This window comes from Micrasema longulum, unplaced genomic scaffold, assembly GCF_059751315.1.
Source record: "Micrasema longulum isolate JH-2025_06_02 unplaced genomic scaffold, ASM5975131v1 h1tg000498l, whole genome shotgun sequence".
Classification (NCBI taxonomy): Eukaryota; Metazoa; Arthropoda; class Insecta; order Trichoptera; family Brachycentridae; genus Micrasema; species Micrasema longulum.
This window is the reverse complement of record NW_028277695.1, coordinates 66545-131353: the sequence shown is the minus strand read 5'-3', so window position 1 is coordinate 131353 and position 64809 is coordinate 66545. Positions and strand designations below refer to the sequence as shown.

General features: G+C 33.1%; 1 protein-coding gene across 1 annotated transcript; it reads right to left on the bottom strand.

Annotated features, from left to right (window-relative positions):
• Positions 1 to 4616: 4616 nt before the first annotated feature.
• LOC148281092 (uncharacterized) lies at positions 4617 to 32244 on the bottom strand. Its single transcript, XM_088227288.1, has 5 exons — positions 32159 to 32244; positions 13892 to 14071; positions 11668 to 11824; positions 9567 to 9667; positions 4617 to 5011 (listed from the first exon to the last, which is right to left on the bottom strand). Exons 2-5 carry the CDS (start codon positions 14045 to 14047, stop codon positions 4916 to 4918), a joined length of 510 nt encoding a protein of 169 aa, XP_088083414.1. The 5' UTR covers positions 14048 to 14071; positions 32159 to 32244; the 3' UTR covers positions 4617 to 4915.
• Between the last annotated feature and the right edge of the window lie 32565 nt (positions 32245 to 64809).

Here is a 64809-nt window from a genome sequence, read left to right as displayed (position 1 = left end):
TCTGTTAGATGTCACCACTTGTACTGGAAAAATAAAAACTGTCTTCCATATTATACATCGCTGTAAATTTTTCTACAAACCAGGTAGTTGTACCTTCAACTAGAAAATATAAATTTGTCACCTGTCACCAATGAGGTATATTACAATTTAATATACTGTTCACGAGCGCATAATACTCTTATATGGAATTTCAATTTCAATTAGTTATATTAATGTACATTTTTCACAATTTTAAAGTACATAAATAATAACACTGACAGATATATGCATACTGTAACAAGTCACTAAGGAAATACAAAGTATATCGCTTTCTCACACAAATGTAGCCATGTGTATTGTGATTTCAAATATACACGGTTTTCAGGGCCAGACCGCGAAACTTCAGAAGAACAATCCTCATGGTAAGCTTAAAAAAAGTCGGTCTCGTGGTCAGCGCGTTAGCCTGCCATGCAAGAGGTCTCGGGTTCGATTCCCGGTATGGTTGATGTGAAATATTTATTTTAAAGGGTGATTTCACAATATAATATTTCATAGTCCCTGGACTTCTACCTGAAGCGTAAGACTGATTATCTTACCTTCAGGTAACAAAAATGATCAAGATACGCTGCGATTGGTGTACCAATGCAGTGCCCTGTGCACCATTAGGTGCGGAAAGGGAACGATGATGCGATGATAAAGAAATAAATTCAGTTATTTTAATAAATACGCATAGAATTTTTTTAAATGATAATTAATTATTGAAAAGTAACACTAAAATATTTTAGTATGTGAATCAATGTCTTAAAATTGAGTCTTATTTCAGCTCTCCTGAACATATTAAAAAATTACAGACGGTCCCTTCACTGACTACCAATATATATGCTACATCTCAATTTCCCAGATTATCGCCAAGCGTGCATTTTTCATAATATTCAAACTCTCACTGATAGACGAACCACGGCTGATATAATGTTACTCACCAACATAATATCTGATAAAATAGATTCCCCCGAATTGGTTACCCGCATTCATCTTAAGGTACCACAGAGACAAACGCGTTATACACAACTTTTCCACATACCTAAATGCAGAACAAATTCGTCAAAAAACGCTACGATTAACCGTATTATGGATACGTATAACAGGAAATTTAACGACATAGATATATTTACCAAAAATATTAAATTTATCAAAACTGCCATAGGTAATAAATTGTCTTTGTCCGCATCCTCCTCTCCGTTGCTCTGTATCCCTGAACAAATATAAGTTTTATAGTGAGAAGATCTTTTAATATAATTACGTATCCCCGTACTGCGGGCCAACTGTTTGTGACACCTGATTTTTATAATCCGAATCATTTCTATCAAACTTATATGTTATTCTTATTTTTATATTATGTAGGTGCATATAATATGCATTTGTGTGTTCGTTTTGAATCAACGTTTGCGTATTGTCAAACCTTATTTTATTGTTGTCATTATTTCGTATTTACTGCATTTTGTGGTTACCTACCGTATTGTATAGGACTCGTCGCACATTATTCATCCGATGTGTATCAGTTAAATTTTAATATAAAATGCTTTTTTTTTCCAGAATACGGTTTTGAAATTTAACATACTTTAAAAAAAAAAAAAATTATATCATTTCTTGATTTGAATTTTAACAAAAAGGTTTCTAACTTTTTACTAAGCTCTTTATTGTACCATTTTTAATACAATTAAAAGTTTTAAATAATTATTTTTTTATACTTACGCACCCACTCACACGCACCCTCTCCCTCATTCATTCCCACACGCACATGTATCCTCTCCCTCATTCATTCACGCATACACACATTCACATACACATGAATACAAACGTCACACAAATACAATTACTAAACTTCTTTTCTTATATATTATGTGTCATTATATTTACCGTAGATTTTTTTAATTAGCTTTAGCATTGTTAAGATTTTTCTACTTATTTTGTTTATGTAATAGCTGTAAAAATCCCAAATAAAATCAAATAAATAAATACATATTTTTATTGTTTAAGGGCAATGCAACATTTGGTAAATTTTAGATGCAGCTTGTAAGGGTAATAACATGTCTATCTTTATATATATAATTATTCTGTATGTGTGATGTCACTGAACTCCTCTTAAACGGCTTAACCGATTTAGGTGTGGTTTTCAGAGAAGTGTAGATTTTTGCGCTGAGCGTGTTCGTAGATATTAAAATCTTTAATCTAATGTGTAAAGAAAAGTTAAGATGTTTTATTTATCGACCTACCAGAGTTGCATTCGACGAGAATGTATATAAAAAAATGGAAGGATGTTGTTTTTTGTGTGTAAAAAAGTTTGTTTTTGAAAGTTTTTTTTTTTTTTTTCAGCATTCGCTTTTTATGAATCCCAATCTTCTCACACTCCTTATAATTTCTACCCATTCATTTATTTTTAATGGATTTTAAACATTGATAAAATAATATTAACTGACATTTAATATATTTTAAAAATCGCATTCCTACCTTAAGTACTCGTATACTGCACCCTAATGGTAGAAAAGCGGAGTTTGACATTTGCAAAAATAATTCTATATTTAAAAATTAATTATTTGATGTTTTGGAATTCGACCATAAACAAGTACCTAGGTACGTACTTAAATTCAATATTTGAATTTTAATAATTTTTAGTTTTGGAATTAAATTATAAACAAGTACCTAGGTACCCAATTAGCAATAAAAAGGCTTTTTCATTTTATCAGAACAGTTTTTGCAAGCTTTCACGACACAATTAGTCATTTTTCTTTTGGTTTCGAATTAAATGTCAAGCTCACGCAAAAAGGCGGCCTCCGTGGTGTAGTGGTCAAGACGCTTGACTCACGCACGGAAGGTTCCGGGTTCGATTCCCGGTGAGGACACAAAATTTAAAATGTGATTTTTCTCAAGCCTGGGTGTTCTGTGATGTAATTCACCACTGTAATTGGGCCTCCTGGCCTGTTGTGGTGCAAAAAAAAAAAAACCTGGCTCGCGGTTAAAGAATGACTAAATTCGCGTTGGGTTGGTGGTTCACAATTGGACTCGGTAAGTGGAAACTTCGAATATCCAAAAAACGTTTGCGGAACCAGCATATAGCATGCAAGCCAACGTTTGGGCAGGACAACGTCTGTCGGGTCCGCTAGTTTATTATATTATGTCAGTGCCTGTCATCCATTTTTTCGCTGTGTTTTTATTAGAGATGCCACGAATAATGATTTGGCCGACGGAGCGGGCGAATTTGTCGAATCATTTACGAGTAGGTCATGTCGCGATTAGAGATGCAAGGCGGTAAAATTACCCAGGTATTTTACGGTAATTTTATCAGATTTTGGTAAAATACGGTATTTTACGGTTATTTTCGGTAAAAAACTGATGTGACGTAGTAATTTTTATTTTTCAAAGATATAACAAATACGAATAGCTTTAACATATTACAACAGAGATGAAAAACATCGAGAAGGGAATATAGAAGTCTAGGCATCCGCAGGACTTATGACCTGTCATTGACTGGTTTAAGCTTTACGTAAAGTGGCTACTAAAACCAGCTAATGACAGGTCATAAGCCCTGTGGATGTCTAGACTTCTATATTCCATTCTCTAAGATGTTCTTCATCTCTTTTGTGTTATGTTAATATTAACAGCTTGCTCGGGGGTTGAATCCAGTCCGTGTCGACAAAAATTTGGACAAGTTCAAAACATTGTTGACGAATAGCTTTGTAGTAGGTTTTCACTATCATGTAACGTGTCCTTAAACAAAGCTACTCGTATTTGTTATATCTTCAAAAAATAAAAATTAGTATGTCATATTAGTTTTTTACCGAAAATTACCATAAATTATGGTATTTTACCGCGCCTTGCTAAAATTACGTAATCTTACATCCATAGTCGCGACACGCGTTTTTTGTTCATTATTATATCACATTGTGTAACTAATTGTCCGTATTAGTAATAATTATTATAAATTAGTAATTAGTCAATATTTGTTCATTGTACATCACTTAATAATATTGTAAGATTTGTAGTGAAGATTATAATAAACTGGCTAGGTATGTGTTTGCTGTGTAACAACAAGATCTCCAAGATTTCATTCCATCTTAGTGTCAATGGGCCCAATTATTTTATCATGATTTAGTTTGTCATTTATTGATTAATTAATCTTTTGTTCATACTTACATATTTGTATATCGGTAGGTTTATTGGTTAGACTTCCATTTTCCTTTCTCCAAAAAAATTTTCTGTCTATAGGACGTCGTACACCATTGACTGATAAAAATATGAATACTCACAAATATTACTAGTTCGTTTTGTTTCTTGTTTTTCGTTGTCAGAACATCCATGCATCAATGTTGCAGATTAAGTCTTTCTAAATTTTAGTACAATATGTTACTTTTTAGAAATTGTAGAATTGAAGACATAAATGTTCAAATTTCACCTGAAAAAGCTTTTTTTTTTAAATATGAAAATAAATATTTGCATTATTATAATTTAACTTCGGGGCCACTTTCAACAAGCTGTAAATAATTCACTATTAAAAAATGGGAATCAAGTTGTGATAGACTAGGGTTCGAACCTCGAACCTCCGATCTGCGAGTGCGCAACACTATTGAAATAGGTAAGTGAAGACGACATTTGTTATAATTATTTATGTACAATATATTTATTTTAACATTTATAAAGATTATAATATATTTACACAAGATAGGATACCACACAAATGGACCGCGTGTTAAATTGACAGGACGATTTGAGTTGACAACATACACACGATAGATATCGACTTCTCATACTGAGTCGAGGTTTTACAGTCTACAAGAGGAAGAGTGTGCCGAGAGGGATACAGGGAGCCGGGGAGTCTTCCGCTGGTTCCATTGCATGATATGCGAGGGCTTGCTCCTCCTGGGGAAGTAATACCGAGGAATTACACGGCTTGCTGAGCGCTGCTAGCCGCTGAACTGCCACCCTCGCTCTGTTCACTTCCCACTGTCCACCTTTCCAACATCATAGCTGAGTTTCCCTTTAACAAAATCATTGTTTTCATCATTTTAAAAGTATAATATTCAGTTGTACAAATATTAAATAAATTATGTCAATAAAATTTGAGCGCAATTAGCTTTGACCCCCTTTTGTTTTCAACTAGACAACTGGTAAATGGGATTTATGCATATATTAAACTTCTTATGTTTTTTCACAGCTATTCAGATGCAAATCAAATGTGTCTGGGTTATTGTCCTCTTAACCCTGATCCAAACCATCGGCAAAGTATGAAAAAAAACAGTCGGGAGAATTTTCTGTCTCATCCAATAACAATAAAATACACTCGCGAGCAAAAAAATCAACTCAAGCCGCATGCTTGCGTTCAAAAGTGATTAGGGCAAAATCTAAAACTCATATTATATATATTAGTTTATAGAATCTGAAAGTTCTTAATTTTAGTTTTAAAAAGAGTAGTATTTTTTTATTATTATTCGTATGTTTTTATGATAAAAACACAATTTAAAATTAGGGAGATTAAACTCTAGAAAAAATCTGTTCAACATTACAATGAAAATGCAAATTAAAATCATCAATTTTACTAAAAAATAATATTTTCAGTACTTAGTGTTACCCCCCCTGGCCTGAATGACTGCTTCTTAGGGCTTCTTCATGGACCTAATAAGTTTTTTACATCTTCTTGGGGAATGCTACCCCATTCTTCAGTGAGTGCCACTAGCAATTCAGATTTCGTAGCTGGTGCAGGATTTCTAGCCCGGAATTTTCTTTTGAGCTCATCACACAATTGCTTAGTCCAGGCTACGCGTTGACCAGTCCATAGTTTAAATCCCAACCTCTTCCAACTACTGCCGAACGGTAGCTGCAGTATGTGGGCGGGCATTATCCTGCATGAGGATGAAGTTTTCTCCAATGAAACCAGCGTAGGGAACAACATGGTCCCCCAGGATCTCTTCGACATATCAATTAGCCGTCAAACCCCCTATATAAACCTTGTATATTATAAGCAAGGTAAAAAATAATGCAACTCCCATATATATATTTAAAAAAGCATACTCTGGTCTCGTCTGAGAAGAGGACAGAGGTCCATTTGTCATACGTCCAATCAACGTGCTCTCTGGCGAAGCGAAGTCGGGCTGCTCAGTGGGCTAGAGTCGATTTAGGGCCAGTAGCTGGCCTTTTTGGCGTAAGGTTGGCCGCCTTGAGTCGTCTCCTGACTGTCCACCCACTGACAGGTACTCTTCTTGTTTCTCTGAGCTCTCGTTGGACTTGAACGTCAGTGAGAGCCCGATTTCTCAGCGCAGTACTGACAATAAATCGGTCATCTCTCTCCGAAGTGCACCGTCTTCGGCCAGAACCGTATCTTCGTTGAAAGTTACTAGTCTCTTGGTATCTACGGTAAACTTTTGATACAGCAGACTGACTCATGTTCAGCGCAAGAGCGACTTCACGTTGGCTCTGGCCTTGTTGCAATAGCACAACTGCTTGAGCTGCTTCTTTGGTGGTTTTGAACGCAAGCGTGCAGCTTCAGTCGATTTTTTTGCTCACGAGTGTAGTTTAAAATGAAATATTTATCTTTTTGTACTTTTGCATTAAATATTAAAAACTGTGACCCAGTGACCATTTTTTAACAATAAAAAAACCTAAAATCACATGATTGCCCACATATTATTTCCGCAAAAAAACTATTAATAAAAAAGTTGTAAGGTGATTTATAATGAATAACAACTATTTTATGTTGTTTTCGATTGTAGAATAGACTTGAGAATAGTTCACATGTCAAATTGCTCCCAGTTTATTTAGTTTAATTGCGTCAAATGTTTGTGTTTATATATCCAACTGTGTCAGATTAAGTAGTTTGAATTATTCTACGTTTTTCAGTAATAAGTGTTATAACCAGTGTTTTATCAATTACTAGAGTTATCAACAATATTTTGAGTCGAAACGTTTGTAGACAAGGACTGGATTCAACTCTCTGGGTAGCTGTTAATATTAACATATTACAACAAAGAGTGTGTGAAGTGGCCACTTAAGTGGTTTAAACCAGCCAATGACAGGTCATAAGCCCTGTAGATGCCTAAACTTCTATACTACTTTCTCTAAAATTATCTTCATCTCTGTTGTAATTTGTCAATAGTAGAGTTATTTTGTATTAGTTGTTAGTTAGTCCTACCCGACCAAAACTTACAACAATAAATACAAGATATCATATTAAGTGTTTCTTTTTCTTTTCTTTTTTGAATACTTTTTTTGTTTCTTTGTCTGTTAATTCCTGCCCTGTAATACGGAGGATGGGGAGAAACCTCCCGATCTCCCAGATGCAATGGCAACAGGATTGGCTGAAGATTGGCATCCTTCTTCTTCTGCTTACATTCCTCAAGAAAACATCTCTCTCTCTACTTTTAACCATATTCCTCCTAATCCCTCCTCCCAAACTCACTCTACCCGCGTAAATTTCTTGACAAATAAATCAAATGGACCTTTCATTGTCCATGTTCAGCAATGTGAAGGTAGACCGATCCACCCTATGGATTTTGGAAAGTTCCTATTTAAAAAAAGTTTTGAAAACATTATCAACGGCTCTCAAAAAAATGTTTTTTTTATTTTTAAGGAATAACCCACTAAGTCTCTACTTAGAGGCTAGTCAGCAGGTAGAAAGAGGGGATATGGAAGGAGGTAATTAAATATACACCACAACACCCAGACCAATGGGAAAACATCTTTCTTAGATTATTTTTTCTTGCAACGGGCGGGAATCAAACCCTCGACGCCTGTTTCACGGTCGGCCGTCTAACCAACTACCTCACGGCTCGGCGCCTATTAAACTTGTCTTACTTACAGCAATCATGCTTTATTGTGTGTTGAGACTAAATTTTACCGAATATTTTACTCATTTTGATTTAAAATTCTGTCATAGGAATGACCTGCCATGACCTGAATATTAAATATTGTAGTGAAAACACAAAGACTGTGGTAAAAAGTGGAAAACAATCCAATTCCAGCCAGGAAAACCAAATTCAATGGAAAAGTTTTCTTTAATAATGTTCAGACAATGAAATTTATTATCTACTTTATAACATATTTAGAATAATATTACCATACCACCAAATTAAACATTTAAAGATGTAGATTAAAAGTTACAATAATTTTAAAAATAGAATGTCCGAAAAAATAATACTTTTTCAAACTGCCCCTAGAACAATAATTTATTGTTCAGAACAAAAAATTATTGTTCAGAACAAAAATTTATTGTTCAGAACAAAAAGTATTTTGGAATAAAACTGATGTCTTTTGAAATGAAAGGAAAATCAAAGTACATGGAACAAAAAATAATTACCCAGTACTCTGTAGTGGGTGATTTGAAGTAAAAAACTGAATTTCACTTTCAAAATAAAGTGCTTAGGTATCATAAATTTATTTGTTTATATACGGAATTAGGCTATATTTTCTATAATATTTTCATCCATTTGGTCCATCGGAGGGCACCTTCTACACAAACCAAGTATTACTAATCGGTGAAACATCGTAACGAAATTTGTAAAGACGAGTATTTACAAAATGAAAACATGAACAAAGGTGAATAATCAATTAATAATGTTACTATATAAATAAGAAAGGTGATGTGCATATTATGTATTTGTTAAAATAATATTTTGTATAACCATATTGTGTACATTTAAGTGAATCTGAAATATGCAGGTTATCACGTTTTTTTTAAATTAAATTATTTTGTTGATTTAATTAAATTTCTCAAAAATTACCAAGAAAAATTATTAACATAAAAAAAATATTAACGATTTACCGATGTGCAGTAGTAATTTATGGATTTTTGCACACATAAATGTTTATTCACCCCATTAAAATTAAAAACATGTAACAGGTTAGTTGAAAAGCCAGTGGAAATATCAACATGCAAAAGGAAAAGGATGATGTAATATAGCCTAAAAATATTTTCTATTTAGCCTAAATTTTAAAAATTTACTTTGTGAAAAATTTATAGTATTGGTGTACTGGTCAAATGTGTAAAATTTGAAAACTAGGTAAAAAGCACTATGTAGTTTATAGCTATAAAAACACACGTTTTGTAATAGATATTTTTACTACGATGAAATAATTATTTATGGTACATACCTTTACAAATTTTTGATTATAAAAAAACTTGCTTGTGGAGTAATAATGTAGGGGGATCTTGCAAAAATATTAAGTGGATGTGTGTTGTATGTGATGAAAATTGAGTAAAAGCATAGAAAAATGTGTTTTGGAAAATGATTCCAATGATAATTCTTAGCATAATGTGCTTCCGAACAACAGTTGTTTTAATTTCATTTATTTACACTACTACAAAAAAGCTTTTTGATACTAAGCTGTATTAACTGTCACAATTCACTTTTGACTTGGACACTACAAACACGGTCAAGACAATACTTGTCTTTCCCAACGGCATGCATCTTGCGAAATTCGCAGATGATAATTTGCAAAACTAAGTTTGTCCATTCTCCAATGCTAAGTGTTAGTGAGAATGAATTATTGTGGACTTGAGGATGGTTGTGTAGGGACACTTACATATAAGAGGTAATTACCAGCATAGTGTGAGAAGCGTGGGGGGGCGGCGGTGGGCAGGGTGGGGGCTCGGGGCTACACCCCTGCGGCTCATACGCCGGTTCTCCAAGGGGAGAGGCCGCTGCAACGTAAAAAAAAAACAATAATTGTGTAATTACAATAATATTGTCTAGGATATTTAACTCTTGCGGTGCATGAGTTAACAAAGATTACAAAACTTGATATATCTCTCTAATAAAAAAAAGTAATGATGTCATATTTTGCTATAACAGGCCTAAATTATATATTATTATTTTAATTTATTATGGAAAATAGATAATCAAACAGTAAATGTAAACTTGTTGAATTTATGTTTTTAGATACCTGTATTTCAAAATATCTCGTCTTTTGTTAAATGTAACAAGAAGTTACAGCATCTTTTGCAAAAGGATTTCTTTGCACAGTATTTTTAGAGTTAAAAAAAGAATTAGAATAAGGATCGTTGTTAATTATTATTGTAACACTATTGGTTTTTGTATGTGTTATGTCTGTGTACTCATCAAGTTCACAATACACATAATATATTATGTATATCTGTTTGTCAAATGTTAAAAAAAAAAGATTTCTTATAAATACAGTAGAACTTAGTTTATCCGAACTCCGGTCATCCGGATTACCAATCGTTCGGATCGTTATCAGAAAAGAAAAATGAAATTTTATAGTAACAAATAAAAAAGGGCGCTGGCGGCCGGCTGGACATGTTTAAGTAAGTTTAATGTGATTCCAATTCTCTGAATACTAAAGCAGTAAAACAATAAAAGTACAAAAGCAATAAACATGTGATCTTAGAGTAAATATTGCGTTTTCTTTCAAAATATTGCCTCAATTTAATGGTTAATCCAATTATTCGGATTTTCGCATGTCTGGCACTCATTAATTCGGATAGTTGGAGTTTTACTGTATGTATTTGCAATTACTTGTTAACAATAGGCTTTATAAATACATGCTTCTCATAGAAGCCCATAAGTTTTACTCAGTGAAGCACTTATGTTTCTAAAAATGTTTTTAAAGGTGAAAATAAATCAATCGTCATTGTTTCTGCCCTGCGTTGGTAATCTGGATTGCAGCTGGATCATTTTTGTTACATGTTGTCTTCTTTTTTTAAATTTTGATGCAAATATGTTATATTTAAAGATTTAATAACGACAGTAAAATTAGTTTTTCGATATCTCCAAAAATGACGAAGTTATGAGCTCTCAAAGTGAACTTGGGTGAATCGACTGCTCAAAATGCCCGTGACGTCACGAGACATGACAGCTCGCGGCGCCCCATGGAAAATCAAGGTCAATTTCGGATCAAAAGTCAACAACTCTTTTATTTTTAGAGGTATATAAAAAAAAAACTTAAATATAAAATCGTCTTAAACGCTTCAAACGAAATAAATTTTAATACAATATTTTTATTTTCATACAATAAAATATTATTTGATCATAATATGAATACAAACAAATTATTTTAATATCGATGGGTTATTTATTATTATTATTATAAAATGATAAATATCTATCAATAATATCAATAAATGATTCAATAATTAGCAATTCGAAAATATTTTTCATAAATAGTCTACATTTGCAACCGCCATGGATAGCGGTTTTTAGTTTTCTGACTTTTATCGCATTTTTCTCAATAACTTCATGATAGGCACTTTGGCACCTATTTTTTGTAAATGTTTTTTTATGAATACTTAAGACTACAAAACGACATTAAATATAAAGCACGGGAAGACGTGGATGACTGTCAAAAGTCTCGATGAATTAAAAATATATATATCTATATTATTTTATTGCATAATTATTTCAATATATATTTGAAAAGATTTTTTATTTAATGTTTGAGTTGTTTTATAATGTTAAAAGGATGAACTTTTCAGAAATATATAATACTTTATATGTATTCCTCAAAAGTTTAATAAGAAATTAACTTTTAAAGTGATGAAGTGAACATATTTGAAATTGTTCTCCTAATTCTGAAAGTAGCCTTCGAATCGAAAACTCTCATCCAGAGTTCTGGTTCTATTTCACACTTAGAACTGGATACGGTAGGTATATGTAAGTAATATAAAAATGAAAAGGAGTATACCAGGTGTACCTGCAGCAGTGAGGGAGAGGACCCATCGGCTCCAACGAACGCAGCAGCCACAGCAGAGCTGTACAGCGGCGCGGCGGAGGGCGCGGTGGAGACACAGGAATAGGCACGGGCTGACGGCTGCGTGGGCGTGGGACACGTGAAGGGTGATCTGACGAAGATACGGAAACAATGAGTAACTCCGTTGGACTAATTAACTAACTCTGGAAATTTTGCTGAGAAGGAAAGGTGATCTGAAGAAGACACGAAATGTTTTTTTGAATTAAATATTCGCGTTCCTCTTATTTAACAAGATTTTGGGAGCCATTTTCAACTAGTTGTAAATAGTTCACTATTGTAGTCAAGCTAGGTACGAATCAAGTTGTAGTAGAACAAGGTTCAAACCTCGGTCTTCCGATTCGTAAATCCACGGGACCATAACCCAGTTCAATTGCAACCTCGCTGTATGAAATTTTGCTGAGAAGAAAGGATGATTTGAATATGACTCAAATTTATGAAATTTTACTGAAGAGGTAAGAGGTATTTAAGACTAAAGATTTCACAACGCCATTGGTTGAACGAACTAATATTGAATTTTTAACTTAAATTATTTAACATTAGATATTGCTTTCCAGTTGAGGGGTCCATGGTTATGGTATTACGGAGTCAGCACATTTCTTTTTTATGGAATGGAAAGGTAGGAAAAAGAGGCTTAGACGAAATTATTAGCTGTATCCATATTTTTTTATTTTTTTATTCTGCTAATATAATAGGTGATTGTCTACACGCTCTCTCTCTCTCCGATGGCGCTACAGCCCATATCGAGCTTTGGCCTCCTGCAACTTTTGCCTCCAACTCTGTCCTCAGTTGTCGTCTTCGGGTTATTTCCTAAGTTCAGAATTTGTCCAAGGCTCGGTATTAGGTTTCGCAAGAGGTTGTTTTCTACAGGGGTATGTTATTAGTCCCTCGCACAATCCCCTATTGGAGTCAAAAGTTTTTCTTCCCTTGGCTGGTTTGGTTCCGGTGTTGTGGCGCCAAAGATCCGCCATTGCCCTCCCTCTATTAGCCGTGATATATAAAATAATAAAAATCACATTTCCAGGGTTCGTGACGAGGACGCTAGAGAGTTGGACTTAATGGTAGTGTTGCTGATGTTATGCAACATGGCGTTTCTCGGCATTTACTGACACCTGCTCGTCTAGCAGAGCAGGTCACCGGACCGGGCCTTACTAGTCTAGCCCATACGCTCTCTCTAACTATTGCTGTGGGCAGAACAAAAACTGGACTATTGTATATTTTTGGATTTATTTAATTCACACAGGTCAGTTAAAAACTATTTTTCATAGTTTGCAACAATGCGGTGACAGGAATTTCAGTGTCGTTTATTCTACAGAGCACCGGAAAAAGGTTATTGAAACTTCCAGGAAAGTATCTCCCTTTAATGTAACAAGGATGGCAAGAGAAGGTACGCAAGGTATCTTCGGATTGGAGGACTTTAATACCTGTTTCAAAATACTATAGAGATGGCTCCGTTTTTTCCATATCAAATGCTGTTTCTCTAAAATCAACATTATCAGACAGTCCTCTAACTATCTTTGTGAAATCCGCATTTTTGGAAGAATACTAAGAAGCTACTTTAACGAAAAGAGGTAAAACTGTTGAAGAGGTCATGGCAGATTTAACTTTCTCGAGACAAAAATACAACTCACCACTTAATGTGGATACTGTCAAACTAAGAAATTTATTGTCATGGCTGCACTGGATCCCTCCAATATACTGTCAGTTTTATCCTATGGTTTCTCTTGAAAACCACGAAATGAGAGATGATAGTGATTAATCGTTGACTTTTAATATTGTTTTTATTCTTCATTTAATTTGATTTCTCATCGTGTTCATCTTATATCTCAAATGTTGCTGTATTTAATAAGATTTAACTGATTCTATATAAAAAAAAATGTTTATCAAAATATTATGCACAGTGAATAGGTATTTATGTTCATGTACATCTTATATCTCAAATGTTGCTGTAAGGTTATCTATCAAGGTTATCTAACATTTTCTCCCATTCGTTTTTATGATTTGAGATTGATACCTGTCTGAAATAAAAAAGACTTTGATTTTCATGTTATTTTATGTTTTTTATTAAAAGGCCAAACATTTAAAATGCGATATCTCAAAACTTTTTTTTTCAGTTACCACGGTTAACACACGAGCAGCTCAAATACGCATGGTTAGGTACCTCATAAGCCAGGCGGTGGTGGGGGGCGTGGGTGGACAGGACGAGAGTGACCAGGAAGAGCGGCCCCCAGCACAGCACGTAGGCGGCAGTGCTCACCATGAACAGGCGGACTTTGCGCACTCCCTCGCGCTCCACGCGCTCGAGGTAGCTGCGCATTCGCCTCTGCTCTTCAACGGCGCTCTGCTGCCAACCGAACACACATTAAACCGGCTCAGAAATGTAATGAAACAAAGCCCAACCAAAATAAATAATTAGTTCCAGGTTATAAATAACCGCGTTAAAAAATTGCGACACCCTACGGAAAATGACTCAATTGTATACGAAAAACATGACACATTTTGGACATAATGAAGAAGTTCAGTGGTTTAAAAAAGATGGTTTATTTGTTAATGGACTATCCAACTGAGCCAATTTAAAAAAAATCTATTTATGGATTGTATTATCAGCGCTATGATTCTTTAAAGTTTTGTAATTTTGAAATTACTCGCGTGTGACGTCACAAGTTCTCTTCCTTGAGTTACCAGTAATAACCGGAAATCTATCACGACGCTCTATCGTTGGTTGATTCAGAAGAACTAGTGACGCCATTCAAAATAGTTTTTTTTTATTAAAATCATTTTTATTATTTTTTAAAAACATTTTTGAGAGACTTTTCTTTTTTATCTTCTATAGTTTAGAAATTATGTAACGTTAATTTAAAAAAAAAAGGGTCTTATAATATATATTTATTCCTAAATATTATCATTATTGCTATTTTTTTTGCACCACAATAGGCAATAGGTCCTAATAACAGTGGCGAATTACAGTACAGAACGCCCCGCTTTAGAAAAATCACATTATTTTTTAGTGTTCTTATCGGAAATCGAACCCGGAAGCCCAATTTGACTGAAACACGTTGAAAACTTGCCTTTTTATAAGGATGATGAGAATTTGCTCAAAAACATTCAAACCAGCAAGAAGCCAGCTGTCAAAGTTAAAAACGAACATTTATTTGTAACGCTGATTATCGACGTGTACAAAAAAAATAGAGACATACTTAGACCCCTAACATAGACATATCTCTATTTTTTTTGTTAGACCCCTAAGTATGTCTCAAGTGTGACCCCTAAGTATGCAAGTTTATTTTTGAATTATTGGAACCCTCCAGTAGTTTAAAAATAAACTTGCCGCTTTTGAATTTCGGTGAGTATAAAAATGTTAAATTTCCTGTATATTTGAATGAACTCCCGGGTTAAGAGAATGTTAACGTTTTTGTAATAATGTTTTACATTTACGTTTTTATAATAACCATATGCCATAAGACATATTCAATTAGACTGAATATTTATTTTCAAGATTAAGGAAAGCCTGTCCCCTAATGTGTATTATGAAATTGATAAATATTACCTACATCATAAAAAAATAAATCAAGTAATTATATTTTTTCCGTCTTTCTTACTATATTCCCGAGTGTACATATACCTGTATGTGTCAAAAGAGCCGGCTTTGTAATACTTCGCTAGAGAAAAACAGACAAAAATTAAGCATACTGTCTTGATAATTGTGAAAAGTCAATTAAAAATCGTGTCCAAGCATTTTACGCTTGAATTGGAATTTACTGGAGTTTATAATCGCTTTAAAGTAACCACTCTTTATCACAGAAGCCTATTTAAAATGTAAATGAGAGCTATTTTAAATTTTAATTGAGTAAGGAACGCGCATTAAATTTTCGGTTTCATTAATTGGGTGGATTCGCTCATATGTCGTCGAGATGACAAACCGGTAGAACATAACGAGGTAAATAGAGATATAGTACAGAAGTTGTATATACTGTCTCGGTATGTACCGATGCAGATAGCCTTTATAATCGCGGCCCAGATTTATTTATGTTATGTGACACTTTATATACATGTACAATAAATATACATATGAGGGCGGGCATATTGCCTTTAGGCAATTTCTTCCTACCTACCCAAACCGTTCAGTTTGAGAAAATTATAAATACATGGACATATTGAATAGATTGGTAGTCGATAAAGAGATACGGGTGGCACTCTTCACATTACCTCTAAGATTTGATAAACATCGTGCCAACAACAACAACCCTCGCATTAACTTTCTATGGGTGTGATTAAAATTATTTTGAAAAATTAATACAAAATTAAATGTACAATAACGTGTATGCTGTAGAAAAACCTTGTAATTATTCGGTTCATCGTTATTTGATTTTTTGTAATATTTTTTAACTAACATATTACAACAGAGATGAAGAACATTTTAAAGAAGGTAATATGGAAGTCTACGCATCTACAGGGCTTATGACCTGTCATTAGCTGGTTTAAGTGGCCACCTTACACACTGAGTAACATTCTCCATTCTGCCCATATTTAAACATCTATACTCCTTTGATTCTTTCCTCCGTTGATGTTTGTGAAGTTAAAGAGCTGAAACCTTTATTTACGCGGGTGAGATTCATCTAATTGAATTATTTCACCTACATACTAGGCAACGCATGACATTTTTTAAATTTCTATACTTCTTCATGGGCCAGGAATGTTACGCAGTGTGTAAAGTGGCCACTTAAACCAGCCAATGACAGGTCATAAGCCCTGTAGATGCCTAGACTTCTATATTACCTTCTCTTAAATGTTCTTCATCTTTGTTGTCATATTATGTCAATATTAACAGCTCCCCGGGGAGTTGAATCCAGTCCTTGTCTACAAAAATTTGGACAAACTCAAAATATTGCTGTTTTTTTATTGTTTAAAATTTCTCTATTTTATTGTAATTATTAAAAAAATAAGAGATAGGGGGCGCGGTTTTTTTTGTTGGCGTAGCACCATACATAAAAGTTGGAAACAGCTGAAGTGAACAGATTAAGTATGAAAACTGAAAAGCATTTTCAGGCGTTTCCGAGTTGGTGATATCCGCCAGAATCTCAATCACATCCTTGACGGATATATGTTGAAGAAATATGGATGTTCAAACACACGAAGAATATTGAATATGTTGGCCACATTGAGCTTACTCTGAAAATGCCTAGAATTCCATATTACCTTCTTAATAGGGCTCTCTATGTATCTCTATTAAAATACCCATGAATTTAAAATGGTATTTAAAATTATTAAATCGAAATTTCTAGCACACATATGTAACTCCCAGTCATGACTCCTTCAGTGTAATACTATTTATATAATATATTACGATGACTGGATATGAAAAACATATTAATTTTTCATAAATTCGCGGGTTGGTCGAGTATAGTAAAATCCCTTCACACAAATAAACACACTTCGCATCTGGACTTACTTAGCGAGTTACATGGAAGGAACATCCCCCTCGCCTGTTCGCCTGTTATGGAGAAAGATAATTCTCCCGGAAAGTTCTGGCATTAGAGGAAAAAAAGTCTAAAAGTGTCGGAAAATTAATGTCGCCATTTCTCATCCCAGATGTAAAATTTATTATAATCGTCCAAAAAATGAGGCGCGAAAATTCACATTTTAAAGTATAATTTCATGTTTTGTACTGTGCAAGTACATACAACGTAATATATTATAACGTGCCAGGGCCGCGATTATGAACGGCTATCTTCATCGTTATATACTGAGACAGTATAAACTAATATTTCGTCGGTAACCGAAAATTGAACATACTAAAATTGTAAACATATTCTGTTTGATACAGAAAACTTAATTTTACTTTGTCGATAAAATTGAAAATAAATTTTAGCTTCCCATCAGAATACGTACCCAGAACGACGTACAGGATTGTCAAAAATTCATTAGAATATTTTTTTTACATTGCATACATATTTTTTAAATTTTTTTTATACGCCTCCACTCGTGCATACATATTTCATATACGGTGAAGGGAGTATGAAAAATTATTTCAATATTTTTTTGAATTTACAGTCCAATGGATCTACGATAATAATTGTACCTCTTTTTTTATAACGTTTTCTCCCTAGTCGGTTCCTCAAGACTGGTGATCGGGACCGTCATGTCGTACCTGCTCTCGAGATGACAGTCTTCTTCTTGTCTCGGCGGTCCGCATTTTAGCTGCCACAAACGGAGTGCGTTTTTATCTGGCCCGACCCTTCCTCGTCTTGTTCTTCCCTCTACGCTGCCGACCACAAAAAGCTTTTCCAGGCAATCCTCCTCTCTCCTTGCGAGGTGACCAAAACATCGGAGAATTCGCCTGAGACTGATCTGTCCGTCAGTTTCAGTTTCCAAAGAATGGAGGCGTCGATGCGTCTGGCTGTCCGGGTATTCTTAGCATACCTACGCCTCCAGCACTACCAAAGGCATATATAATGTTGCGTTCTTTTGCCCTATAGTTCATGTTTTCGCCCCATATATAAAAATTGAAAAGACTAAAGTTGTAATCAGTATTATCTTTGTCGCTTTCTTTATTTATGCCTCTGTCCTTCCTTATCTTTTCTAAGCTTGCCATCGTAGTTTTCGATTTATTTATAACGTGATTGGACAAATTTACATCCGATTTTCAAGTCTACTATTATGTCGGTGGTCAAATTTCAGATGCGTCGGCTTCGAGGTCAATTTGAATGATTTTGTATTGCTCAAAAATATAAAATCTTTTACCCGCAGCTTAGAACGGCAGACGATAAAAGTGTTTATTTTTTAAATAAACTAACATATCCTTTAAAATTATTCCCATTTTGATAAAACTATCTTCTATTTCGCGAGATACGCGTATTATGTGTGTTCCGACCAATTCTGAACAACATAAACCAATTCAAACCCGCCTCACTTTCTATTAAATAAAGTGGACGAAATAAAGTATCTCGGGGTTTACTTAGATAGATATTTGAATTTCAAAACACATTCTCAATATGTAACAAAAAAAAACGTTTATGGGAAGATTGCGAAATGTAATAGACGTAAAGAGTAGTGTTCTTATATATAAACAATCATATGCCCGCACACAAATTACTGTTCTTCTATTTTTTTTATGTAATGAAGGAGAAATTAAAAATATACTAATTCTTCAAAATAAGGCGATGAGAATTAAACTCGAAAGAAATATCTATTCTAATGTAGAAAGAATGCACAAAGAAATTGGCTTGCTCACAGTAAAGCAGCAAATTAAATATAATGTAGCTAGTTTTATGCATAAAATAATTAAGGGGATGAATAATATAAAAACAATGATAAAATTTACCCAACAATGTCATACATATGAAAGGGATAAAGAAAGGTAAGATTACCAATGAGGAGAAAAACAGAATGTCAAAACTCATTGTACAAGGGGTTGAAGCTGTACAATAAGTTACCTGAAGAAATAAAAAAGATAGAAAAGACCGAAATATTTCAAATTAATTTGAAAAAGTACGTTATTGAAAATATTTGATAAAAAAACTGTAATGTTATTAAAAGTGTATATTCGTTTTTAAGATGTTATGAACTAACTTAATAAAGCATAAATAAATAAATAAACAATTATTACGCAGGCAGTGTGCGTGCCTGTTAAAACCACCATTAATTTAGTGCAAAACTAAACCAATCGAGTGAGGTGTTCCCAAAACAAACTATTAAAAAACGAGCCGTACCAGCATCCACCAAACCACCAGCTCCAGACCTAAGCTGTGCTAGCGTCATACGACCGACAGCTTCATCAGAAGGTTCCAGAACCACGTCACGCCTCAACACAACAGGAGGTTAGTGGAGTTGCGCATCCTTCCTTTTAACAATGTAGTCCACTCTAAATTTTCTTCCTCCGGGACAAGGTATTTCTGCAAACCTCGTCCACTCCTCAACAACGTGTATGTAAACAGAATACTCTTTATATTTATTTGATCTCTTTATTCAATTCTTGTATATTTCAAATGATTTCCATCCCCCTACTTTTGTATTTATTTTCCTGAATTAAGAAATACCCAATGATTGAAATAAGTTTCAGGGTAATTTTGCAATATTTTTAGACCCACAGAACAGATAATTCTTACAGATGCAAATCCTTAGGTACCAGACAATTATTATGTTATAAGAATACGTGTCTCACAAATGTAGTGGTTTGACTAAGGGCCGGTTGCATCGATAAAAGTTAAGTTAAAGTCAGGGCTAAAGTCAAATAAAAGTTACTTTTATGTCAAAATGTGTTGCATCAAAAAAAGTTAACTAAATATTAACAAAAAAGTTACTTTTATTTGACCGGCCGCCAGGGGACTGTTTAAAGTTAAGTTTAAAGTTAAATGCGATCTGCCATCTGTCAAAAAAGCGTCGTGAGTGTTGAAATCTATTGATCGATCTGTGAAAAGTTGCACAAAATGACAATTTTATCTGATTTTTCGTATTCCGATGACGAATTTATCATCGAGTACCTATATTCTAAACCGAAAAAAAACTGTTCAAACCACGAACGGACCATTTTTTGTGGGAAGAGTCCGACTTTATCGCAAGATTTCGAATGTCAAAAAAGTGAAGAACTAATAATTATTTGAATTTTTAATTGTTAATTATTTTTCAAAACACAGGACTTGATCATCAGCGGCTTGGTGTAAAATAAATCTAAATTATGACTGTATTGAAATGCTGTTTTTTTTTTAAATAGAGCTAGATTGAGCTCAGCTAAGTCTTTCTGGGCATTTAAGGCTGCCATAGTTGCCCGAAAAATATCCTCTTTTTGCTCTACTTCTAGAGTAAAAAGTTCTTCATTTTGTTTTAGCTTTTGCTCTTGTAATTTTTTATCTAGTTCAAAAAGGACGATGTCCCTTTTGTTTTTTTCTTCTCCAAATGCGCAGTGTTGCTTCGCCCTTTCACACACACTGAAAATTGGAACGAAATTTAAACGTTTGTGCCCAAAGACGCGTCGCGGGGCATGTGTATTGCTACATGTAAATAAACAAGTACGTGCTTGCGCAAAAATCCCCACAATTTTTAGGGTGAAACTTGAACCTTTACAGTGGCAAAATTCTTAACTTTAACTTAACTAAAATAATGTTGATGCAACGGAATTTTTCAGTTACCAGATTTTGAGCCTTAACTGCAACCGGCCCTAAGTAAAGAAATACAGAAATTAGGCAATTGGATCTCTAACCTCTAGGGGTCTAAAGCAACTGTCATTAAAAAGAAGCGACTGGATTATTTACTGCAGATGTCGGTTTTTGCCATTTTTTACAGTTCGTCTGAAATGTCGAGAATCTTGTTCGCATGAACAGGCATCTGAACTATTAGGTGCGGAACTAAATTGGAGAACGCACGGAGCTGGTTGCTGATATAGAAGTCTGATGACTGTTATTCGTATACGACATAATAAGCTCCAATAAAGGAGCGACAAAAGATAAGAAGAAAGAAGCAGGGACGAAATATTTCATAGTATAATGAACCTTATTATTTCCTTCCGCTAAGTGCCTCAGGCCAATTAAGCCGTTTTCAGAAAATATTCATCAGGGTCAAAGTCTTAAAATTATTTTTAAGAAGATTTCGAATGTTCTTTTATTTGGTCGTGTCACTCTAAAAACCAACAGACTCTAACCAATTTACATAATACGGTACCACAGCTCAACTTATTATTGAAGCTTTTCCAATATTTTTTACTGGCGTTATAAATTTATTGTTAGGTAAACTAAAATGAGTTTTCGGGAAAAGCAGACAGATATTTTTTGGATTTCATGAAAGTTTTAACACGTGACAAAAATCGTAGCAGTAAATCTTCTGATTGCGAAGTAGGCAATTCAAGTACCAACCTGAAAATAATGGAATAAATTTCCATCAATTTATGTTTTCAGATGTTTCATAAAGATAAATAAGATAACTTTTTTATTTTTCTCCTAACATTTTTTCGATCTGATTATTAAAAAAAATATATATTTGAAGTGCAGTCAGTCCCATATATAAAGGTTTTGTTATGTTTTGATCAAAGTTTCATATTTTCAAAATAATATTAGCCGGGTGATTTGTTTTGCTTTGATTTGTTTCTTTTTTTTTTTTTTAATTCTAGTCTGAACTTCAAAACAAATACATGAAAACAAATAAACAATAGAAAATAAAATATAATGGTAACACTATTGGATGCGCGAGTGGTTAATGGGATTGAGTGGTTTGTGGCTGGATGGGCCGTCAGTTGATGAAGGTTCATCTATCGTACATCTATTCTGTGACTTCTCAACTTTTAGTTCCCAAATGTTTATTTATTCTCCTCGTCGCTATGGCCATGGGTAGCTACGGTTGCTATGGGAACAATTATTCATATCTATACTAACCAACAAAAACAATCTCGTTTTATTCTTCTCTTTAATTCGTCTGTACGCATCCGCATGCCTCTCTTTAATTCATCTGCCCGCATTCGCACTCCTTTTTAATCTTCTACCTTCTAACTAATCCTTGGAGATATATTCTTACCCGCGTACTATTTAACTGCCGGAACGCAAGAGACGTCTGAGAACGTTCTGTGTCCTGTGTTCGTCGACAATCCGAAGGACCACCCGGAAGAAAAGACATGGAGATTTTCGCATCCGGATTCCTATCCCTGATCCCCTTTTCCGACTTCTCAAAGGTAGGATTTTACTTTGCTGTAGTTCGTTTGGCCGCAGGCTATAAAAATAGTTAAAAATCCGCATCTACCATCTTCGCATACCGCATTTTTCTTTCCCCGAAAAGTGCAACATTTCTATAAAATATTCCAACCTAATTATAAAAACACGTCAGTCCAGTGGTAAATGGGCTTCTAAAAAATATATAATCATTATAGATGATTTTTTTTAACTATGCGTATAGTAAGTCGTAATTTCATGTCATTCTTAATAGGAATCCACCAATTAAAATTTCTAAAAGCGCTTTAACAGCTAAATTATAATATCCCTCTAAAAGCTAATTACCAAAATAACTTGAAGATTTATTGATAAAATGATATGTTGTAGACTCAGAGTAATAACGCGCCAAGCTATAGAAGAGCCCAAACGTAAAAAAAACCATTCTATGACTATTGGGTATTAAGTTAGCTTCAGTTCGCAGCAAAATAATGGGCCGTACTCAAGCCGAGAATCGCCAAATGGATAGTAATTAGCATTGTAAATATTTTTTAATATGTACCTGTGTATTTATTATTGCCAAGTTATTCCAATTTATTTTTCTATAATTCGCCTATATTTATTTTATAAAACTGAAAATACATGTGTGTGTGTTATTATTTTATTTATTTATTCATTTTATTCATTACATTTTATTCACAAACTTATGTTACATTTATTGAGACATAAATTCCAACTCCATGGAACCAAAGTCCAGTGTTGAGTTTGTTTGTTTGTCCGTCACATCTCCGAAATGGCGAGTCGTAGTGGCCTGAAATTTGGACACATCATTTTAGATGCAACTTCATTGCTATTTTTGAATAAAATTTGAATAGACCTCTACTTGATGAAAACTCAAACTTTATATGGGTGCCTAGTGCGGCCCCGACTCATTGCCCGTAATCAACTGTCATTATCAACAGTAAACATACTTTAATTCACAAATTTATCTCCCAAATTGAGAAAAAATAGTATCTAAAGTAAATATGTTGATATAAGGAAAGTTTTTAAGCAACATAATACACCTGTCGGGACAATAAATTCCAAAAATCAATGTAAATCATGGGAAAATATTCGAAATCCATTACCTGTAAAAACTGACTCCTTTAACACCTTTGACGCTCCTACTGCTGCAACCAAACATACTGCAATTCACCATAGTCGACTTTTATTTATTATAACGTAAATATCCAAGTTATTTACAAACAAAGCCAAGCACAGCTACAAAAGCGCCCGATCGAACCGTTATGTTTATGTTGTCAAATAAAACGAAACAAACCAACATTGTTTGCGTTCTATGAAACATAGTGATAGGGCTTCTCTATAGGTTCACGCATTATTACTCTGAGGGTGTAGACAATCAGTACCTACAAGCACAAACTTACTAAATTTGAGTTAAAAACACCAAAATTATTATAATATCAATAACCGCCTACGGTGCGTATCGATATGATAGTTGCCTCGCGCACGGGGATTCTAGGTTCAATTCTCGATGAAACCACAAAAATGAAATATTGATGATAGTTTCAAGCTAAAAGTTTAAGTTTTATGGTGTTCACCATTTGATTGCGTCTTTGGCTTGACATGTGGTAGTAAAATGATATGTAATTGAAGTTATTACTTATCGGAGGTAAATAATAATTCAGACTAACAATAAAAGCCCCATTAAAGAATGCTTCATAAAGCAAGCCATAAATATATCCTACGTCTTTCCTAAAATCGTAAACGCGGTCATAATACTTCTTTTACGCGAATGGTACTCGTCTCTAAATACATTTATGTCACTTAGAAAACGAAAAAAGCATTCGGGTAAAGCGAGTGAAATAATGTAAGTGATCATAAAATATAGTTAAACGATCCATTAAATAGTGCCGTAGGCGAAAACATACTACATGGCCTATACAGGTAGGTACTACAGATCCGTAATGTAATGCTATTCATATAGTTGTCAAATAACAACTAGTATTAATATTCCTTATTACGTAGTTAAATAATTTTAGCGTACATTTAATAATAGCACAGTAAACTTAAAAAATAATAATTTCATAAAAAATTATATTAGTTCAGACTTTAACAAAACTATCGCCGTCCCACGAAACGATGCGATAGACCCAATACCGATCCCTAATTTCTTTCGGCAACTTAATATTTAATCCTTTAGGGTACATAATGTGAGTTGCCTTGATTCTGTGGCCTTATGCTATAACTAATTCATTTCGTAAATTCATTCGTATCGTATGAGAAGGGACGAGAGCGAAATATAGTTTTGATTGCGTTAGAATGGGATGGATATATGACGCACGAACGAACTTACGAAACTAAATTGTGACAGAATATGTCTGCTGATTTTTCGGAAACATTTACCTCCGCTCGATGAATATCGTTATTACGCTGAATATCACTGAGGGTGTATTCAGGTAAAAATTTAATTTTCAATTTGAATATTAATTCGACATGCACCGCGGCGCAGTTGGTTAGACGGCCAACTGTGAAACTGGCTTCGCGGGTTCGATTCTTACCAGTTGCAGAAAAAATCCAAGAACAATCATTCTCATAATTGGTCTGGGTGTTGTGGTGTATTTTCATAACCTCCTTCCATATTCTCTTTCCCGCATGCTGACAAGCTTCTAACATAGAGTCTTGAGGGGTTGTTCCTTTTAAAAAAATCCTATTTCAATTTTTTATTTGCTTTGACCGAAACATTTTCAGCACCGTCAATGTTGAATATTTGTGAAATATTAAAACTGTACGTTGGACAGAAAACGGATCAGATTCGAATCATGTATGCGAAGATCGCATTTTTCATTCTGATTCTGCACGCACATACAAATACTATGTAAATCTGAAAGAATGGATTCTGATTAATGATTTAATTTCATTAATTTTTCATTCTGAATCTGAGTGCGCGTATGTGCAGTACTATGCGCGTAACGCGTATTTATTGCGTAGATATTACCTATCGGATTACTGTGTGATTTTGCGTTTAAGCCGCATGTGAGGGCTCTGTTTTGGTAAAGAGGTCCATGTCCATGGACCTAAGCCCTAAAGCATGGTGGGCGAACGCATGCACGACTATACAGCGAGAAGGAATTATCTTCTCCCGATTCCCCTTTTCCTGATGGGGGGCATGGTGTCGAGGGTTTTGGTTCTTTTTCATACACATAATTATATTTTTTAACCGCCCGGACACCAGTGGCAAACGTTGATTTTATTTACGGGTAAGCAAAAAAAACATATAATTTATTTGTACCCACACAAATAATGAATAAATATGTACTTTAAATTGCTATTTTTTCTGTGGTTTTGTGGGATACAACAACGTTCATATATGAAATCAACTCAAACGACGTAACGTCGTGATATATTATATTATGTAGCCATATTATCCATTAATTTAACACAACTTATATAAAAGTTTTAAAAAAATAGCACCATGAATTGAGTCAGTATTAAGTATTCTCATGACAATTGAAATGTCAACTGGCTGATTTGATCTAGAAATGAATAACGTCAAAAACGGCCGCGTCGAGCGCCACATGTATTGCGAGTCATATGTTAAAAGTATCATCTCAAAGAAAAATAATCCTTAAGAAATAATGTTTGAAATACTGTTTTCCAAATCGAGATTCTTTAAAGAATTTGTGTTATGTGCAAGTTTACTCTAGGGGAAAAATCCCGCCACTGGGTTTAAGATGTTCAAAATATAGTACACTTATTTGTAAGAAAAAATAAGCTGGTGTAATCGGCCAGTTCCTTGGCTCATTGCTGGCGCTAGGCGATCTTTATTAATATTTTTATTTGTATTTGGAGAAAAATACAAATGGTGGCAATGATTTATAAGAAATAGTAATTATTTGTTTGTTTTTCCGTACGTAAAGTTACCGTAAAACATTATTATGGATAGTCAAAAATAATGGTAAGCTGCGCATAATCGCTTCTATACACGGTTCGCCCCGGCCGGACACAGATACATACTTCATCTAAGGTAGGTAGTCTATTTCTTCGACTGAGATCTTGTATCGACAATCATAAACCATTGTCTCGATAAAACTAGTGATGTGAGAGAAGTTGGAAGAACATATACCACATGAAGGCTATTACTGTGAGATGCTTCTTTTTTAATGTTTTCCTCTGTTTTTAAGTGTTAGTTTCTTACCAACCACTAGTCGCACTCTCGACCCACTACCCACTACCCACTACCCACTACTCCGCCTGGTCGCGACTACTTAGGGTCAGAGGTTTACATTTCCGACTAGGTACCTACTGAGTACTTGTGACTGCATTACCGTATATATAATAGATACAATGATAGAGAGATGCTTGTAGGTAATTAGTATTTATAATTAATATTTAAAGCGTTAACTTTATGGTCAAACATTTTACTAAACGTTATTAAATATTTGTGTAAAACCATATACCGACTTTTCTATGTCTACCGGTTTCGAGACGTACCCGTCTCTTCGCCAGGACACTAATTGAACCAACATGCAAAACCCGCTATACACCTTCATCATAGCTGTTGCACAAAAATATAAAACCACCACGACATGCATTTTAATCAGCAACCGTTACATGCACTGATTAGCCTATGAAAATATTTTATAGTGTGGGAGAAATAGTTGAAAAAAGCGGAAGGGGATAAAGAGAGGGGTTTGGGTTTAATAGTTATAGGGTGACTATAACAATGGAACATCGTTAAACGGGCTATATTGAAATGTTGTTCGGTTATTGATCAAAGGAACATTATTTTTCAAAGCTTTCCTAATGTGTAATATTCCTCTTATTTGAATTGTTTTCAAACAAAAGCCTTTCTTATAAAATTCCAAATTGACGGTGAAAGGGAAGTGAAGAGGAAACGCTGTCTTACCTTTCTTCATACAAACTTAGTCTCGTATTTTCTATCTGGATTATGGCACTAGAACAATGATTTTATAACAATCTGTAGATATTTACTATTTACTTCAATCCTCTGGGGCCTCTGTCATTTTGTTTTTCTGAGAAATTGTTTCTTGTGGGAGCTGGGACTATCCAAAAACTCAAAAAAGTGTCCAGCTTTATCTGCCGTCTTCGGACGTATGAATAACAAAAAAAACGAAAATGGAATGGAACGATTAAATTTCATTCTGATACTCTTTCTAAAATAAAACATCAAAATCGGTCCGAAAGACAATGTTCAAATACCTATTGCTCGAAATTATTACCTACCGCATATCTTTTTAAAATCAGTAGATACTTAAAACCGCAACTCAGTCAAAATTTTTTTTTTGGAGGAAGACTCTAGGAAAAGGTTTTTAAAGCGGCTGAAGTGTGTGGAGGGAGTGCTTTCATTGTTTGAAAAAATCGTTTTCATGGTAAACGAAAAAAGCCAAAAATCTAATAAAACCCGTACGAGGTGACGAATTATGTTTGATTTGTGAGGTGATACTTTTTACTTAATATTACGTATCTATGGAAGTGCAAGTTTCTCTTAAATATTTAACGTTGCGCGAAGGAAGCGTAAAATATTTTTTATATTTCCAGACAGTACGGATTTTGTATCACAGTTCACGGCTCAAAGAACATTTTCCGAGACAATGGATCGGCAGCTGATTACTATCTTCAAACTATCGTCAGTCGGGAGATTTGTGAGCTAGTATTGGAGATTTGAGGATTACTGAAGATCGTCTCCTTTGGCAAGATAAATATAGGAGAGTTCATGTTCTAGTTCTACTCGCATATATGTTGTATTACTCCTTAATACATCATACACGGCAAGATGATATCGTATTCCCCCGAGCACTTTATGGCCAGATATGAAAGGCAATCTCGCTAGACTGATCTATAGAAGTAAAACAGACTCTGTATTCAATAGAACGTACAGCGTACAGCGAACAGCGTACATTTCTTAATGTAAATATCGAGTATGTAATGTGAATGCTGTGAAGTATATCCTATTTAAAAAGGTACTGCATAGTGTTTCAGATTTTTAGCTTTACATGAATGTTAGGAAAACAATCGCAAAAGTAGGGTTTAACTTCAAGAATTTTATGAATGCGTGTAATTAAATTCCAGGAATATTATTATTATTATTTTATCATTATATTTCTTTTGACGTCCATAGATCGATGACAAATTCACGCGCCAAATGATTTTGGTAGAAATCTAGAGGGTTGACCGAAGGGCAACTTAGCATTTTATTTTTAACACATCTATAATATTAATATTATATAATTGATTGATTGCGTCTGTCTCTTATACTCGCGCACAGGAATTTGAGCCATATTATCGTGTTATCAACGCTAAATCAGGGCCATTTTCATACGTTAAAATTTGGCGAACTGCTATCTCAGTAATTTAATCCCCATTAGCTAAAACTGTAAGTTTCGTAAACTGAAACCGCAATAACGAATATTTCAATGAATGTTCAAATCAAAAAAGATGGGACTTCAATTGAATATGTGTTCACCCTTTTTCCTATGTTGCTCGTACAATGAGAGATAAAAACAATCTATTTTAAGATAATTCTCTCCATCTTTATATTATTATTAGGATATTTACCGGACAATTTATTTTTTGAGAATTAATGTATTGATTTGTGAGAGATAATGTATTGTTATTACCATGATAAATTTATCTCTAAATTCTTTTTAAGACAAATTATTGAGGTAAAAGTTAATGTTACCATTAATTTAAACGATTTTTCTAATATAATAGTGATTTTAGGCGAGTGTCCGACCGGATGAAAAATATAGTTCTGTGCTATTATCTGTAGTAATATAGTTCTGTGCCTCGTAGTGGGCGTTCGTCTACCAAGGTTGAGGACCCGGGTCGGATTCCTGGCAATTATTTGAAATTGGCCATCAGCTTCCATTTCATATACATAACTGAAGTATTCATCCGCCCGGGCACTGACTAACACTCACAGAAAAATCGCGGTATTTTTAAAAATAAAAATAAATTCCTATCAATTTCATAAATTTTGTAACACATGTATTTGTTGTTTACTATCTTTTCAGCTGTCTCGTTAAATCTAACGCATTTAAAAAAAAGTATATGAAATATTAATTAAGAATACCTGTATAATGAATAAAGTAACTACATTATATTTTAGAGTTGGCTATTTTCAAAGTACTTTCAATATATTTTAGAATATTTACATGAAATTTTAAGATATTTGCATAAAATATTAGGATATTTACACAAAATTTTAGAATGTTTACATAAAATTTTAGGATATATATTTTTCATTCTGCATGCACATGCCTTCTATAAATAGAGGTTTTAAAGAATAGTAATGGTTTTAAAGAATAGTAATATTATAAACTTTCCAATCCAACGATATTAAGAGAAAATATAAAAACTTTACATACAAAGGTATAATATATACAAATAATACTGTACAAATTTTAATAGAATTGTAATGATTTAAAAAGAAAAAAACTGTATATTACCCGTTTTATTGTTTATTTTGTAATTAAGGTTACCAATCCTGAGCTCATTTTACTGTACATATATTATGATCTAAAAATCAGAATTTAGGGTTGAAGAACGAGATAACGCGTTATCGACATCGATCTTGCTACCGGTTTCGTTCATACTAAAAATAATATTTAATGGCAATAAACGAGTTACTTTAAAACTTCAATTCAACAATCTGCGATTTTAATGGAATTTAACTCTTCTGCTTCCATTGCCCTCATATTGTCATTCTTCCCCAAGACGATATTACAATTTCTAATGATTTAAATGTGTCAAATTCAATTACAAAATCCATTTCTACCATAGTGTTTATTGCATATACATTAAAAACATATAATTATGTAATTAATTATTATGATTTTAATTATTTTGTAAAATTACACTGACACCCTTCATACAAGTGAGAAAATAATTTTATTCAATAATCCTGCGATTAACCCCGAACACATTTTTGGAATACAGGACAGTCACCCTAATAATAATCAATAATCGTGGTTTAATAAATAGGGTTCAAAAATAATTTATGATACAAAATTATTGACCTTCACCGACTTGAACTTTTAAACGGCTGGCGTCGTAACAATTGTTTGCTTACAATTAAATATACGTGATCTGTGGTTTGTAAAAACATACGTTTTTTGACTAGTTAATTTAATTACAAAATGACAGAAAACTTGTGAACTACGAATAAAATTAAACGTTCAAAATTAACGTTAGTATTACATACCCTAGCTTATGGGATAGGTACAAACACATTAATAATATTTTTATTTTCAAGAAATGTGGTAACTTTCATATATTATTTATTATTTAAAATATTCCAATTGGATAAAACAAAAATTGGTGTTTTGTGAGAAGAGCGAATCAAAGACTTTCGCAAAAATATTTTCTGAACTTAAAATAAGTAAAACTATATTTGGCATATAAAATCCTCGCTAAGCACGGGATTATTTCCACAAAGCAGTTTGTCAAGATTATCAGATAAAATTCTTCAGGGAGAAGCTCCTAAAGAAATGAATTTTTACCGATGGATTATATATGGAAGAATAAACTTAGGCAAAATGGCGAATATGTAATTTGATAATTTAAACCAACTAATGACGATAATATTTGTAAATGACTAGACCTCCATATTTCCTTCGATGGAAAAACATCGAACAAAAACTCAAACTAACATTTAATATGAAATTTTGATTCGGCGTATTCATTCTTCTTACAAAATACCTTAATACTACATATTGTATACAATTCGGATTAGTGGGGGAGGTGTCAAGTTGTCAGCAAGCTGGGGAGGTATATTTCAAGAAGAAAAAAGATTAATAGTAAGCTAAAAACAAGATGGCGAAAAAACCAGCATTCTCGAAAACGATGCAAAATGAAAGCGAGAAATAAATCAATATTATCGCCATACAATCAAATGAACCGATTACTAGAAATCACACTGTTTACACAGGGATAACCGGAGAAAATAAAACACCTTAAGTACTAATATGTTTCCACACAGCTTGCCGATCGGCCATACATAAATATTTTTTACACGCTACCTAATATCTTTCTCCGTATCATAAAACTTTGGTAAAGTTTTATCATCATTCCAATTTTTAATATTACGTCATTTACTGGCATTTTTCTAGTTATCGTTCATCAATTTGATTGTATGGTTACAATTCAAAAATGTATAGTTAAAATAAAAGGTGCGAATGTGCAGAGTTGGCTAAGGTTGAAAATAGTGATTGCGAGAGGAAAATCATGGGAGAGCGGTTTATGAAGTGACTCTGTAGGCAGTGGTCCCCTGTCCTCGTCCCGTGGTGCTGAAGAAAGTTGCTGTGTAGAGATAAGTGATAGCAGTAGTGATGTGCGTAACCGGGTTGAAATAGCTGAATCGCTAATAATCGGTTATGAGAGTGATAATCGGTTACGGTAATAATACCAACGTAAAGCAATTTCCCAGATTTAAAAAATGTGTTCACTTGTTAAATTAACAATATTTTATTTACACAAAAATCAACCGTTGGAAGAATGAAAGAAATACGGATATTAAAAAAATATGCATTATAGTGAATGTTACATGGTGCGTAAAGTGGTTAGTGGCAAGTTATAAGCCATGTAAATGCCTGGACTTCCATATTTTCTTCTCAAAAAATGTTCTCCATTTCTGTTGTGATAAGTTGAAAAAAAAAAGTAGGTTTTACGAATTGTTCGATATTTTTAACCGGTTACGCGCATCGCAAGCTGACAGTGAATAAAAATGCGGTGGTGCTGAAAGAGAGTAGTCGTGCGAGGGACATGGTGGTGTGACTAACTCTTGGTGCGCCGTTGGGCCCCGCCCCCTGCCCAGTGACGCTGAGGAGAGAGGTGACCAGTCCGGCCACCCTGACGGCTTCCACGTTCGCCTAAACAAACACACCTCATCAGCCGCCATTTGCAAACAAAAGAAAAGCGCGTGACACATGATATGATCCGCTACTGAAAAAAAGCAACAAATAATACACGTGATGAGCAGGTAAATCGACAGTCGTAAGTAGCTAAATAATTTAGAGTCATAAGTAATTTAATCGATAGGCCATTTCACATGTATCGTCCAAATTCACACGGCGCAACACTGCAAACTTAGGGTGAATCGACATATGTTATATAATTTTGTATTCATTTAAAATTTAACTCTCAGGTAAACATCCTGCAAAAGGAAATCGAGTAGAGATTAATCGGACTCATGGTGCACTGGTCATTAAATAAAATAAAAGTATAATAATACAATAAATATCAATCCACCCTATGTTATTGTATCGTGCCATCTAATCTATAATCTTGAGCAGCTTGAGCAGCTTGAGCGACATTCATGGCAGCCTTGGAAGTCGTGATTAGCGTAATTGATAGTCCCGAGCAGCTTTAGGACCAGATAGGAAGTTACACCAAAAACGTAGAAGAAATAATGAGGAAGTTCAGTGTTTTATTAATATTTGGTTTTTAAAAGTTTTTTTTTGTTTTTTTTTTTTAACAATATACATAAGAGGTAAAAACAGAGTTTAAAAAAAGGATAATTACATAGCAATGAAATACATATTAATGAAATAAATATTAACAGTAAAAATAGCGAACAAAAATCCCACAAAGGCATGGCCTGTTCGTGGGTATACATGAAATGTTAATGATTTTTTTGCTCCTATAATAAATAGACAGGTATATATATAATATTTTTGTGTAATATAAGAAAGAGAAAAGAAAATACTATGTATAAGATTATAAGGCACGTTTTTATTTTATAGTAATTAAAAAAAGGAAATGAAAAATAAAAAAATATATTCCTAATTATTAAAGGGCAACAAAATATATCATAGAAAAAAGATTTAATATATTTAGTTTGAATCCAAGATAGTGCGTGTTTTTTAAAAGAAGGAAAATTGATTTACATAAACCAGTGACGTTGTTCAAAGTAGTTCGTTTTTATTAAAATATTTTTTTTTTTCTTACATTTTCAGGAAACTTTTCAGTACAAGTGAATACTCTAATTTTTACCGCGCGCAAGAAAACATTTATTTTATACAATTTCCCGCAGGGCTGAAGTTCCTCATTATTCCATTTTCGTCAAAACAGACAAAATATGTATCATGAAAAAAGTAATATCATTTTGCCAATTTTTTTCGGTGCAAATCATGATCGGCTTAGTATTTGTGAATGCTGAAAACCTAATGAATTTAAAAAAAAAACGTTTATAAACACAATGGGGACGATTTCAGGCTTCCTAGGTAAGACTGACTGGAATTCAAAACAACGCTTTTAAACCTTTATAAAAATATTTATTTAAGTGTTCAATGAGTCACTTGAAAGTCCTTTATAAAAGAATGCCTACATTGTTTAAAAATACTAAAGAATATTTACTGTAAAATGCATATTGTTTACAAATAAATAATCGTAACATAACAAATGAATTTCAAAAGAATTTACCAACCACAAATTATTTTTAAATACACTAAACTTACCATTAACATGAATAATACACAATAATAAATATGATATAATACGATTTCCACATAAAGTATTAAGTATCTTCCGCATTAAAAATAATCTTACTAAAAACATATAATATAAAAAAAAACTAATAAATTATGTCTATAGCTTGTATATTATAGAAGAACAGTGTAGCAATAACAATGGCCGCATTTGTCGGTAATTACCGATGCGATAAAAAATTGTCGTGGATAAGTGTTGGTTAAGGGCTTTTAAGCGACGTGATAAACATCGTTTTATACATCTGTGACACGTCTACTTGAATTATTCAAATCGTAATATAAAAATATTTAAAAAAGAGATATTTAATTTAAGTCGTAAATACACGAGTTAAAATAATAAGTTAATACCGAAGGATCGAAGTATATAAAAAAATGATAGTATTGATTGAAAAGAGGAGAAAGAATTTTATTTCATTTTGTTTGGGAGATTAAACGCCGTACGTGTTGATAATTATGCAATTATCGTTAGGAAAAAATAAAGATAAAGGCCACCAGAATTGCTGTAATTGATTCCGTTACACAGTAAAAATACAAAAGGAAAAGGAAAGTAAATAAGTAAATAATGTGTATTATGTGTAGATCGTGTTTGTGTTTGTGTGTTTAGGTTTGTGAGATTTATTAATGTTTGAAAAACCCAACGAATTTCCATGCAAATATAATGTATCCAAGTTGATCGGCACGCTGTACTGTACAGAGTGTACAGTGTGCACCATATGTTCAAAGGCATTTTCTTTATTTTGATAAAATAGGGAGAGATACGCTGAAGACGTGTCTACCATATAAAGCAGAAATAATGTATTATTTCCCAGAGACGTTTTATCTAAAAATAAATACCTATTCCATAAATGAAACAGGGGTGGTATTCTGAACGCAAAAGCGCGCGTGGAAAACGCACTTTTAACGCGTATTTACGTACTAAATACACGCTAACAGAGCAATCTCTTCGCGCGCAATTTCGTTCAGAATACCAGCCCAGGTGGGTAATAAAATGTTTTTTCACGTTACTGTTTTTTTTAAACTTTACTTTGATTTGCGATTGGTCTGTCTCGTGGTCTAATCGTTAGCGCGTTTGCCTTTCATAAAATAACTATCGAGTTTGATCAACCATGTTAAGCAATATTTTTTTTTTTTTGCAAAAAAAAATATTTGCGTTCTTATGATTTACCGAAACATTTCAATTTTGGGAGCATTTTCAACGACTTGTAAATAACTAACTATTAGAAATGGGAACCAAGTTGTAGTAGAGCGGGGAGCGAACCTCGGACCTCTGATCAGTGAGTCCGCGACACGAGCCACGGGACCGCAACCCGGTTTTTTATGTGTTTTATACTGCAATATTTCATAGTCCTTTGACTGGACCTGATTAAGAGAAAGTGCGGTTTGACTTTTCTTTATACAAACGTATTTTCGCCCTGGATTGAGTTAAAGCATAAGGCGTTTTTTCAATTGGTAATGTTTCCTAAACTTTTTAAGGAATATTTTTAGTTTTGATTTTTGTTCGCAACAGATATTAAAATATTGTAATATTTTTTTGACGTAATAAGTGGATCAAGCCCAATAGGTAACATAGCGTTTTATTTGTAGCGTTATATGAAACATAACGTAGAAGTAAAATTTAATTATAAATGTATTTAAGGTGTGTTTCCAAATTATGTAATTATGTATAAAACATTTCATTCGGTACGGGACGCCCCAGTGTGGGAACATTATTAAATATAAAAAACTTACAAAAATTGTAAAAGAATAGATAAATAAGTGGTGGTTCACGTTAACACGAGATGTGGGGGCGAGCGCGGTCGTGAAATTTGAAAGTTTGAGATAGTTAGTGATTTTTTAAGTAGCAGTCAAAAAATATCGTTTGGTGACAGTTGTGTTTTGTCCGTTTTTGTCAGATCAAGTGGTTTAAAAAAATATATAGGTCAAGGTGATTTTAGACTCAAGTCATACAATCAAATCGATTGAATACAGTTTGGTAATTTGCCATCATCAAAATGCTTATTAAAATATGGGTTTTTCGAAAGAATTTTGAAAAAAAAAGAAATTTGAAAGATTTATAGTGTTAAGCTAGGGTTTCCTAGGACAGCGGTGCCCGTATCTCAACGGCCGTAGTGAACGGTGATGCGGTGGACGGCCGTCGTAGTGGTGACTAGAGAGTGGTTTTATTTTTTAACGGTGTTATCAACACCATTTTAATAGGAAACCACTCTCTAGTCACCGTTACGACGGCTGTCAACCGCATTAATGTTCACTACGGCCGTTAAAATACGGGCACCGCTGTCCTAGGAAACCCGAGCTTTAGACTAAGGGACGGTTACTGAACACATTTTCTTGCTGGTTATGCAGCTTATAATTGTGATCACAATGGCATTTTTACTTTGAAATTCATATATTTTGACTTCAAATCAATTCAATTAAATCAATTCAAAATCACCCTTCAATTTCTAATAAGCTCGCTAGAGGTTTCTGTGGCCTGTTAGTGCGGCCGACGTAAACACAAAGGTCGCCGGTCGCCCCGAGTTCCACCGCTAGCCGTACGTGAACAAACCTCTTTTCGTAGTTATATTGGGCGATTCTCTGTGGATTTATTTTATTGAAAAGGCTGGTTAAGTAGACGATTAATTACAAATATTAGAATAATTATTACAACCCTCACGTATTACGAGCTACCTTTTTATCCTATTTTGCATGAGAAAAATTGCCGTACTTTTGCGAATCCTGCTCGGGTATTTAGACCCATTAATCTCGGCGTTCCGGACCTTTGGACATACATCCTGCTATAATGATATCACTTTACAGAACACAGAAGTGACCAACAATATTTAAAATAATATTTTCAAAATACTATATAAAAAAAATATTGATTGAATAAATTTTGCAACAGTTTTAAGATAAGTCCTAAGATCGGTGTTTTAGAAAACTAGTTGTTCTCTTAACATAGTGAGGTCCAACTGTCTCTCCATTTCTTGGGTGGTATTCCAGGCAGATGGTGGATTTTGTTGGCTACAGTGCACACAAGTCTGTTACTGCTCATCCTGCTCGCATGGTCACTCCAGTATCTTCGTCTGGATCTGCTCCATCGCATGATATTCTCTATTAACATGTAGTTCAAATTATAGTTTTAAGGTTTTGGTCTCCGAGTGTTTTTTCAGTAATGGACCTTAAGACCTTCATTTCAGTAGTTTTGAGCAGTCCTTTGGTTCGAACAGTGTTAGCCTGCGCTTTCCCAGCATACATTATGATGTGTCTCACACATGTCTTGTATATCCTGATTGATACGCAAATGCTTATTTCTCCATATAACATTCCTCAGACACCTCAACACAGTTGATGTCGGACTTCAGTGTAAAAATCAGTATGATGTGAGCTTTCTAGTCCCAGGTATTTAAAATTCATGAGCTACTAGCCTGTTGTCAATAGTCAGCTTACACCATATAGGTTGTCTGGATATTGTTAGACTTTTTGTTTTGCTGACTGATATTGATATGGTTAGCCTGATGATAGAGGATGAGAAAGGAAGAGGGTCACTGGGTTAGGCTAGCAGCCTGCTTGGGGTAAAACAAACATGCGCTCATAGTCCAGAAAACACAGCCATCCTCTGATATATATGTATACAGATATATAAAAACAAGCAATATAAATATTTTAGTATAAGAAACAAAAAAGAAAATTATTTTAGCGAGCAATTTAGCTGAAGTAATCAAGCACATCTCTTTTCACGACTCACTTTTTTTGCATGATTTTTAAAGGCATGATTAATTGAACTATAAAAAAATCATTTAAACATAAACTCCATGTATACGTTAAGATCGTATTGTCATTTAATTGTAGTGCTTTTACACTTACCCATACATATTAATATATAATATGTGGATATATAAATCAAACAGTGTATACAGATGGAAATGTGGATGTTAAAACATAGGCACAATGGTGAATGTTACACAGTGGGTAAAGTGGCCACTTAAACCAGCTAATTACGCGTCATAAGCTCTGTAAATGCCTAGACTTCAAAATTCTCTTCTCAAAATGTTTTCACTCTCTGTTGTCTAAACAAATTTAGTGTATACGATTCATGTCTAACCGAATTATTGTTGGGTATCGTAATAATATATAATAAAAATGTAATAAATAATGTATTTCATTATGATGTGATAAATGAAATGTACAAATACGAATTAAAAATTTGGGTACGACAGAGCCTTAATGATATAGATTAAAATAAACAGGTCAGTGTTTTAGCGGACAACCGATATGGATAATAGCATTAGCCTATCCACTACTGCGTCCATTCTCTATAATAAACACAGGATTTTAGTCAAGCAGACACTCGTACTGGTTCGTGAACAGCTACCGATTTGAGGCGGATTACATTATTCGGGAACGGCCAAAACAAGTGAGCTTCTACAGAACTGTAAATCTAATGTTCCGGGCGTAGAGCATGGAACAGTTCTCAATATTATTGTGTTTCTTTGGCCCACTTTTAGGTTTCATTAACACTCATCTACAAAGCTTGCGCATGTAATGGCCGCCAGTGGAGGCCATAGGATATAGGTAATACAAATTTATAAACAACCAATTCGAAACCTTTTGTTTTCTTTAAATTTCAGTGTTAATGACCGTTTCGGTATATAACGTGTAAATATTTGTTTATGACAATAATTTAGGTGTTTTGCCAATGTCATGTTTTGGATAAATGGAGATCGCGTATTTTTAGGGAGTTTGAGGATAAATATGAATTATTATTATTTGTAGTGTACATAGGAGTTGTTTAACTGATCTAGATATATTTTTTTAATGATTCTGTATCCGGGCGCATAAAGAATACAGTTCTGAGTCTGAAAAAGAGCCAGAACCTTTGGACAAGCGCTTGACTCGATGATTACTATCAGGTAAAAATCCTCAAAAAGGAAATCGAGTGGGAATAAGTCCAACTCGTTGCGCAGTAGTTGGCGCGTTCGCTTACCATTTTTGAGGTTCTTGGTTCAATTCCTGGCAGGGTGGACGTGAAATATTTGTTTGAAAAGTCGTTCTACACAGTAATAACTCAATGTTTCTAGACTGACGCCTGTAGCGCAAAACCGATAACAAAGGAACCTAGATACACCGCAATTGGATAGACAATGCAGTGCCCTTGGCATCGGTAGGTGCGAATAGGATGATAATCGTCAAATATTTCTCCTAAATATACTTTTTTTTAGTCGAGCGCTAAATTTTTTTTTAAGCTACGTATTTTAAATATTTTTTCCCCGTTGTTAGACTGGTTAGGGTATTTGGCCGCCTACCGTGCATGGCGTTTCTCTAGCAATAGTTCATAGATTTTCAACTGGCAAAAGTATACGACTTATCAAATACGTACCAAATTATAAAGATACACCGTGATTGTTGTTCCAATGTGGTGCCCTATGTACTTTAGACGCGGGTTAGAACATACGCATTACTTTAATGATCAATTTATTGTATTAATTTTGATGTGATGATAAGGAAGATGAAAGACGTACAAAATAGCAAATAAATGCCTCAGTAAATTGATACAAAATTAAAGTTTTCCCACGACGCGCGGCCCGGCGACGATGACGCAAAATTAAACAGAGTTTTTTCAGTTATACACTTTATTGATCATTGAAGTAATATATAAGTATGACATATATTCAGTATTATAACAGTCACCCTTTTGTTTATGTTAGAGCATCGATATTTTTTCAAATATTTTATCCATTAAAGGCGGCTTGGCTTAGTCATGTAAATATCTAGACTTCCATATTTCCTCCTCTATAACGTTCTCTACCTCTGTTGAAATATCAAATCCAGTTTTTGTCTACGATGATTGGGACCTACGTATTTTTTTAAGAACATGATGAACAATACCTGCCAAATGTCCACCTCTCGCGGTTTGGTGACGTCAATTGGTAACCAAGATCACGTGACCTTACTATTGAACTATTCAAGCCAGATTTGAATTTTAAGTGACCCTCAATCGATTATCGATCTGAATGAAATGATTAATTCTGACGAGTTAGCAGCGCAGTTAGATATTTTGCTTATATGTCATTGAAAATTTTGACAAAAGAGTAAACAGATTGTGTGTGGAGATTTATCATATTATATGAAACTTCTATTTTTTATTTCCGTATTTTCTTGTAACGCCGATATTTATTTATTCCTTCTTCTTTTATAATGTTTTTATTTGTTTACGGTAAATAGCTTGTCAAACACAAGATCCTGACTCTTTTTGGCAAGTCCAACCTTAATTACGTATATTTTTGTGATTTTTTTAGAGAAAATACACAGGTATGTGTAATTTTGGTTATTAAGGTAACTTATTTATGACATTAAACACGAAATTTACAATACATAATATAGCAAATCACTACATTTTTCTACTGTTTTGTCAAAGTATATAAATTAGAAATTTCGTTTTTAATGTACTACAAAGGTTACTTTAATCACCAGTAAAAAGATTTGTCAATCTGCGCAAATTGCGTGTTCAAGAATAAAAAAAATAGAGAGACTTTAAACTATTCAATATTCAAAAATATTCAACAGATTTTTCAAAGAATAAGTGGTAAAAATAATAGTCCTTTATGATTACACATACAGACATTTACTAAACATAACGGAATTTTGAAAATAGAAAAGCAGTTTCCGACATATTATGCTTTTCAAATACATACCTACTATCCAAAATTAATTTGAAATCCCCTTTCGCGTCACACGACATGAGTATTTGTTTCTGTAATACTAACTATGCACTTTCTTTCCTTCAAATTATAACACCCTTTTCACTAATTGATATATTCAACACGCCCCATAATTAATTTCGACTTATGGTGTCTGGCTCTCACTCCAGCCATTATTACATTCTCACTTGTTTTTGGATTATGCATACATACTCTTATACACAGGCGAACCCTTTTTTATTTTTTAATTCAAACCAATCGACAGGTTATTAAATAAACCCTTATAGATTAGTTATAAACAGTTGATTAATTAGATATAAACAAAGTATATTAAAAAAAATGTTAAACTACATTTAAACAACAAAACACATAAAGAGATAATTATTTATTAAGCCTTACTTTCATACAAAAACGCATGCGCACGCACACAATTAAGCATGTTTCATAAATCATAATGAATATGCATGACAATTATATATTATTTTGAAACTTCACATGTCTGTCTTTAATATGGATTATCTTAATATCTATATCTTAATATGTAAATAATTATATCGTAGACTTCCATTAAATAAAAAATAAAACGTTTAATTTTAAAGGCATTATTAAATTCAAGATAGATATAAGACAAATATATTGTTTTCAATGTTTAAAATATATATTTAAGAACCACTATATATTTACAAGTAATTCAAATAGATCAAGTCAAAGAAGGAATCGTGTGTTAGAAATACCACATTGTAAAACGAGGCTAGCACAGAGACATGCATATTTTATAGGCCCAAAAATTTTTGATTATTTTTTTACTGATAATATTTCATTGATCCCAAACTTTCAAAATTTTCCTTCTTTTAAAAAACACGCACTATCCTGGATTTAAACGAAAAATATTAATTCTGTTTTTCTATGATATACTCGTATTTTGTTGCCCTTTAATGATAAGGAATATTTTTATGTTTTTTTATTTATTATATTTTCTTTTTCCTTTTTTCATTACTATAAAATAAAAAAGTACATTATAATCTTTTACAGAATATTTTTTTTCTTCTTTTTAATAATATAAAATATTATACCTGTCTATTTATTATAGGAGCAAAAATTCATAAACATTTCTTGTATACCCACGAACAGGCTATGGCTTTTTGGGATTTTTTATTTTATTTTTTAACTGTCAATATGTATTTCATTGCCATGTTATTATCCTTTATTTTTTGTATACTCTGTTTTACCTCTTATGTATATTGTAAAAAAAACAAAAAAATATAAAATGAAAATAAAAAAAAAAAAAAAAAAACTGTATTTTTTATGCTAGTTTAGTATTGAGCCAGTTAAGGTAGCGTAGTGGTTATTTTTGATGCTGCTAATTCGATGCACTGCGGTTTGAGGTCGTGTTAAAGCTCGCAACACGGCGCCATCACCATGCCGAATACAAACATTTTACACCATAATTGGTATAAAAGCATGTCACACAAAATGGAATTTGGTTTTCCGAAAATGGTGTCCGCGCTCGCATGAAAATTGAAGGAGAAAATTAGAGCAGTAAATTCCATACCGTAAAATATGAAATATTTTACCGTGCACTGTAAATTATTTCAAAGCGTGTTCTTTCAAATACGCTCTTAAATTTTAATATATTTTTTATGTCGATGCAAATGTGTTTATGTTATAGAGATATAAAACAAGGGTGGAATTTAATTGTTTCAATTTTTTTTATGTGACATATTGTTATAATTTTTAGTGATAGAGAGAATATATTTTATAAGTGTAAAGTTCACTAATGTGTATCACTTTCCGTTATTGGAACTTTTCTTTTCTTGCTAAACTTTTCTTTAAAAAAAAAGAATCAATCTTACAAACTCAACCTTTACAATTTTTTAAATGCATGAAAAATGGTGGAGGTCTATAAAATTATAGAAAGAATGGTACCAATGTTTATTTACCAATTGTTTGTGCTTTATGAATCCTCATTGAACTTCCGAAAAAAAGTAATACCAAATCAGTACTTAAATGATTAATTTTAGTTTGCGAAGTGTTTTTTGACATGTTCTATTTTTGTCAGGGGTAGTTAGTTATTTCGACACTACCTCGTTAGTAATCACTGTTTTCGACGTAGATATTTAGTACTTCATCATTATCATCATCAGCCGTCTCTTGTCCAATGGTGAACATAGGCCTCCCCCTTTAGTCTCCATATTTCCCTATCCTTAGCCAACCGCATCCAACCACTTCCTGCAACTCGTCTTATGTCATCAGATCACCTTGTCTGAGGCCTGCCGACACTTTTTCTACCCGTTCTGAGTCGCCATTCCAGGACTTTTTTGGTCCATCTAGAGTCTGTGATTCTGGCTATATGACCAGCCCAGCTCCATTTTCTGGTTGGCAGCCCTATGGACCACATCGGTGACCTTTGTTCGCGCTCTAATCCATGTATTGGTTTTTCTGTCTCTCAACGAAATACCCAGCATTCTCTTTTCCATGGCTCTCTGTGTCACTGATATTTTTGTAAATTTTTTTTCGTGAACACAAAAGTTTCACAGCCATATGTCAGTACAGGGAGAACACAAGCATCAAAAAGTTTCTTCTTTTAGTAATATGAATACTTCGGAGATTTTAGGATAAGTTTATATGTAAATAATTGCTATTATTGTACCTTACGTGAGTAATTTTATTTTTATAAAGTATTTCTGGATAAAATGATTATATGACAATAATATTTTTAAAGTAAAGACTTCAGATTTTCAGTTTTCTTTAAAAGGATAAATATATACTAATAAAACAAGATGATGCGACTCTATTGAAATGTTGGGGATGAATGGATATGGAATTATATATTTTTCAATTCAATTTTCATTTCAACATTCAATGTGAAACTTATAATCACAAAATCAATATTTTGATGTGATTAATTAAGATAGTAAAAAATATGAAAATGAGAAAATAATAGTTAATGGAACTCGGGACGCATTTCCAGTTATTTGAATGATTGTTTTATTGAAAATGCATTACTGACCCCATATTCATTACCATAACATTATCGACGTTATTATGTTTTTGGATTGTTATGAATTTATAATGAAATCGATTTGAATACATTTTTTTCTAAGAATTCAAATATATTCAAGTGTCATTTTATTCTTACATTAAATTGTATTTTTTTCTCTGTTTTTCTACTTTTCAAAATATTTTGAATCATAATATAAAGTTTATATTTGAAGCACTAACTTTGTGGTTATTCATTATAATAAATGAATAAAACAACTTTGTTTTTAACCACTAATTTTTCTTTTTCACCGACCGGTTTCAAAGCAAACAAGCTTCTTTGTCAAGGCTTACGTAACTAATGAATTGATTCCTTTTTATTTTATTTCTATCATGTTCACTAAATACTACACGTGGACACAATAAATCAAGTGGTTTTTTCTTACACGGGTGGTAATTTGATATCATTATTTTCGAAGTTAGACAGGAGAGGACTAAAAGAAATATTGTTAATTTGGTTATTTATTATTAAACCAGCCAATGACAGGTCATAAGCCCTGTAAATGCCTAGACTTCCATATTCCCTTATTTAAGGTATTCTCCATCCCCGTTGTAATTTGTTTATCTTAATGACTCCCGAGGGGGTGAAATCCAGTCTTTTGTGTACAATTATTTGGACAAACTCAAATATTGTAATTATTTAATAGTTTATCTAGATAAATATGTTTTTATTTTTATAATGTAATAATGTGTATTTTATTAAATAAAGACTCTTTTATTACTCAATAGCAACAAGTCTAAATGAAAATAATAATTTGAGATGAATAATGAATTAAATCAAGTAATGTAAAATATTTTCCCTTTTAAGGTAGTTTTGCGTTTTTTCTGTCTATTCGTCACCATGTACAATTGTTATTATTTGTCAAGTTTTTCAGAAAATATTATTGACTGAAACTGACTTTTTTCAGTACTTCGATTAGTGCATTGTACCGCCGGAAGTTGACATCCTCGCCCGTATATAATTAATAGTTACCGATAAAACAGGAAGATTGCTCGGATAATTACTTTATTATGTGCGAATTTCATCACATTATTTCATAGTTATTACGCCATAAACGAGATTACTTTTTTAAGATATTCAAATGGCCCATTATTGATCTCCCTTCGCTCGAAAACTAGATCGAAAGGTAACAAACACAAAGTACCCACATTACAAATTTTACGTTTGTTCAAGTAGAAATTTAAAAAAGTATATCATCTATATACCTACTACTCTTTTTACTCTCCAAAATTAATCCCCCTTTCACGTGACAAGAAATAAGTATTTATTCCATCTGCCAGTCTGTAGCATTAACTATGCACAACACTCTTTCCTCTATCGTTCTTGCTCGAACCATATATTTTTTTCATCTATTGTTATATTTTACATGCTTACAATTAAGGAGCATGTAAAATACTTACTATTTGATGGTGCACACACCTGAACACTTACTCCGACACTAATACACATAAACACACATCAACACTTACACTCATAAAAATACACATAAACACACATCTACACTTACTCTCATACAAATACACATAAACACATATTTTTGTTGTAACAGAATTTAATAATATGTATGATTTTTATTTAAAAACTTCGCTGGTCTGTCTTTAAACCGTATTTTTTTAAAAATGTTATGATATCACTGTCGACTGTTTGTTTCTTTAAAAAAAAATTTTTTGAAGTTAATTTTTCTTTTTTTAGAGATATATAAATAAAATTACTTTGTTTTATGAAACAATTTTTACTGACACAACTGACAAGTTTCGGTAACCACACGTTGCCCTCTTCAGGGTTATATAATAACTAAACATGCATATGTAAAAGAAACAGTGAACAGATTAGTGGGTGTCGATAAGGGTAGTGGAGAGGGTAATTGTGTTTATGGTGGGGTAGAGGTAGGGAAGGGGGTAATTGTGTTTAAGGTAGGATTAGATTTTATAGATAAAATATTGAAAATAGGGCTGTGCTTAAGTTTGATTGATTATTTATAATATTATAATTTTGTTTGACGGTTTTTTTATTTCAAGAATTTTATAAATATTTGGTTGATTAGTTTTATTACTTAAATGTAATATTCCAATTCCATCTCCAAAATAGGAGTGTTTATTTGTTCAAATATGGTCAGAAAATTCCAAAAAAATGTTATTGTTGAGACATCTCACGTGTTTTCTTATTTTAATTTCAAATGGCCGCGATGTTTTTATTATGTAAAAGGGTCTGCAATCATGGCAAATAAGTTTGTACATCCCTGGTTTATCTAATTTATTTGTACTTTAAATACAAAAATCAAACACTGATTTGAGTTTTCTGAACACTTTTTTTAACTTTTACAATATAAAAACAAAGTTTTCTGTGACAATCCTTGTTAGGGCTTTTTTAAACGAATATCATTGAAAATGCCTTAACATGGTGAAACAATTGTCACAGAAAATTTTGTTTTTATATTATAAAAATGAAACAAAGTGTTCAATAGATTCAAATTAGTATTTGATTTTTAAATAAAAAGTATAAAAATGGAGTTCTACAAAATAAACGCCAAATCGATAAATTTAAGAGAAAATATACTGATTTATTTGTTTTATCTTTTGTATTTTAAATAAAATTTCACATTTTTTCCCCAAATCAGTGACAAATACATCTGCTTTTACTGGACTCGTTGGCATCACCATAGGTAGCCCTTCTTGATACTGCATTGTCGTAACGGAAATAGCTTTGATCTAAACAAATACTAACAGATTTAAACAAATCTTTTTTCCTGGTAAATTTGAATTATTAACCAAGTCTTTCATTATGATTTTACTATCTTAAATAGGTACATGAGTGAATAAATTCTTTATATCAAATGACGCTAGCTTAGTATTATTTGGAAATGTTTTTTCTTTTAGTGAATCGACTAATTGCTTAGAATCTTTTATTGTGTATTCCGGATAAAAATATTTGTATTATTTATAATATGAGAGAAATGAGCTCTTAATTGAAATGATGGAAAAGTACAGCTGGAAACTACAGGTCTTATGAGATTTCCCACTTTGCGTATCTTGAATAGTCCATACAGCTTAGGGTTCATTAGCAATAATGGATTTTTAACACTATTCCATAAATCACTTTTACTGGATTTTAAGAATTGTCTCACATTGTCTTGAAATTTATTTGTTGGGTCTTTTAGTAAAACCTCAAAGTTGTCGTCAAAATATTACATTTAAATAATGAAAATAATCAACGAAATAATTTAGAAATTCTTAAAATAAAAACAGCAGTCAAATAAAATGTTTAATTATAAATAATCAATTAAACTTAAATCAAAGCCCTGTTTTTAAGATTTTTTTTCTAAAGTCTAACCCTACTTTAAACTCACTTACCCCCTCCCTCACCTCTACCCCACCATAAACACAATTACCCCCTCCTCTATCCTTATCAACACCCACTAATCTGTTCACTGTTTCTTTTACGAATGTATGTTTAGTTATTATACAACCCTGAAGAGGGCAACGTGTAGTTGCCGAAACTTGTCAGTTGCATAGAAAAAAAGTGGTTAAAAAACTAAGTAATTTTATATATATATCTCTAAAATTAAAAATAACATTGATCCACAAAGTTAGTGCTACAAATATCCAAAATGTCATTTTTATTTAATTGTGTTTAATTTATATCCCTTCTTTAAATCACGAGTAGGAAATATCCTAATTTATTTACATAGAATATGACATTTTAAAGTATAGTCGTGAAAAACGAAATAATAACTGAATTTTTAGTTTCGTGTGCGTAAAACGGAGACATTTTGAGATGTTTTTTTTACGAAAAGTGTGACGAAAGTTCGTTTAATTCACGTAAATATTACCAAATGTCGAGTTTGTTTCCGAAAAAAGGACGAAATGTGCGTTTCTCGACATAATCGTCTTCGTTAGGAGACTCGTAAAAACTGTCAGAAAGTTTCTAAAATCGGGGAAATGTAAATTAACGACGATCGCTAACTTATTACTAATAAAGATCATCCTGAAAATACGGCTCTGGAATATCTCGAGATTCGGTGATACAAATTTGAAAAGCGGGGGAAATACAGTTATTTTTCATATCCGATCCGATATCGTTATTTCGGGAGAGATTTTTATCCTTTTATATTTCTCACAACCCATCGTCATATTTTTCAATTCAGATAAAACAGTTTTATATTTCACATAACTGTATCGCGCGGGAAGCTATAAAAGAAGAAATTGGCAGAACGATACATTACGTATCTACATTTTACTTTTAGGTGGACACAATTGCAATGTTGTACGTTTTTACAAGTTTCTCTCTATACCTACACGCGCGTTGCAAAGCGCCAAGTCGTGAATTTCGCGCTGAACTAGCGAATGAGGCTTCGGTTCGTGCGAAGTAAGGTAAGTGTGTAAAGGGAATGTGGGGATATAGGCAAATGGTTAGAAGACTTGTGACATAAACCCCGAGAACATAAATGTTGTATGTATCGTACCACACAAACATGCAAAAGGCGTAAATTTTACTCGTTAGTGATGTAAAATTGAATAACCGGATTTTTGATCATTGCGATTATATAATTGTTTTTTATTTTATTTATTAGACATGATGGATGATGTTGTAAATTTAATTAATAATTAATGAAATAGCTGTTTGGCAAGTAGTGGCAATATATACATACAATAAGTATGAACAATTAGTGCATTCATGCTAAGGTACGGATATCTGTTTGGCTCTTATTTTGGTTGAGTACCGACCTAGTGTAATTTTGTATTTAAAAAAAAAAAAAAATAAATAAAAAAAAAAGAAATATTTGCGTTCTTATGATTTACCCAAATATTTAATTTTGACGGCCATTTTCAATGAGTTGTAAATAACTCACTATTAGAAAATGGAAATCAAGTTGGGGTAGAGTGGGATTCGAACCACGGGCCTTTGGTCCGTGAGTCCGAGTAACTAGTCACAGGACCACAAATAGATTTATTATTACATTATGTATAAATATTATTATAATTCTATTTATTTGGCAAGTGGATGACTTTGTACGTTTTATTTTAAAAAGATAAGTATATTTCTTTAAGGTGGGGGTCAGTGCTTTATAAGCTCCTGACAGCACTGCGACCTGTGAAAATCTATTGTGACTAAATAAGTACTATCAAACAAATAAATTATGCGCACAATGCAGAAAACGCCCTTATTGAATAAGTCTTTTTTTTGTTTTATAACCACCTTTTAAAACCAAAAGTTCGTGAGGACCTTTTCAGGAATCTAGCCCGGGACCTCAAGCATTCAGTCTTAGCCCGGGCGAATAAGAATACAGTTTTACGTGCGTAATATTTAGAATTAAAATCCCGAGCGAGTGTTTTCAACACGATGGCTGCTCTCAGATAAAAATTCTGAAAAAAGTAATCGAGTGGAGAATGGCCGCCTCGTAGTATGGTGGTTGGTGCGTTAGTGAACAACAGAACAGATATCATTATCCCAAAGCAACATTGAGATAAACCCTAAATTTCCAGTTGTGAGATACACATGCAGATATATTAATAAATTAAATAAATTAAAGTTTTCATAAAATAAAATATTGAAGTTACATAGTTAAAAAATGGTAAAATATAGTATTTATAATCTACTTCAAATAATTCAATTCAGTCAGACCTTTTGCACACCTCAAAGTCCGATTATGCCAGAACATGTTATTCAGATATATCAAAATATCTCACTGTTGCTTAGGGCTAGCGATATATACCGTTTTGTTCGTAAATGCAATTTTATTTTTAAAATATGAAGCTGAAGGCAAAGGTTAGCCATTTAGAAGACGAAACATAAACTATTCACATATTCCAATTTTGAGTTTGTACAAAATGTTGAAAATAAATGATTAATTTAGATATAAAGTGGGTTTAAATAAAAATAAAAATAATAATTAGAATAAATCGTAGCGTAAAATTGACGATCGCCATCATCACACCCGTCTCCCTATCCACGCTCAATGGTAATGGTAAGGCACTGGAGATCACACAGCATATGAGAATACATTTGTAATGTACGTGGAGTTCATTCAAGTGAAATTTAATGAATAGGTATTAGAAAATAGTTTTTCTATCATTCTCTCGCAGACATCTCCCCGATATTGTACGAAAAACACAACTGCACGGCGGACTGATTATTCCCAGCTAAAATCGTCAAAATCGAGGTTTCGTTATACCGTTCTCCGCACCCCAAAACGGAACAGATTTTGTTTTTTATCAAATCTGTATACCGTACGTCCGAGAACGAAAACTAGGCACTTTTTTTTAGTTTCTGAAAGGTTCCATAAAAAACAATTTATAAAAAAAAACTATAAAGACGCGCTAATGGTAAATATCTATATTATGTAAAAAAAATCATAGCTTTAGTGCCATAATCCAAAATAAATAAGAAACGTTTGAATGACGTAAAATCAGACGGCGTTTTTTCTTCATAAACATTGCCTATGTGTGCGTAATATAAAATTTTCACTAACAGTTTGTTTGTGTATGTACGAAATTCGAATGTACGTTCTTACACAAATAAAAAATTGTACGTTTACTTAATTCACCGACATTAAATTAGGTTATTAAACATTAAGTCCACCTCGTGGTCAAATGGTCAGCGCGTTTGCCTACCATGCATTGTCACAAAATATTTATTAAAAAGGCGTTTTTACACTAGAATATTTCGTAGTCCCTGGACTGACAATTTAAGCGAAAGACTGATCGTCTTAACCTCATGTAACGAAAATAATCAAGATACGCTATGGTTAGTGTACCAAAGAGGTGCCCTGTGCCGAATTAAACATTCAATCGCACTGTACAACAATTCACGATAGGTTTTAAATGATTCATATTTTGATACAATGAAGAAGTTCAGCGCAACAAGAAATTTAGATACATAAAATGTTTTCTTGCGCGCGGTAAAAATAAAAGCATTTAATTTTGCCACGAAGTTTCTCGAAAATATATGAAAAAAATATTTTAACAAAAATAAACCACTTTGAAATGCTTCACAAGTTTATCCGAATAAACCAATGATGTAATGTTGTGATGGATTTCCGGTTTCCATGATGTCAACTCATCAATAACCAGAACTCTCAGACGAGAACTTGTGACGTCCCGTGCAGAGTAATTAATAATTAAAAAAAATCATAGTGTTGATAATACGGTACATAAAAATATTAAAAAAAGGTTTTTTTAGTTTGATAATGTATTGAATTTTTTTATTTTTAAAACCACTGAATTTCCTCATTTTGTTTTAGTTTTTATGGATATTTGAATGTTTTCGAGACGTTTTCGAATGTTGAACTTTTTTCAAACTATTCAATTTCATTTGCATCAATCGATCATGCGCACCACTAGCAAAGTATAAGTTTGCCGTGATGTCGTCACTGCTAGGGAGGCTGTTTGGCGGATTAGCGTTCTCACCCCCTCGTGACCCCCAATCCCATCCCTAGTGAGGGCTTTGTACTTGAGACCTCATCCTTACGAGTAAAATTGGAAAGTTCTCGAATTGTTTCTAACTTAAAAGTGATTGAAAGGAAAATCACTTGGCAAAATTGCGGGCGCTGCCTGATACGCGGTCGGATCCGATTGAAATATTTATCATTATGAACAGCACTCGAAATGTAAAGTTGTTTATTATTCAATGTATATACGGTAGTTTACCGAGTTGTTCAAGTTTGCAACTTGGAGAGAGAATTTTCGGCTGACATCAATCTCGCTCGAGCATTTAGAAGCTCGAGTAGGTAATTTATTTGTCGTTATAATAATTTACATTTAATACTTTGAAGATGAATATTTTAAGCGTACGCAAGCAAATTAACGTTCTCTAAAATGTAACGAATAAATAAAACATTGGAACTTTCGTATTTTAATGGATATTTATAAATGTTTTTTAATGAATACGTGTTTTAGGAAACGCAAAAATACTTTTTACGTAAATTAACCTTAAACAAATCGTTAAACTTCTACAATATTTCATAAAAAAGTTCTAGATTTTACCCCTTACGGAGGAGATAACCAAGATCAATATAAATATATTACAACAGAGATGAAGAACATTTAAGATACGGTAATATAGAAATATAGACAGGGCTTTAAGACCTGTCATCGGCTGATTTAAGTGGCCACTTTACGCACTGTGTAACATTCACCATTCTGCGTATGTTTTAACATTCATATCCCTTAATTCTTCCATCTGTTGATGTTTATGAAGTTAAAAAGCTGAAACCTTTATTGATGCGGATGAGATTCATCTGACTGCATTATTTCACTTAAATACTTTAAAATATTGATAAAACCAGCTGGTAGAAGAATTACCATATATTTTAAATTAAATATCAGGCGTTACCTATTAAGCAAGTGTAATAATTGAACGTAGTTATGCAGAAAGCAGCCAGCCATAGAAAAGTGAAACAATGATAATAGCTCCTTTGTTAAATGAGTGAATAAACAAATCTACACTACAGTTGGAAAGTTTTTGACTTTAACAAATGATAAAAAAACAACGAATATATATTTTTTATATATATATTACAAACAAGAATCTAATTACATGTTTGACCAGTTTTAATAATTTTTTTAATTCGTTAAGATTTTTCTATCGCTGTGGGAGTTTTCTGCAAATTGAGAAATGCCGTTTTTGTGATGGACACCATTTTCAAAAGGTGATTAAAACAAGTTTTTGTATGAAAGCTGTCTTGCTGTTTTTAGCAGGACATAGCATTGACCTTACAGCACCCGATAACATCAATATCTAATTTTTTCAAAATTGTGGACTGGCTGCTTTGTGCATAACTCCGTTCAATTAAGTCAGATGAATCTCATCCGCATTAATAAAGGTAACTTGGAGGTCTGGGCATTTCATAGTGTGGTGAGTGATCACTTAAGGTAGCCAATTAAAGATTATAGATATGTAAGACCTGTAAACTTTTATTTATTTTATTAAGTAATTCATCAAATAATAAACAACCTTAAAGAAACATGCAATTTGTAGATATTTGTCGATATAATTCTACATTCATCTTCAATTACAAAATAACAAAAAATAGATGGAAATTTATTTGTATTGAGAGTTTTTTTTAATCTTGTACAATACAGTCAACGTTTACTTATAGAATACTGTTAACTAAAAGTTATCCGTAAGCGAAATGATATATTCCCCAGAGAGGGAAAACATTTTTGAGAAAATATGAACAACTCCCTAGGGAGGAAATCCAGACAGTCTGCAAGCATTTGAACATAATCAAACATTGTTGATATATTCCCCTTTTAAATATCTTCGCCTAAGTAAGTAAATTTTTTATTAAATTTGAAAAAATTTTCAATTTCAAAGTCCTGTGGGAAACAAAATATGGAAAAGCTGGTAATAACAGTGTGTGTTAAGGAAAAGTGAGCAGAAAACTGTCTCCAACAAGATCTCTATAAATGCCATAGAAAAAAAGTTAAAAAACATAAAGAGGGATTTCTGATCAAAGAATTACCAAGAGAAAGAAGACGAAGATAGAATAACATATATCACAATGTCGCACGTTTCAAAATCTCGGACGTATAAAGAAATGGTTGACATATTTACCTCGTTTTCATAATACATAAATTTTAAGTCCCCGGGTTATTAAAATATTTAAAGAGCTGAATGGCTTTTTAACTACTCAAACTCAATGAGCCGCTTCTTGAATTGTCTTTAGAAATATATTGAGAAAAATCAGCGCCTCTTCTCTCTCCACATTCCATTAGTTCAACCTAATTAAGACAGATCGAGGGGCGTATTGTTGGGGCTCATTCACTTCAGAAGATTTCTTCATTCGCCATTTATTTTTTGCTCATCTCTCATGTGTGAACGAGATTTAAGGACGGGGAGGATTTGAGATAAAATTTCACCCCCAGGGAGAGAGTTCGCGCAAGAAATGCGCAATATGTAGACAGTTGTGAAAATTGAGTTTAGGTATCTTATCAGAGCAGATATGACGCCATTTTATCCAACTTTTCCTGGGAACAGTTGGAAAGCTAGGGAAATGGGACCGCGTGTATTTGATGACCTGCCATATGAATGTTTGATATGACCTTAATGTATGTTATGAATGTATATATATATATATATGTATATGTATAACAGACATAATAAAATAGTCAGAAGAGTTCTTTTATAATTTTCAAGTATTTTTTATTAATAAAATAGTCATGTTACTAATTTAGATTTTCATATTTATAATGGTTGATTTTTCGTTAAATATCCACCAAAAATTGCACCGTTACATACCATATGTTTTATCGATTTTATTATGGGCAAAAATAAACACCAATCGGGTATTAAATTGAAAAAAATATTGGAATATTAATTTCATTTTTCGGTAGTTTATTTTTTAAACAATAAATCATTGATATTTAGTAAAAATAAAAAGTCTGAATCGACGATGTATAGATTGTAAAAACGAGAAATAAATACTGAATTTAGAGAATTTTTTGTTAGAACGTAATTTTTTTGGTTAAGTAGCGTGAAATGCCATTTACGTTAAAAGTCATCCATTTAATACGATTACGATCAAAATTTACAGGAATATTATTCACTCTCCAGAAACGATTGAAGTTTTGATCGTTCATGCAAAAATTACTAAAATCTTATCTCATTTCCTAAAGTAATTTTCATTAATTGATTATAATCGACATGAATTAAAACAAAATCAGTTTTTTACAGGCCATTGTTGTGTGAATATACATATACTTTTACTGACACCAAAACTGCTTAAAAGCCTACCTAACTGTATGATATGTAATGAAATTTGTAGCCTAGTTAGCCAGGGAATATTATACAAGTAAATTAATTTTCAAACAAGTCGTAGATTTGCACAAATATTCGACCTAGAACGCCATACATAGTACAATATATACAATAAAGTTATTGAGTTCTACACTTCACTTGAATCGATTTGTGATATTTTTCGTAATGTTGCGAATCAGAGGCTCACACTACTTCTCCACCGCAATTTTTAGGCATATAATAAAGGCGAAAATATTTATTTTCATTAGTTAAAATACGGAATTGAACCTCTGCACTCTCGTATAAAATAGACCGACGTATTTATTACTTTAAGACGTAGAATACTAAATAGACGTGTTTTAGATTTATCTAATTATCTACGTACTTACTCATAGCAAAATAAAGCCTTTATACTTTTTATGCAAGATTCAACTTAAGTTAAGACATTAGTAGGCTAATAAAATGGTAAAAAGTTAACGATTCGCTATGAAACATAATACCCACCTTCATTTTAAGAGTGCCTGAGGTTAAAAAGTTTCCAGCACGGTTTTTTTAAACTACGTTTTGCCATTTGAATTTAAAAGCAAAAAATGCGACCAGGGACGAAAAGCTTTATTTTATTACATAAGACCAAAAGGTCTAATGAAAGTTAATCAGTAGAATAAGAAAGCTTGCGCACTGCTTAATTGAATTGTCGTATAATTTATTTAAGCGAATTGTATTGTTTATAGTTACAGCGAGCAACAAAAAAGTCCAAACCAATGAAATTTTATTAAACTCGATTTTTTCATTTCTCAATTCATTTTTTTTTAAAAAGATAAGCCATGTGTTGTTACATAAAAAACAATATTTTGTGTCTTTTGTAACAGCCAAAATTCTTTTGGACATCGATTAAAATATACATTTCAATAAATTTAACGGTATTTCATTGTCCCATATACCTATACTAAGACTTTTTAAACCTGCGGTAGTTTTTTTAGGTTTCTTATTCATTTATCAGTTATCTGTAACAAATAATTGTTATTAGATTATAATACTCTTGAAATAAGAAAACCCCGAATATTGCAGAATCAACATGCGCAGAAAAAATACCCGAACACTCAACTCAATTTTACTCTGCTGGACGGCAATAATAAAATAATTGTTTCATGTTTTAGTTATTAAATTCAAGAAATCGGGAACAATTTTTCTCTGCTTGTAGAGCTGAAAAACGAAATGATAATGGTACCAAAGTATAAAAAACTTAATCGATGTTGAAAAATACCACGACGATTATCAAAAAAAGCGCCGATAAGAGATAAAACAAAAAATATACGCGTATACTCCAGCCAACAAAACCAAAAGAAATGACAAAAACCTGATAATATCCGGTGATAGAAATGCGAAAATCATGAAATAAACTAATTTGTGAATTGAATTTCTGAATTTTATTCTGATTTGTTTAACATATTGAAGTATTTGAGAAAAAGAAGAGTCTTTTGTCTTCATGTTTGAAATTATATCTAAGAAAAACATCCATTTAATTTTCAAGTTAATAATTTTGACTGAGCATAATATAAAATGAACTCGAGCAGAGAACAATGCCAGAAATTTCACGCTGACAGTAGAACTTTCTCCAAATGTCGGCGAAATGGCTCGCATTACATACGAGTACACATCAAATCATGATCACCAAAACATCGTAACCGACAAAAACAATATTTTATGGGAGAATATTTTTTCTTAATTATTAAGGAATATTCTTTGTCCTTGGTTTTGGGCGATGGTTTGTGGGCATATATTCACCTTTCATACCTAAACGAGACTATTAACCCGGCTCCAGGAGAACTGAGTCACCTACTCAGTTCTAACTGGAGTAAATTACATTCAGCACATCCACGTCGCGGGGGTGGATACCTTTCACTCCAGTATCCTGAAGTGTTTAGGTAGCTTAGTTTGAGTGAGGACCCAGTATTGTGGGGTATATCGCGATCCCTTGCCCCGGGCTATGGGTGAAGACCTCAACGGTTTTAGTGGCGCAGATGAAGTGCATCGGTACAGCGGAACTGGCGGAGCCAGCCCACCCGGACATACTTCTGGTTATGGGCTGTTGGAAGACAGCGGCGTCGGGCTGGACGTTGTGTTGAGGATGGCAGCGGAGGAACAATAGACAACGGTGGCATTCTAAGCCGCAGTTAGCAAAGAGGGGTTACTGTCTCGGCGTCAAGTGGCAACCGGCAGTAAAACAGAAACCAAACAACAAATCTCCTAGTCCGACGTGTAGACTGTGGACTACGAGGACTGACCCCACATAAATGGGACGTGCAGCCAGGAGGAAGAAGATTAGAGAATATCCTGTAAAATACTGTTTTTCTCGGTTACGCTGTTTTGGCGATCGTGGCTTGATATATACATGCATGCATGTCCTTATACACCAAAGGTTTTTGTTCTACTCTATGAAACCACATGGTATTTCCTAGAAGCTGGTGTAATTATGAATCCTCGAAACTTTTCTGTACAATTAAATAGTTTAATTTTTCTACGCCTAAGAAAACGATTAAAAAAAAATCAAATTTCCCGTAACACTGAACTTCCTCATTTACAGGGTATCCTAGAAAAGTCGACAAATTACTTTATTTATTTGCTAAATCATGTCTAAAGTTGATATGACATGCGTCATAAAATGATACAAGATCTGGTGCAAGATTTGACCCAATGAATATTGTGTCATGAAATATAAAAATATTAGGTGAAAAATAAATCACGTCATATTTTTTGACAAATACTTCAACCGAGATCTACGTGCGCATAAAAAATGTGCGTGCGCATATTACGCCTATGATACTGTTAACTGTTACCTTCAACTGCCAAGACGTATTTGTTGTTGTTTGTGGCACTTTAATTATCTCCGGTCTTAAATGTGTTACTGCACGTTTCTACCTCAAGCTTGCCTTTCTTTTCTGGAAATACTGATTTTCAATAACGTTCACGATCCATGTTATAAAAACCTGATGTTGACTCCTAATCGTAGAATATTTACTGTTTTGTCAACTGTGGAACTGCCCTTTGTCTGTCATGGCACCAAAAATATCGGCGTACTGGGCATGCCAACGCACAATTTCTAATCCCAAAAACTGCTTCATGATAAACAGAAAATAAAATGGCCCAAGATTTGGCACAAGAATTACTGCACAAGATCTTGTACCATTTTAACAGATATAATAAGACCTTTTGAAATATGATAACAGGAAAAACTAAATATTCCCCATGAAACAACAGTGAGTATTATTTAAAAAATAAATATAGATATCAAATTGTAATTTACGTTTAAAATGTAATCAAAAGGATTTTGTAATCAAAATTAATCGGATTACGTTTATTTATTTATCTATTTTATTCACAATATATTTATGTAATATTTATTGAGACACAAATCTCAACTCCATGGAACCAAAGTCCTGTGCTGAGTCCTGTGTTTAACTTTAGTTAAAATAGACTTAATAACATCTGTTCATTCTTCACAAGACCCTTTCATAATATTATTTTTCCCCCCAAAGACCTTTTATCATCTTCACTCAAAATACGAATTTCGCGATGATCATAAATATTTTTTTGGTCGTCCTAGCGGCTTTTGTGTGGACTTCACGATATTTTAAGACAATCAAGTTATAAATGGTATTCCGATGTAACAGCTTTTCACACACCGGCTGGTATTCCGAACGCGTTTACAGCGCGCTATAATGCGTATTTAGTACGTAAAAACGCGCTATACCGCGCTATAATTTCGATTGGAATACCAGCCCAGGAGTAACGTTAAAAATATATCGAATATTAGAGCGGATTTTTACGATTCTAATAAGGAAGTTAAGTGGTTTTTATTTATTTTTACTAGAATATCCAACTAAGCCAAACAAAATTTACTTCGTATATTTCTAAAAAAATATATATTTGTATTCGCTAAGCACCAAAACACGCTAAACGCCAAAAAATAAAGCTACCTTGGAAACCGGAAATTTCTCGCCGGTTGCCACAAAAATATAACAATGCTATTATTGGTTGGTTATTGAAAACACATGGTCATATGAACCTGCGACGTCGCAAAGTAATTAATTTTTATCACAAACATTTTAATATTTTTTTTTACACATTTTCGAGATACTTCGCCGTTCTAATGCTTTAATTTTACCCCGTCTAAGAAAACGTTTTTTTTATTGAATTTCCCGTAGCATTGAACTTCCACATTATATTACTATTAATGTATAAAAAATAAATATTTATTCATAATTTTCTGGTTTAAATGCGAGTATTTATAAAACAGCTCGCAGTTTGCGTCATTCTGACGTCACACGTCATGCCCGCCGAGTGTGCTTCTAACAAACGTTGCGTACAAGTATGGCGCCGCGGTATCGTAATATTGTAGTTCGTCCAATAGTAAGTAATTCAGAATATGCGTATTTTAAACCATCATTGAAAATTTATCCGAAAATTATATTACCGTTACCATCGTTATTTTTTGCTTATTCAAAAATATTTTTTTTTTTTTTTTAATAACACAAAGGGTCCTAGGTTCGATAAAATGGTCCAAAATTGAAATAAAATGTTTTTTTTGAGCAATCCAATATATTTATTTTTTATTTTACACACCGGTCATTTAATTGCGTCTATAATTTTAAAAATGAATTGAATCTAATGATTAATGAATTGCATGAGGCTTCTAGTAAAATTGGTCTGAATATGAATATTACAAAAACAAAAATTATAAGTCCAGAAAACAAGATCGTCACTAAAAAAAACCTCGAAATGGTAGATGAATAAATACATATATCTTGGACATAAGATAAAACTGGGCCATAATAGAATAGGAATGAGTTGGACAGCTTTTGGAAAACTTAGGCACATACTTAAAAAAAATATATATCCAATTTGTCTGAAAAGGAAAACTTACGAATCATGTATACTGCCAGTGACTACATATGCATTAGAATGGGCCGATGATGTATGAGGTTTTTAATTTTTTTAGATATCAAAATGAAAGGGGTCTAAAAAGTTGCATTTTAAATCACATTGAACGTAAAAATTATTAAAAAAAATATTCCATACTACTCTTGGCCCTCAACCGAGGTTTGAAGTTTTTCACTGTCTGAACATTTTGTTAATTATCTATATTGATAAAATTATTTTTTGTCAGTAAATAAATAATTTGATTACATTACAAATTCGAACACGCTTTAAAACTACCGAAATGCAAAAAGTTTACACTCCGCGGAACTGATTCCGTCGAGCGCCTGACTAATATTGACGAAAACAACGGCCCATTATAACAATGCTACCCATTTATTACGAAACAAAGTGCAACTCACGCCCTTAGATGCTTATTTAATAAGATTTAATGCACATTATAAAATTTAATTGGACTGATTTACTTACTCAAATTCGAAATGACAGCCGGCTTAGAGCAAAAAATCGACTTTTTCGAAAACTTCAAGCTCTGGTTGAGGGCCAAAAGTAGTATCGAATATTTAAAAAAATATTTTTTGCATTCTGAGTTATCCAAAAGGCATCTTTTTTGACCCCTTTCATTTCTAAATTCGGAAAAAAAAATATCGGCACACCCTGCATTAAAGACCATGACCCTTACACAAAGAAATGTAGAAAAGCTCAAATGCACACAGCGATCCATGGGAAGATCCATGCTTGGTACTCGTATAAGCCTAAGAGATAAAATAACAGAACATTTCCAGAATAATGGATATTATGAATCGCACTGCAGGACTGAAATGGCAATGGGCAGGACATGTTGCGAGACAAGACCCCACAAGATGAACCCCTAAAATTTTAAGATGGAGACCTTGGGAGAATAAGCGAGGCGTCGGAAGACTTCAAAAAAGATGGTCCGACGACATAGCTGCTGTAGGTGGTAAAAATTGAAAATTGGACCGAGAAAAATCCAGCAGTGGGGGACAAAAGTTGAAGAAGATAAATAATATAATTTTAAATGAAATCTAGCATCATTTTTTTATAAGATGAAATTATATTCGAGAGAAGTATTTTGGAATAAAAGCAAGGTGTTATAAAATGTCGTTCGTTCTCATGTCACACACAAATATATGTAGATATTAGATATCTCAAGGTCTGGTATTATACTGTGCAATTCAAACGACACTTCATATTTCCCCGCCTTTACATTGACGGTTGTGCTTTCTGCATTCAATTAATGGGGTGGGTCGCCCGCAATGAGGGTTTTTAAGGACGTTGGTTGGACAGTTGGACGGTGTTATGTAAAATTCGATCAGCCGACACCTACGTTCTATTACTACTACTATTCAGCAGGGAACTCTACGTACGTCTGTCTTGAATCTTGATAGAATCTTTAAGGAGAATATTGCGAACACCGTAGAATCACCCGAGTGACGACCTAGGTATGTGGAGGATAGGGTGGGCCGATATTTTTTTTCCGAATTTTGAAATAAAAAGGGTCTAAAAAGTTGCCCTTTGGATTACTCGGAATGCAAAAAATATCAAAAAAATATATTTGATAATACTTTTGTCCCTCAACCGGAGCTTGAAGTTTTCGAAAATGTCAATTTTTGCACTAAACCTGCTGTTATTTCGTATTTAAGTAAGAAAATCAGTCCAATGGCATTTTATAATATGGATTAAACCTCATTAAATAAGTATCTAAGGGAGAGAAAATAAATGGGTAGTATTGTTTTAATGAACCAGTTTCGCGGAGTGTAAACTTTTTGCATTTCGGTAGTTTTAAAACGTGTTCGAATTTGTAATATGATTAAGTTATATCTGTACTAACAAAAAAGATTTTCATCAATCTAGATAGTAAAAATAATTTTATCAATACAGTTATAAACTTCAAACCTCGGTTGAGGGTTAAAACAAGTATGGAATATTTTATTAAATAATTTTTGCGTTCATGTGATCCAAAATGTAACGTTTTAGAGCCCTTTCACTTTGGTGTCTAAAAAAATAAAAAACTTCATACATCACCGGCCCACTCTAATGTAGAGGGAGTACTTTCATTGCATTATTTCAATGTTCCTGGACTGGCACGTGAACGTAAAACTGATCATCTTACCTTTCATGTAGTAAAAATGATCTAGATACGCTGCAATTGGAACGCCAATGCAGTTCCCCGCAGCACCACTAGAACTAGATGCGGATAGGGAAATGACGATGATGATTTTCTATTTGTTTTTTATTTTTATTTTTATTATCCACGTAAAAAAGTTGAGTTGATTTTGAGGGTCGGTTGGCTTGAGCATAACACCGCCCAGTCATAAATGCGAAAGGTCACAGAAATGCGCGGCGAAACTGTCCTTCTGCAAAGAGAATTTCATTTTCGGAAATCCTTCGTGAAGTCAAACGAAGTTCATTAAATCTGTGCAGAACTGTGACTCACTCAAAGGACAAATAATATTCCGGTTCAATTAGAAATAGTTCTCGCATAAACTGTTGAACGAAAATCAAAGGTAAAGGGTCACCCTCGGAGTGTGACCATCAAAGTGACTGTAACCAGGGCCTCGATTATGATGAGAAGATAAAGACGTCATTCCTTTACCTTGACGGTACAGTTGAAGATAAATTTCCTCTAGCGATTATCAAGATATACTACCGACCCTCCACCTCTCAAGTTTTGGGTAGGTATATCGATATGAATCAAGGGGAAGCGTACGTCACGGTACACATATCTACACTCTAAAATGACATAGCTTTAGTATGATGTCATAGTTGAAGATAAAAGTCTCCCGACCGACTACGCATACTCTATCGCATTAAAAGGTGTCTAAAACTTTGCTCCACTGAGCAACTTTTCCTTTAATTGTGATTTATTAAAAATTTTAATCGTTTTGAGGCTGGCCCTTTTTTGTTAAAAGCCTTTTAAAAATATGAGAGAGAAATAAGTAAGCTTTGAAGTTGAAATTAATTCCGACATAACTGTCACTTTAATAAAACCAACGCATAGATTTGAAAATAATGTCGCTAGGTTCTGGTTCTGTATTAACAAATAAGCGTATCTAGGCGTCGGACACAGATTATATGCGTCAGAAAGTTACCACTCTAAAAAAATAATAAAGTTATTATAATTTTCCATCTGTTTTACTATCTTTCCGAATGTATGTATAGATACGTTAAAGGAGCTGGCTTTGTAGTCGATCCGTAGATACATACAGTCGATCGTTAAGCGTACCGTCTCGGTGATTTCCAAACGTCATGCGAAATTCATGTTCAAGCTAGCATTTTTTGCTTGAATTGGGATTTATTGGAGTTTATAATCGATTTGAAGTGAGAACTTTGTATTACAGAAGCCTATTAAAAATATAAATGAGAACTATTTTAAATGTTAATGACGTAAGAAACGCGGACTAATTGTTTGCGGTCATTCCATTGGCTTGTTTCGATCATATGATGTCGGTATGACAAGTGGGTAGAACATACTGAGGTAAAATACAGAAAGTACTGAAGTTAAGTATACCGTCTCGATATATACATATGAAGATAGAGTATTTATTAACGGAGGCAATAAATCTAAATAAATCTTTAAGTCAGTACAACGGCTGAAAAACATCGCCAAATTCCGAAACACATTTTGTCCGTCTGCACCACCTCCGTTTCCTAATAATAACATCTTATCCATTTTGAGTTGTATATTATAATATTAACTTTGTATTTATTCTTTGTTTCAATCTATACTAATATTTATCTTCTATATTAATATTATAAGTGCGAAAGTGAGTTTGGTTGTTTGTTTGTATGCCCTTCACGCCTTAACGGAGCGACCGATCGACTTTTTTTGCACTGGGTTGGCCGGAGAGACAGGAAATAAAAAAGGCTACTTACTTGTAACCCCGAAAATTAAAACAAGTAAACTAAAAAAAAAGAAATATAGTAACACTGAGCAACATTATTTGAAAATGAATAGGCGGTAAGGTGGGGTGTCAAAAATAATCTATTTGAAATTAATTCTTTTAATTTCTACAATTGATATTTCTACAGTTAGTTGAGTTTGCTTTTCGTTTTGATTTGAAGTAGAATTTTGGATTTGTGAACAAAATAACGATGCTACGTCACTGTAGACTAACGGATTATCGTAATGCTTTCTTAGTGACAGTTGGAAGACCAAGCTACATACTTTCAAACCTGATTCCAGCGGGAAAATTATTATTGATAAAAGAAAACTCTTATTTATACACGACACTACTAATTTTTTTAAATTTTTTTTTTTTTTATTATTTATTAGGGATATCAACAGTAATACATGTAACAAAAATACAACAAATAAAATATACAGAGAATAAAACCAATGACAGATATCCACAGAAATACATTAAATCGACGTACAATACATACTAGTGTGTTTGTGTGAGTGTAAGTGAGTGAGAGGGTGGGTGTTATAGTGGAATGAGGGTGGACATGTGTGTAAATATTGCACACGTGTCAAGTGTCGAAAATATAAATAAATTAAAAATATTAAGAATTAGAGATAAAATATAATAAAATAAAATAAAATAAGATAAAATAAGACTTTATTATTGAAACTAAGTATAAGACAAAAAAGTATGTTTTAAGACGCGCATTTTAAATGTTATGTTTTTACAATCAAATGGATCAATAAGGGGAAAGTTCAAATTATATTCACTAACAAAACGTATAAGTGGAGAGTTCTGGGCATAGTTCGTACGAACTGGTGGCACATGAAATAGAGAGCTTGACGTGTGACGGCTGCGGTAGCCGGGGACATTTAATGATAACTCCGACAAAAGAGCCGGACAATCAAGGCGTCCACTAAGTATGTCATGAAGCACCCCCATGTCCAACAGTAGACAGCGATCTTCTAAAGTAAGCAAGTGGTGTTTTTTGCAGGAAGACATATAATTGAGATCGGTATACCTGCATCTCCAGTTAAGATGTCTAAGAAATGTCCATGGAATTTTCTCGAACTTTTCTTTATGTGTGACATATTGTGGAGACCAAACAGAAGAGGCATACTCGAGCAAACTGCGAACATGAGCAAAGTAGACTATTTTAATACACGCGATATCTTTAAATACCTGACATGTACGAAGTACAAAACCAAGGTTTCTATGTTCACGGGTCAGTATGTCATCGAAGTGATTCTCAAATGTAAGTTTGCTATCAAGAATAACACCCAGATCGCGTACGGTATCAACTCTCTGAACAGGTTGGTTTTCTAATATATAATAATATAGGATGGGATGTCGACCTCGCGAAAAATTAATTACCTAAATAATTTCTCCCTCAAAGCGCGTGAGCGAGGACACGAGTAAAAGTAAGTAAATAATAAAAAAAAATATGTTTTTTTTCTCCCCTTGAAACTATTTCTGAAAATAATAATTCATCACGCATTTTAAAAATATTTCCAAAGTACCATAAAACAGTTCCAAAAGTCTTCTTGTCAATTTAACTATCTTTAAATAATTTAAAAGCGATGCATCGCATTAAAAAAAATCTATTTAATTAGAGATTTTGTATTGTAA

Coding starts and splice junctions, on each gene's coding strand:
- LOC148281092 (XM_088227288.1), bottom strand. CDS start 14,047: ATGCGCAGCTACCTCGAGCGCGTGGAGCGCGAGGGAGTGCGCAAAGTC. Junction 11,825..13,891: donor ACCACCGCCTGGCTTATGAG/GTACCTAACCAT, acceptor TATCTTCGTCAG/ATCACCCTTCACGTGTCCCA. Junction 5,012..9,566: donor ACGCTTCTCACACTATGCTG/GTAATTACCTCT, acceptor ATTTTGTTAAAG/GGAAACTCAGCTATGATGTT.